Source organism: Dermacentor silvarum, chromosome 5 (genome assembly GCF_013339745.2).
Source record: "Dermacentor silvarum isolate Dsil-2018 chromosome 5, BIME_Dsil_1.4, whole genome shotgun sequence".
NCBI classification, from domain to species: Eukaryota; Metazoa; Arthropoda; class Arachnida; order Ixodida; family Ixodidae; genus Dermacentor; species Dermacentor silvarum.
Window position 1 is genome coordinate 16596649 of NC_051158.1, and position 71484 is coordinate 16668132.

The window sequence follows — 71484 nt, forward strand, 5'->3', positions numbered from 1 at the left end:
TTATATTTTATGTTTTAACAATAACTTCTTCCAATAAGTACATTGAAACGGAACATCAACGAAGTGGCTACTTGTTCAACCCTTCAAAAAATCGGCACCGTCATATTCATAAGCAATAGAATTAGGGTGATTGAGCATCGTTACAATCTACGAGCACTTGAAACTGACGTCGGGGACTAAACTAGCTTCACATTTTTTATAGAGCGTTGTTGCACGTTTTTCGAAGAAGTTGCGTAGTGTCCAAGGCCACCACCTTTGAAGGGTAATGATGTCACTAGCCAACTTACTTGCTCCTCAAGTACTAGCAATGCACGAGGAACGGAAATGAGCTTGACGTATGCAGATTCTCTTTTTCATTGGTGTTTCCCTGCATCGAAGTGAGGTAGAGTGCATGCAACGATGAAGCGGGAAAAAAATGTTTGATCCCTCGAAGTGCCTTCTCTTGGCCTTGGCGGCTTGTCATTCGCCTCATAGGAGCAATAGAACAAGAATGAAAAGCTCTACGGACGTAGCTGAACAGGCTTGATTTATATTGCAGAGGTGGTAATTTCAATACAGTTGCATATGCAAACAAAAGCGGCGGTTTCACGTATCGCAGCAAATTGCAGTAGTCTAACGTGCAAACCGAATGCAGTGATTTCACGTCACTCATAGACAAACTAACGCCGTGCGAGGAAGAGACTGAATATTCGTTGCAGCTCTTCTAAGTAAGGAACGTAGTCGGAAACTAGAAATGATGTAGTGGCCAGCGGGCGCTGACGGCAACTGTAGTAGTTAAGCGACTTCCTGTATGGACGCTTCGTAGAATTCACGTCGTTCTCTGGCACTCGCGTGACGAGAGCATGTGATGGTGCTCAATGTCTCAGGCTGTCGGTAACGTAGTTTGCGTCAACCCCTTCGCTTGTGGGGAGTGAGCGAACTTGTGGGAAAGTATTCTTTGTTGCTTAAGTCAGGTGATGGCTACGGTCAAAACCACGTCTAGGTTTAACCGAATGTATTTTAAAATATTGAATATGGCTTTTCATGATGCGTTAAGAGTCTGTTTAGCCTTCAATGTGCCAAACTTGTGGAGTATATGAACTACAGCGAGAACAATAGCAGTAAAATAATTTCTCTGATTTTATTAATTCATCGCAGATCAAAAGTAAACACCGATTTTTTAAAAATTATCATTCATACTTTATTGCTGTCAATAGGAAAATGTCATATAGGAAAGTGAGAAAAAATACAATGTGGCAGCATTTATCTCTAATTGAAGCAGTACTCTCTGCTTAAAGCAGAAGTCAGAAAGTTGCTCCACCTGTCACAGCGTTCAGCAGGTCACAGCATCATAATTTTTTTGCAGAATAGTCTCTACAGAATGGTAGCAAGGCTGAAACAATGAACATGTCACCATTATTCTTGTTACAAAAATGAATGCCCTTCTTACTTTCTTGATTTATGTTAGTGTCTACATGCGAAGAAAAATATGAATAGTAATTTGATTGACACGGAAACACGAGCACATACATTTTAGTAAAACCCATGTTTTCAGGCTACATCAACGACAACGTACGTTTCATAAGCCAGCAGGCTGAGCTATTGGGACGGAAAAGACATAGCAAAGTTCAGAATGTGACTGGTAATGTGAGGAAATGAACGTGATGTTTGTGCCATTCTAATTTCCAGCGAGCAAACAGTAAAAAAAGTCACTGGCTTGCGCGGCACACGCAGCACAGTCACAGCGTAAGCTGGTGGAGCGGCTCAAAAGTAGCTCCAATTGCCGCACCACGCACAACAGACTCTTCGCGGCAAAGTCTCTTCGCCTCGTTCTGACGAGAACGATCTGAACTGTCCGCCCGGCGTCCACGGCAAGCTGCGGTTTGTAATGCTCTCTGCGCAGCAGTCTGCTGAGCCTGATGATGCCTGGTTGTAGCCGCGCACGTAGCTCTACGTTTGCAAGCGCCTTAACTAGATGGCGCCACCATACTGGCGGAGGCTCGGGATCGCGTTCATTGCGCTCCTCATCTAAATCGCATCCCGTCATCGGCGCCTGCGCGCCTGCCTAGGGCGCGTTTATACGGCATTTTTCCACTACCTGACAGCAAGCGCTTGCGTGGCTCAGTGGTAGAGTATCTAACTCCCGCGCAGCAGGCCAGGTTCGATCCCGGCTGGAACCGGGTGTACTTTTTTCGAGTTTCCAGCGATGGCGGTTACGATCACCGGACACCGTCGGCGGAGGCGGAGGCGGCGGACACCATCGCGAACTGAAATGGCTATTGGAATGTGCCCATAACAGCTTACGCTGTAAAATGTTGTCCCCATCCTCATATATCCTCCTGTGACCCGAAGACAGCTGAGGCACACAATCGCTTTGCCCGTCGGTTATTATTAAAAACGGGTATGTTATGAGCGTGAAGAACCAATTTTTTGCCTAATAAGAAGGTTTAGCTCCGGGCTATGTCCGGTTTCTCTATTCAAATACATGTAAACACAGAAGTGCTATTGGAAGTCAACCGTTAAAACAATATAAATGAAATATATTGCATTTTAGAGAAAAGGTTAAATTCTAGTGACTGTGGTAAGCACAAATGTGATTTAGAGCCCTGGATGTTTTACAAGAGTTCCCAAAGATCGGTAAGCTTTACAAATATCGATGCAAAAAGCGTACAATCCGTAGCTATGCAACGAAAACTACTACCGCAGTTCTTAAGCTGCATTTCCTAGCGCATGTACAGCGGGCAAATTTGACATGTGAATTTGCAGCTTACGGGAAATTGTTACCGTATTTACGAGGCTCTTACTAAAGTCCGACTCACAAATTATCGGTGTAATTTAGAGCGAAGTATAATATGTCAATGTTGTCCGCTTTAGATGTATTAGTGCGTGGAGTTTAGAGAATTGCGATATCATTTTTATTGCGGAGTTATAGTTGTAAACCTGTTAGTCTTGTATTTTAAAGTTTGCAATTCTCAATACCATTAATAACAAATTTACGGCATAAATATAAAACATCTGCTTCTCACCGTAACACGATTGGTACCTTGTCTTTTAAGTGCTACAAACATCAATAAACTTGGTGCAGTGGTTGCCAAGAAAAAACGATTTCCTGGTTTCCCTGTATTTAGATAGGCGTTCCTTAGCTAAAACTTGTTCTTAGCTATCTGGGTCAGATGCCAAAAGCAGCATCTCCACATGCGTGGACAAAGTGACCATCACGTCGTGTTTGCTACGCTAAAAACTGCTGTTGTTTCCGTTTACAGAGAGGTGTCTGCTACATAGTGAGGTGTGCTGCCATGTTTACGCTTTATCCTGGATTTCCATGTCATCTCGCGGTATTAGAAACAAACTTCATGAATTATTTTCGTCGTCTGTGACGACACATTGGCTTAAGTCAAATTAGTGTCAATTTTCTCGAAAGCTGGTTACAAGCATATAGCTTAAACGCTTTCATACACTTCCGCGGGAATCTTATTTTGCATTATGTAAAAATAATAATTTTCGCAATCGGTTGGGAATTACCATTGAAAAGGAATAAAGCCAATGGGAAATATTATGTGAGAGGGGTGAATGTTCAGGATTAAGACTTGCCGGACACGGGAATTCTCAGCCTAGAGCCAACTTTATGATTATGAAACGTGTCTTCGTTCGGCCACTGTCGATCGCTTCCCGCCTCCGCCTTCTTCTGAAGTTTCACTCTTGTGAAGGCTCATGGGCACTTGTCCCTGGTGACGCAGGCGCCCTGGCCATTCCTGAAGAAGCCTTGGCGACAGAAGCACGAGGAGAGACAGTCGTACGTGCAGGCTGGTCCAATGGTGGGCCTCTGGCAGGTGGTTTCGGCACAGCTGCTGCTCTGGCACGCCTTCCACTCCTCGTTGCGGCCCGCACTTTTTAGGTTGAGCCAGGTCCAAATCTGTGGGGAAGAATGATCTTGTGAGGCTAGGGGTCACTAATAATGTGCTGTATTTGTGTCGTCAAACACACAACCGGCACCACGGCCGGACATAGAGAAACCAGTCAGGAAACAGGGAAGTTGAAGAAGCGTACTCAACTGCGCGGTTTGGTTAGTCTTGGTAAAAAGCCAGCGTAGCAGCGCCCCGACACAGGGCACAGAAAAAAAAAAAAAAAACACAAGCCCCACGTATTTTTAATCTCTTGCGCTTCATGGGTCGCGCTCTTGGGTCAATTTTTTTTACCAAGTTAAAGAGGCTTTATATTTTTTTCTGTTTTATGTGCGAGGTTCTTCCAGGTTGCTTTGGCAATATGCGTCAGTGTGGTGTACGTATCAAGCCAATAACCGTAATTCCGTGGTCTCGCGGGATGAAGGAACATGGTTTGTAGTTGGCGGTGGTGGATCTTGTTGACGCCAGTGCTCGTCTACAAAATCTCTTTGATGGTAGCTGTAGATGCGGAAGCCAAACAATATGGCCAGCCATCTACAAAATGTCCATGGGGGTCTTGTGCAACGCATACGTAACTAATGGGGTAAGCCCCAAAAAACCTGTAATTCCAGTGGTCATCACACGCTTTGCTCTTATCAGTAAATTATTCTTTAGCGTTTCTTATTATCATTGTCGAGGGGCCGGACCTAACGATACTACTTGTGTTTTTCTCTATCAGTCATTTGTCTGAAAACCAGTCAAACCGCAACCAACAGTGTTCAGTTGAATAGAATTTAAATTAATAATAAATTTTGGGGTTTTACATTCCAAGACCACGATCTAAGTATGAGCCACGCCTTTGTGGGTGACTCCGGAATTATTTTGACCACCTGGGCTGGTAAAAACGTGCACCTTATGCATGGTACATGGGCGTTTTTGCATTTGGTCCCCATGGAAATGCGGCCTCCGCGGCCGTAATTTGATCCCGCGACCTCGAGTTTAGCAGCGCGAAGCCAAATCCACTAAGCGATCACGGCAGGTAAATATTATTTGAGCAGTAGTCGCATGAAGGACTATTTTAAACCGTCCACTGATCAAATCATGCAATATCAAGAACGGCACAATGGTACCTGTCGTCGGATGCTGTGGCTTAATCTCCGGTAAGTATGGGTATCTTTGTTTATTCAACGTGCGATGGAACCGCATCGTCATTCTAGCCTTCTAACGTCTTTTGAGTGCGGCCATTGCAATATGTAATCGATCTCGCGTGTCCTCGGAACAGTCGTTTGAGCAGGTACGCGAATCCAGTGTGAACGGTATTTACAATGAAATAGTCGTTAGCTGGGCTTGCTGGTATAGCGATATGATGCGGCAAACAGCGCAAAAAACTTATCCGGATGTGAACAGCACCTTATTCGTCCCTTCCCTTAATATATTCTGCCTTTTTTGCGCTGTTTGCGTATTATGGCATAATAGAAAGATGTTTCAGGGATGATGGGGCTCGTCAAGCTGCCTTTATGCAGCTTTTTCGCCGTCATTGCCCAACCACAAATGCACATTCCTCGTGTACCATGTGATTAAATAATCTCAAACATAATGGAGAGGATAAGACAAGCAATTTCGGCGATGAAGTCTTTAAAAATGCAAGTCCCATTAAAGATTTTGAAAGTTCGCTTGGAGAAAATTGGTGCGTGCAGACAATTTTACTGATTGCTTAAGTCCACGGATTCCACATTCACGTGAAAAAACCGCAAAGGGGCGCATTTGAAAATTTGCGGCTGTTCGCGATGAACACGAATTCATATCTCGTGAAAGTACAGCATGACGTCAGAGTGGGGGTAGAAGGAAGTGCTTATAGGATGTTTCTATCAATCCAGCTTGAACAACGCTGCAGAAATATCTCGCGGTGATTGACATACATTTCAGAATTCAACCCATCTAAACCAATAGGTATATCATTGAAATCTCTCTAATGCATTGAATCCGAATGAACACCCAATGGGCATTTTAGGCACATAAATACGGCCACGGGGTGTAGGTATTGTAGCGTGTTTTCTCCTTATGCATTTCTTTTTGAATTTACACTCTCAGAAGTTTCAATGCAGTTGTTCAATCACAGCGAAAAATTGTATTTTGTGTTACAAAAGAGGTTAAGCTTTACGTGCACAGAGGAGCTGAAGACGAAGAACACATATAAACCTTACCTTTCTTCGCCTCGGCAACAATCACAGCCACCACGACGACGAAGAGCACTTGAACTGCTAGCGTCTTCAGTCCCATTCTCGCTCGAATATTTGCGGCTATTGTAAACTCCTCAAAAACAGCTGAACTCGCGACTAAACTGCTCGAGAGTGAACTTTATATACATCCTGGCCTACGCAAGCCACTACGACGGCGATTCTTGTCAACATGCCAATGAGGCCAAGACTTTCCGTGTAAGAGTGCAAGCTTTCGCTTTTTTCAATCACGCGTCGCCAGTGATACACAAAAACAAACGAAGGTATGACCACCGCTTTCGCGCTCGCGTGGCCTTTTCTCTTCAAGGGCAAAATCTAAAATACATACGCGCATCGCAGCGTTCCTCAAACGACGCGATTTCTACACGTGTGCGAGATGTGTTGTCACGATTAAAAGCGGGCGCAAGACTGGTTCCTGCCGCGTCCGGCGTGATGCTGTGAATGCGAATAAGTGCTGGCCCCTTTCTTCACACGGAGTGCAGCAAGCATTCGGTAAGGAGGCTCGCGCTGCGCAGTGAAACGCTTGTGTGGCACCATGTCTGCCAGGATGAACAAAGTGATCATTTATGTCGATGATCGAGACTCCTCCAGTGTTGACCGCTGGCTTTGATCACAGTAACGAATTCTTATCTTTGGTACTTATGTAATGAATGCCACTGAAAAATGAAAACTGCTTTGTCGTTAAAATGGCAGCGCCAACCGATTCCTGTGGAGGAGGCATTGAGCATAGCCTGTAAGTGGACGGGCCAGAATGCTTCTTCAACGACACATGCTACAAGTGTCAAGAACGTAACTAGGACTGCTTGCGTAAGGGCAAATAGGGTAAGAATGTACATGCTTATACCAGATCATTCCTGCGTTCTCATTTAACGCCCTATTTACTATGACAATAACCTCTCATAACTTAACGTTTATAATGCGAAGCATTCTTTGCCTCATTCTTGGCACATTGCGGTAGGTAGGTAGGTAGGTTGGTTACTCTCTCGCGTCACTACATGAAAAAGAAAATAATGTGGGACCAACAAGGGAATCGAACTTCTGCCATCGAGTACAGCAGCCCGGTGCTCTAGTTATTAGGAGACGATCATTTTTTTTATTTATTGCCTTTACGGTTCAAATGAAACATTCATCAAAAATAATCACATAAATGGATGAGATAACAAAAAAGTGCTTGCTTGATAGCGCTAATATGGTTGTAAGTTTAGAAAGTTCTTCAACAAAGGCAACCACTCTGGTTTCTCGTCACGTATCTAATGCTAACATCAATGGCAATCAGTCGACTGAACAAACAATCCTTCCTGTAAAATGATGTGGTGCATGTGATGATTAAGTAGACACGGTGCAACTAGATTTAGAAAAGGCTTTTTACACAGTCAAGCACGTTTTTTTCTTCAATACTACCTCATGTGAAAGTAGGATCGGTTAGCTTAGAAAGGGTTCAAATGGCTTATAAAATTATTATAAAAGTATTCTTGTCAACGAACGCGTGACTGACATATTTTAAATTGTACGTTCCATGAAAAAAGGAGAACCAATACCCAGCTTTTTATTTTATATTTATCTTTTTATATGAAGATAGTACTAAATGAGGAATTCTATTTATGATGAAATGAAATTAAAAGTATTTCATATGCGGACGACATAGCTATGTTTTGTTGGTATAAGGAGAGTGTATATTGAGGGGTAAAAGGTGTTGATAGGTTTCTTTAAAAAACTAGCTGTAAATTATGAAAAATACGTGGGCGTATGGCATGGTTTTTCGGAAACCACACCTGAGTGCTTTGAGGGTATACGTTGGACTTGCTCACCCGTTAGGTATCTTGGTGTGTCGCTAGACCACTACAAAAATCCAACGGACTTTTGGAAAGATCAGACCAAACCAGCTCGAGAAGAGACAGAGAAGTGGGGCAGCCATGAACTGTCCCTATTTCAACAGAGCGTAAACTGTTTATTGTATACAAGCGCAGGTACTTTCTCCAAGTGTTAAACATGCCTCGAATGAGTATACAAAAGTGCACAGAGTGATGGCAGATTTTGTGTGGGAATCAGCCTGGGAAGGCACCAGTAGAACTAATTTGTTTTGCGCAGTGAAAGATGGCGGATTGAGTTTTGCAAAGTTGTTTTCGTGTCAGATAGCTTCGCCATTTATTTTCTTGAGAGAGTAAAGCAATGTATTTTATTGCGAGAGCAATTATATGGACACTCAAAAGCAGATTTCTGCCGTCGGCGTCGCCGTCACCGTGAGGTTCCGTATAACGTCAATGGAGATGAAATCGTCGCCGCGCGCCGAACGCTGTATGTGCGAGTGTAAGGGCGCGAGGGGCGCGTGCTTTCACGGGGAGTGAACGCACGGCGGAGAACAAACGCGCGTTCTGCGCCGTGCTCCCTTAAGAGCTGCAGAAGTAGGCGTCTCTTTCCTCCTTTACAATCACCATATATGTAGAGCAAACGCGCCTTCTTCCGACGCGCGAGAGGCCGTGGGGGAGGGGGGAGGGGGAGGAAAGGGAGGCGACGTTTAGCTGCGGCACCTTCTAGTACACTGTAACGAAGTGCTTATTTATATCAGAGGCTCCGGCAACAGTCACCAACGCCACACGCTTTTTGAGCGAACGCGGGCAAAACGCCGATGGCGTCGACAACAGTTCTGCGTGTTGCCGGTGCTGCTGCATGTCCAAGTTTATACAGCTGATAAAGCTAATATCATTACTCCGTATAGCTCTCTACAAATTTGCTATCGCAATCGATGCTTCGCCTTTCAGGTGAAACTGTGACAACGTTTTTGAGAACGATTATACAAATGAGACTTTCTTGAGTTTCTGGAGTTTGTTGTGTCTTGAAGAACAGTTGGGCACGCTGGTGTGCGGGGTTACTTAAAGGACATAGTAGCCATTTTCCGTACAATAAAGTTCTATTTCTCTATTGAATACTTATTCTCAGCGTCAAGAAGAAAACTTTATTAGGGCCTAGTAAAAACGATGCTTCCAGTGCCAGTTTATAGATCATTATACCATGCAGGTGGTCATATAGATGCACTCAAAGAATACCTGTCAGAACATCTACAAAGACTATTTCGTTTCATTTGCACACATAAACGCTGACTGTGAATCCACGGCTAAAACCTAACCGGCCACGATTGCTCTATCTCTGGAATCTGTCCACTTTCCTCGGTACTGTCCTCGTAGCACGCTACGTAGAAATTTGGCGACCTTGTACCGACTTCGTGATGTCCCAAGTTAATCATGCTCTAACATTTCATCACTGGACATACATAGCCACTGATGACGTCACAATCCCTGTTCCTGTCGTTTTCGCTCGTCCACTATCTATTTGAATATGCCATGTCGCAGGCTCGCGTCGAATGGCCGGCGGGAAAATCATGTCGTTGCCGCCGTACGATCGTCTTCAAAGTGGTCTTCGACGTGCTGCCGTCGTCACAGACACGAACGCTCACGACCTACACACACAAGTAGTCAATTTGTACAAACACGTTGGTCCACCTGATATCGCGTAGTGGAACCCCAAACAATGCTACATAGCTAGGTGCCCGCAAAATGTTTCGCATAACATCTATTTCGACAGCGCATGGGATCTGACCATTTTGTTGTTTGAGCTCTTGGTGCTGGCTTCAGGCGGGTTTGCCCTGATAAGCTTGACCGAATATTGCTCCGCCTAGGTGGTAACAGCGTGGATACAGAACCAATTCAGAGGGGTTTTAGCCGCCAGAGGTTGAGTTCTCGTTATCAGCTGCACTCCTTCTGAGACAAATATGTGCTATCCATGTACGTCTGTGTAAGAGGGCGGTTTTTACGTTACTCGACATGCAAGGCCCCTTTTTCGGCAGCATTGAATGGATGATGCTGAAGCTAACGCTCTACTTCACCACCTGTAGCAGGAATAACACGGCGACACAACTGTATTTACAATATGGAGCTACATGCATCTGTGTAAGCAGGCGCATTTATTATGGGCAGCGTTCACTGTTCAGATGGCGCTACGACCTTTCATGTTTCGCCCCAGTATTGCCGACGCCGGCCGCTACAAAGGCGATGAAAATTATACGCCATTCCGAACGACAACGGCTTCCTTATCGTCGCTCGTTTGAGAGGTATGACCTGCGTTTTGACGATATCAAGCTCACAATTGTTCCCGCTGCTCATATCGATTGCGAACACGTGCTATCATATGCAGAGCATGCGCACTTTGATATTTTCACAGCTCGGACAGTCTTCTTTCGTGATAAGTGATCGAAAGTATCACGGCGAATGTATACAGCATCTCTCCAATTTTGCTGGTTTTGACACTGGCCGTCCCAAAACTTCACTTGTTGTGGGGCATAGATCGCGCGCAAACTGCAATGCACGGTACCTATATTGCACGACCGCTGCATTCTCGGATAAAGCTCGTGAACACAAGCTGTTGGTGAGAAATTTCCCAGGGTAATTTAAAATGACTGTGGAGAGTATCCCTATGTAGCAGTTGGTTATTTGGTGTAGCGAATTTTGAAAAGTGGGACAGCGCGGATGAGTGTGGAAATTCATGTTTGAGGGTTTCCTCCGCGCTTCTTTAAGAGTAAGGTTAGAGTACATTATGCTTGCATTACTGCACTATTGAATTCTTTAGAACTCTCCAAGTTAGTAATTTGTTCCGTATTGTGCATTCGGCAAGTGTCAAAGAAGATGTGACATTATTGGCGACATTATCTTAAGTGAGGTCTATATTGCGTCGCATGCGATGATCAAAATATATTCCTGCCTCTCCAGGGAGGCGTCTTCGTAGTAAAAACTTGTTCTTACCACATCGTCAATATTAACATGTGAGCTAAGTCCAGAAGAACAGCCAGTTCCTTTCACAGATGACTGCGAAAACTGCACGAAGACCATGTACAGGCAAAGAAAAAAAAATGTCACAGTTTCGCCCTAAGGGCGAAGCAGTGAATGCGATAGCAACACAGCAATGTCATACGAAGTAAGGTGAGCGGCTTTGGTAGCAATATGAATTGTAGTAAACATGAGCTGATTAAGTAAACAGGTGTGCTGCGGCGTAAGTAGACCGACATGAAGAGAGACTCGATGACCACGAGAAGGCGCGTGTGAAACGGTGGTGTTGATGAGAAGTGCTTCCCGTGGGCAGCGCGTGCGAAGGGACACACCTGTAGCGCTGCACTGCCGATCCGGGCAGCATTGCATGTGTAGCGTGCGTTGGAAAATGTGGCCCGACTATTACTAACTGAATGAACACGCGTGGTGTGAGCGCGCACAAACAAACACGAATAGATCACACTGAATGACTGCAGCCAACGACTGTCAAAACGCTGGCAGCAAGCATACGCCGCAGCGGGCGAAGGTACGTGCGGTCTATCGCTTCAACGGAAACTGAGCGGCGAATGCACGGCGCATAAAGGTCAGAGCCGTGTGGAGATAAGAGACGGTGCGGACGAGCGACGAGCGCGGTTGTTGGCAGAGTAGAAGTGCGCCCCCCCCCCCCCCCGCTCCCTCCGGCGATGGCTTCCTGCTTCCTTGCTTGCGCGTGGGAGATGAGTGCGTTCGCTCTCCGTGATAGCGCGCGTCCCCGCACGCTTCCGCTCGGGCATACGGCGCGCGGTAAAGATTTTATCTATGAGGGAACCTCACGGCGACGGCGACGACAACGGCAGAAATCCCGTTGAAGTGTCCATATAATTGCTATCGCAATAAAAATATTACGGGATCCGCGAGCGCGTGCAAAGCTTCATTCTTGCGCGCTTTCCCAAAGCAAGCAACTCATGTCGAGACATGGTACTGCGCATGCGTGTCCTTTCATGCCCGTTTGCTTGCCGTACGCCCATTTCTTGCCAGCGTGCTCTCCGAATCGCGATGATTGCAGAAGATAACGCTAGGAACCCGTCTGTTTCGGCCATTGTGGCGTGTGACAATGTACTGCATATATTTCCAGCTGAAAATGACAGCGCTCTCGCGGCGTAATTTTCTGCAATCGTCGCGATTCCGACCGCACACTGTGAAGCAATGGGCTTGCGGCAAGCAAAAGGGCGTAAAAGGACGCGCATGCCATGTCTCGACACCAGTTGCTTGCTTTGGGAAAGCGCGCAAGAATGCAGCTTGGCTCACGCTCGCCGATCACTTATTATTCTGTCCTTGTCCGTACATCTCATCTCTGCGAGCACGTACGCCGACTGTGCATCCTCTTAACAGGCTTACGTGATGTGGTTTGAACAATCTCTCTATAGCCTCGCGACGAATGGTGGCATTGGAACATTATAAACGACTAAACGTGATGCGGTTACGATGGCAGAAATTAGTACGTTTTATACTTGGCTATACTCCATACTGATCTCTGGTTGGTTGATTTATGTGGATGGTATACGTACACCGGCCAGTGGCTTTCGCGATTGAGGAACAAAAAAACAAATTATTATTTCTCATTGCGTCGTGTGGATGAAAAGTAACTTTTCATGGAAGAACACGTGTGAAAACCACTACTTTTGTTGCAATAAAACTATCTTAACCTTAACAAAACGTTCTCTGGTTGAGATTCACTTCGCGCAGAAGCTCTTCGCACACATCGTCACAACTAATAACCAAACCAAAAACAAAAAATGTCACAGTTTCGCCCTACCCGCCGCGGTGGCTTAGTCAGCTAAGGCGTTGCGCTGCTGAGCACGAGATCGCGGGATCGAATCCCGGCCGCGGCGGCCGCATTTCGATGGAGGCGAAATGCAAAAACGCCCGTGTGCTTGCGTTGTAGTGCACGTTATAGAACCCCAGGTGGTCAAAATTAATCCGGAGCCCTCCACTACGGCGTGCCTCATAATCAGAACTGGTTTTGGCACGTAAAGCCCCAGAAAGAAGAACAGTTTCGCCCTAAGGGCGAAGCAATGAAAGCCATAGCAACACAGCAATGACATACGAAGTAAGGTGAGCGGCTTTGGTAGCAATATGAATTGTAGTAAACATGAGCTGATTAAGTAAGCAGGTGTGCTGCGGCACAAGTAGACCGACATGAAGAGAGACTCGATGACCACGAGAAGGCGCGTGTGAAACGGTGGTGTTGATGAGAAGCGCTTCCCGTGGGCAGCGCGTGCGAAGGGACACACCTGTAGCGCTGCACTGCCGACCCGGGCAGCATTGCAAGTGTAGCGTGCGTTGGAAAATGTGGCCCGACTATTACTAACTGAATGAACAAGCGTGGTGTGAGCGCGCACAAACAAACATGAATAGACCACACTGAATGACTGCAGCCAACGACTGTCAAAACGCTGGCAGCGAGCGCATACGCCGCGCAGCGGGCGAAGGTACGTGCGGTCCTGGTACTGAGCGGGCGAAGGTACTGAGCGGCGAATGCACGGCGCATAAAGGTCAGAGCCGTGTGGAGATAAGAGACTGTGCGGGCGAGCGATCGACGAGCGCGGTTGTTGGCAGAGTAGAAGTGCGCCCCCCCCCCCCTCCGCGCTCCCTCCGGCGCTGGCTTCCCGCTTCCTTGCTTGCGCGTGGGTGATTGAGTGCGTTCGCTCTCCGTGATAGCGCGCGTCCCCGCACGCTTCCGCTCGGGCATATGGCGCGCGGCGAAGATTTTATCTATAGGGAACCTCACGGCGATGGCGACGGCAGAAATCCGGTTGAAGTGTCCATATAATTGCTATCGCAATAAAACAAACGCCAAGAGCCATTAGGCCATTGTAAGTGTTCATTAACTAGAATTTTAGCAAACATAACTCTAAATGTTGAAAATACGCTTGAAAGAGCAGTGAGATGTCCAAAACTGTTACGCGCTGTATTTGATGTGGCTTGTTTCAACTCCACTTCTTAAGAAAGAAGGAGAGAGTAAGTTGATTTACTCACAGCATCTGAGCTCTTCATCGGAAATCTCATCGAAAAGACACTGCCGTGCGCTTAAAATTTCTTCTGTACATTAGACCTATTATTTTGGTTGCCATACCAGGCAGGCTTTTTGGCCTTTTTATTGTGGTCACTTTGGCTTACATATGCTGCTTCATAAGTTCATAATGTGTGCATATTGCGGTAACGAAAGCGTGTTGTACATGTAGGGTCAACTTTCCATATGGTCACAAGTATTGCGAAAGCCGTAGTTCAATTCAATTCAATTTATTTGCAGCCCACATACAACGTTGTGTTTAAGGCTCCCTTGGCAACAAAGCTGTAAGCATATAGCTTAACGGAGGCCAGGGGGACCAATAACCGGCAGCAGTGTCAATCCCTTGGCGATACCATTAAGTGACAATACATGAAGAAACATAAATAAATATCTATACTTATACTATAAGCAACAGTCACAACAATAAACACATATACCTACAGTTTAGGCGATACATATATATATATATATATATATATATATATATATATAATATGGAGCTACATGCATCTGTATAAGCAGGCGCATTTGTTATATTGCATGACCGCTGCATTCTCAGATAAAGCTCGTGACCACATGCAAGCTGTTGGTGAGAAATTTGCCAAGGTGATCTAAAATAATCGTGGATTATATCCCTGTGTAGCAGTTATTCTCTGCAGTGAATTTTGAAAAGTCGGACAGCGCGGATGGGTGTGGAAATTCATGCTTAGGGTTTCCTCGGGGTGTTTTTTTTTTTTAAGACATAGGTTAGTCGTGTAAAATATTTCATCTACCTTTTTAATACATTATTCCTCTATTGAATTCTTGAGAGCTCTCCAAGTTAGTAATTTGTTCCGTATTGTACATTCGGCAAGTGTCAAAGAGATGTAATATTATTGGTGACATTACATAAAGTGAAGTCTATCTTGCGTCGCATGCGATGATAAAAATATATACCTCCCTTTCCAGGCGGGCATCTTCGTCATAAAGACTGGTTCTTAGCACATCGTCAATATTAACTGTGAGCTAAGTCCAGAAGAAAAGCCAGTTCCTTTCACAGATGACTGCGAAAACTGCACGAAGACCACGTACAGGCAAAGAAAAAATATTGCGGGATCTGCGAGCGCGTGCAAAGCTGCATTCTTATATATATATATAGAAGAGGTTTATTGACGGTGTCCTTCAAGGACTCTACGAGTTCCAAGAACGGCGAGGCAGCGTGGAGCACCGTCTCCAAAAACACCAGCGACCAACAGCGCGAGCAGAGCGGGCCGAGCGTTGGCGATGCCGCTGGACGGAGGCGCGTCTTCTTCTTCACAATTTATATACTATGCATATCACAATGTGTAAGTACATGCACTACATATAGACGCACTAATAACACATGCAAGTTGACTAGAAACATTGTTGCATGGCGAAAAAAATGCCTAAAATTCCATCCGACGTTCCATCTGGCCTCAAATTCCATCCGAATTTCTTTCCATTACTGGCTTTTATACGTTCGAAAGCAACCACACCAAGAATACTTGCTCAGAGTCGCAAGGCAAGTACAATGCTGTAGAACTGCAAAGAAATCTTGACGCCGAGTTGTGAGAGGGGTGTGCCTGTATGACCATGAATATGTCCATGAATTGGACAGCCTCACTTGAAACGCGGCTCATGACGTTTCACAGGAAGAAAGCAGGTTTATCCTGCTGGCATGCACCGACGAAACTCTATGTCGCGTGGCACTGCGAAGAAGCGCATAGAAGCGGTGAGACGAGACCGGTCGTCGGATAGCGGTACGGGGAGGGGGGCGCTAGAAGCACGATGTCGCCTAAAACAAGTTTGGCGCCGTAAAACACAAGCACACGCACAAGAAGCACACAAAGAATGCCAGAGGAAACGAGCGAGATGGTGGGGAGGAAAAGAAAATTGTAATACCGGAACGTCAGGATTTCTGGTTAGCGAAGGTCTCGCTTAGTACTTCAAGTGGGTGACGTGGTGCAGTCGATGAGGTCATCGCAGCAGCAACCGTCTTGGCAGTAGGGAGTAGCGCGAGCTAGTTTTCGCTGAAAGCTGCTAAGCGAAGGAACTAGAGACATTTTTACAGCTCCTCATTTTGCGTTCGGTGGCGGTTATCGCGAGAAAAGAAGCGATGAGGAATCTGACGGCGGTGTTCTTGTTCGCGATGTTCGCGATTGTATCGGTATCACTTGCGGCTCCGAAAGCAACAGAAGGTAAGTGCACGTTCGTTCCTCGTGCTTCCGCAAGCATTGCCTTTTTTTCGAATCGTAATTGCTTTAGGAAAGAAATCGAGATGCAAAATCTATAAGGCTCTTTTATTCGTGGCAGCTTAGTGTCGCCTTGGGGGGCGTGAGTAGGTCAGTGATATGTTTGGTACATATTACGCTTAAAAAGATTGCGGTAGAGGGAACGTTGAGTGAAATTCAGCTCTAGTTGCGGGAGGATTCGGATTTGTCTTCATGGACGCTCGATGTTCACAAGCCTTTGATACCTATTTCATGCTGCTTGCTATTCAAACCTGTTGCGTTCACTAGATAACTTCTCGAAGATGAGGTTTGTTGTTCTTTGTCGACAGGAATGCAAAACCTATGGACAGAAAACTTCATTGATGTCACAGTAATTGCAAGTTCAAGATGTGGAATGTATTTTATCAGCTTGTTCTGTGAGCTGAGTGGCAAGACGCGGTTAGGGCTTACTCGGTGACATTAAACTATTTTTCTAGAATGTGAATTTAGTTCTTCATGCGCCCTAGAAGGTAGACAAAGTGCTTTTAAAATCGTCTATACTACTATGAATTAATAGTATAGTACCCGGTTTACCGAGTTTTCTGATGAACTCTGGATAAGTCCTCGTGGCTCTTTAATAATTAGTGAACCTCTACCCTGCGAACGCAATTGACTGTTGCATCGCAACAAATTTTCTCACGCGATATATTTTCATACAGCCTGTAACCTAGGCATTTCTTAGGTATACGTAAACGATTACACGCTCTTCTACTTCATCCCGTTAAGGCCGATCCACACGACGGACCAAGCCCGCGGGCCGATCGGTCACGTGACGTGACGTCACGATCCGCCGCGGTCTGGTCCGGCGCAGAGCACATCCACATGGCGCACCGCCATAGCAGACGACAAAGCGGACCAACCAGCTACACCCTCGGCCACAGTGCTCTCGACTCAACAAACTCGCGAACCCATGCCATCCCAAGAGGACATGGTGATGGAAAAATAGCTGCTGCACGCACGTGTAGGCGAGAGGCGGAAGGGCGGATATGAAACGACTGGCTTTTGCTGAGCCGAAAACTTTGGATTTGGCTAAAGACAATGTGTTTCCAGACAACATTGGTTAGCTACGCTAAACTCGCTGCGGTCTGCATGCGGTCTGCCGCCAAAACTGCAGAGGGAAAGGCCTCGGCGAATTGTTCGACCGCGAGGTCCGCAGTCTTGCGCGGGCCAACGGCGGTTCGCACGAACTGGTGACGTCCTATCACGTGATGCGCGGAACGCGGTCCATAAGATCGATTTGGTCCGTCGTGTGGATCGCCATTTACTGACATGAGAAGGCAGCCAAAACTTTGACCACTTTTAAAGACGATAGTCTTTTTTGGGCTACGTAAACGCGACAAACTTTGTATATCTGTCTGTCTGTCTGTCTGTCTGTCTGTCTTTTCAACCACCCGGCCAAAACCAACCAAGCTACTAGCACTGGTGGCACGGGGTCATACAGGTCAACATTATACAGCGCAAAGAAAACCTCAGGCCTATTTGAGGCAAAATATATGTACATACCCGCGATCCGCAGCGTTCATTCAATAATTGATACACATAGGTGTGATTTTTACGTTAGCAACTGAAAAATTATTGCGTTAGAATAAAAAATCAATGTGTTAGAAGTGGTGTCGCAGAGACGCTACATGTTAAAAACAAGCCGACTGAAGCCGCGGCTTTAAGCCAACAGTAATAAAAGGTCCCAACAGATGGCGCGATAGCAGGGGGAATGCTGGAAATGTGAGTTGAATTCAGCAAAATCTCCATAGCATCCATCATAGGAGAAGTGAGAGGCGAGGAGAAGAGCGTGAAGGGTGGGAGGGGGGAGAAGAGAGGATGTTACGTATCAGGGGCGGCAGAAGACTATCGTCTTTCGACGTCATTTGCAGCGCAGCGAGCAGATATGCGGCCAATTTTTTCATGCGAGGGTTTATGCATGCAAAATAATCGTTGTATTCTGCTATGCAATCAGTTTTATTGTTTTCGCTGGAGACGAAGGTTATGCGATTCCAAAAGATTCGGGCCAAATTATCGGCTCCGGTTGATAAAGCGCCCACTGATAAAGTCACCCAGTGTGCATTTCGTTACGCTGCAAAGCTCGAGCTCGGGGGTTCGATTCTGGCAGCGGCGACCGCATGGTGCCGAAATGCTAAAACGTTCGTGTAGTCAGGCACTTCGAATACCTCGGAAAGCGTTCACATGAGCTCGTCGCTTATTATACAGGTGTAAGCTACATCGCGGACGATACTGAAAATCGGCGTAGTCAATCGTTCGGGCTAAACTGTCGGACTGGTCACTGTAGCTTCATATGTTTGTCGCATACTAGGAGAGGGGAGAAGTCAGGACATTCTCGCTTAAAAAAAAAGGTATGTTTTGGCGTTTGAGTTACATTCAATTCCGCTTTATATCGCGAAACTAAATCACGAAGGACAAGCCATTATGCTTCCGATCACAACAGCTACTCGCTTAAAAAGAATGGTTATTTCGCCTGTATTAAGATATTCCCTTTTTCATTACTTTTCTACCGGGTCAAAAACGCCACCTTTAATATAAGATGACGTTACGTAAGCTAGACAAAACGGTAATAAGAACGGCGGATGGTGAACAGCTTTACCTTCTTCTGCCGGCTTGCCTTGACTTCACAGATTGTGACGAGGTCTACTGGAGCCTAGTTTATGGCTTATCGGTAAAATTGGACTACATTGTATTATTAAAAAGCTACGTACTGAAAATGGCAAGTTAGGTGAACTTTTCTGGTTCTTTCTGGGGTTTTACATGCCAACACCAGCTCTGATTAGGAGGCACGCCGTGGTGGAGGGCTCCGGATAAATTTTGATCACCTGTGGTTCTTTAACCTGCACTACAACGCAAGCACACGGGCGTTTTTGTATTGAACCTCCATCGAAATGCGGCCGCCGCGGCCAGGATTGGATCCCACGACTTCGTGCTCAGCAGCGCAACGCCTTAGCTAACTGAGCCACCGCGGCGTGTCATGAATATTTACTGAGCCAACCAGCCACAAATACGAAAATATATCTTAAAATCAGTGACCTTGCGCTTACCTACCGGCAGAGAGGTTTCCGGCGCGAAATTCAAGAGATTAAACTTTGCCGTTTATTTTCACTTCTATCAACCAAATACTGTGAAATATTGAAAATCAAGTCTTTAAATTTGAATTTATCAGCCTAAATTGATAGGGTGATTATCTATGTAGTGTCCCTTAGCAAGGCTGCTGAGAACTACTACGCCACGTGTCTGCAGTGGATTTGCCTACGATTCGTTTCATTAGCTGTAGGCACGTCAAAACGTGTGTCGCCAATCTGCTTTCGCGAAGGAAGACACAAGTTTTTTTTTTCAGCTTTTATTTTCCCTCTTGCACCATAGCGATGATAGTTTGCATCTTACTATTTAATTAAGCTGGCTATGAGAGTCGCCGAAGTCTAGCTAGTGAGAAGGATGGCGGCGCAGAGATGGGTGTTCTTACATATACAGAGAAATTGCCGTGCCATTTATTTTTGGACAGGCACATTGGAAAGTATGAATGGAAGACTTCCAAGCACACTAAAGTAATTATTTTTCCCTAATAATAATAAAGGTCATATCTGAATGGATCTGCTTACATGCCCCCAACATTTGAATTTGCGTCACAGCAGTAGCCAAGCTCGTCAAAGGATTGTTCTATGTTCACTAATAAGGGTTACAACACCCAGACCGTCAGTCGGCTCATTGAAAACATCGCAATATGCTCATACAAAGCGATCACCAGTCTTCTTTAGGAGAATGAAGCATGAAGGTAAATCTCCACAATTACAATTACTGACGCGGTTTTCATGGCATGACTTCGCATTTCAGAATCGCGTCTGTGTTCTTATTTGCAGTGATTGCCTACACTGCTTGCTCCCATTAATATACGTGTTGATGTAATAATCGAAGATACATAGTGGGTATATTTCTTTCTATTATTTATTCCAGCTACTGGCGTCATATCTTCAATTCTCAGAGAAATGTAGTAGGCATTGAACGTGGTCGAAGGCTATAACGCAAGCCACCCAGACAAACCACTTACCGTATGGAAACGTCGATTTTTCCTCAGACTTGGTCAGTGACCGGGATACACTGATGCCTTATGCCTGACCAGACGAGCTTTCTTCGAACCTCAGTTTATTTTACACTGTGGATTTTGCTCCGGTTTGCATATAATCAGCGACGTCGCCTGGTCACAACTTTAAAGTAATAGTAAGGCGATCATAAGTTCCACTCAGCAGCTGCAGCTTCACTCCGGATTGAAGAAAGATTGCTTTCAGAGCGATGCTTTCTTTCATGCCTACCTTTCCAGGGTTTGGCGTGAGTCATCGGTTTCCGATCCTCGATTCTTTTGCCTGATAAGCACGCGAGCCATGCTCCAGCAAACTGGCTTATATATAAAATGTATAATGCCCGAAGAAGTTGTACTGGCTGGCACACCTTTACACAATAAATGCTAGGGATTTAGCTACCAAAGTCAATATCCGATTATGAGGCACACCCTGGTGGAGGACTCTGGAAAACTTTTGACCACCTGGAAATCTCTAACGTGCAGCCATGCAGGAACACGAGTGTTTTCGCATTCCGCCCCGTCTCTGCGGCTGGTGAACGCAACTTTGTTCTGCCTTAATCAGGCTATAAATGATGACCTAGAACCTGTGCATATTCTATCCGGTCATAGACATTCCTAAAGCACGAAGACCTATCAATAGAATAGCGCATGGTATTAAACGGCTTCTTTATTTTCTTCCATTTTTATTTTCCGCAGTCTCATTCATGGCTCATTCTCGGTTTCACTGCATAGACGATCACGTCTCATACTATGCATCCACATGATTTATTAGTTGCATTTAGATATATTGTTACGTGTAACTGATGGCCAAGGCTATTTACACTTTTTTTACAGGGAAGATAACGGAGGCCAAAATGGTGACGCTATAGCAAGCAGGAACCCGTCGTCTTTCTTCTGCTCAGTGTAGCCACACTGTGGCGGCGGCTGTTCCGTATCATCACCCCCGGCAGTAGAAGCACCGTCCCGATGCTTAAGCTACACATCCGCGGTGAAAGGTGTGTGGTATACCTTTAGTCTCGCCACTTGAACGATGTCACCTGCAGTTGACGATGACGCTGAGAGGTCAGCGGGGAGGATTTCATACGCGACATCGGTCACTTATCGCACCACACGCTATGGGCCAGTGTAACGCGACAGCAGCTTTTCGGAAAGGCCCACACGGCGGATGGGTGACCAGAGAAGCACCAGAATACTCAGAGAAAAATGTTCGTTGCGATGTTGGCAATCATAGAGGCGTATCTGATGTTCCTGTGAGGCCTCGAGACGGGTGCGGGCGAGCTGGCGTGCGTGGTCGGCGTGTGCGATTGCGTCGCGGGCGTATTCAGTCGCTGAACGTGCGGGTGAGGGCAGCAAAGTGTCCAAGGGCAACGCGGGTTCTCGGCCATATACAAGATAGAATGGTGAATAGCCGGTGGTGTCGTGACGCGATGAATTATACGCGAACGTCACATATGGTAAATGAAGATCTCAGTCGTGGTGGTCGGCCGCAACGTACTTCGACAGCATGTCGGTGATGGTCCGGTTGAGGCGCTCCGTGAGACCGTTCGTCTGTGGGTGGTAGGACGTGCTGAACTTGTGCTTTGTCGAGCAGGAACGGAGGATTTCCTCGACGACTGCCGAGAGAAAGCTACGGATACGGTCAGTGAGTAATTGGCGTGGAGCACCGTGCACTAAAATGATGTCGTAGAGAAGAAAGTCAGCGACCTCAGTAGCACAACTTGTCGGGAGGGCTCTGGTGATTGCGTACCGCGTAGCGTAATCAGTAGCTACGGCAACCCATTTATTTCCGTTGTCCGAGAGAGGAAATGGCCCAAGAAGGTCTAGACCAACATGGACAAAGGGTTCGGGTGGGATGTCGATTGGCTGGAGACATCCAGCTGGAAGTGTGGAGGGCTTCTTCCGGCACTGACAGGGCTCAAAAGCGACAACGTAGCGCCGCACGGAGCAGGCGAGACCCGGTCAAAAGAAGCGACGGCGTACACGGTCGTATGTGCGCGAGACGCCCAAGTGCCCAGCCAAGGGAGCATCATGAAGTTGGCGGAGGACAGTCAAACGCAGGTGTGATGAAATGACGAGCAGTAGGTCAGGGCTGTGGGGATAGAAATTGCGGTGGTATAATGTCCCCTCCTTGAGGAGAACATATAAACATCCGGAGAGAGGCGTCACTGCAGGCGTTGACTCCAGACGGTCGATGAGGATTCATAACGAAGGATCGCGGCGTTGCTCGTTGCCAGTTTGAAGCAACTGGGACACAGACAAAACGGAAGTGATGGCGTCCGCATTAGCCGGTTCGTCGATGGGGTAGCGGGCAAACAATCTGCATCCTTCCGTAAGCGTGCCGCCTTATATACCACGGAAAAGGTATAATCTTGCAGGCGCAAAGCCCAGCGAGCGAGTCGTCCCGTGAGGTCTTTGAGCGAGGATAGCCAGCAGATTGCGTGGTGATCAGTGATGACACAGAATGGGCGTCCGTACAAGTATGGACGAACCTTCGCAACAGCTCACACAAGAGCGAGACTCTCGCACTCTGTGATCGAATAATTGCGCTCGGCGGGTGATAGAAGTCGGCTGGCATAGGCTTTAACGCGATCATGTCCACGCTGGCGTTGTACTAACACTGCTCCTATGCCGTTACCACTGGCATCAGTTAGAACTTCCGTTGAGGCAGACGGGTCAAAGTGGGCCAGGATTGGAGGCGTGGTAAGGAGAGTAGTGAGCTGCGAAAAAGATGCGGCTTGGTCAGGACCCCAAGAAAGCGGGACTTTCTTCAAGAGGTCGGTAAGGGGACATGCAATGGTCGCAAAATCCTTTACAAAGCGTCGGAAATAAGAGCACAGCCCTACGAAACTACGAGCGTCCTTAGTAGACTTCGGGACAGGAAAGTCCGGCGCAAATTTTGGCCGAATCAGGTCGCACGCCTCTGGCATCCACGAAGTCTCTAAGGACGGATATTTGGCGGCGAGCGAAGTGACATTTTGACGAGTTCAACTGGAGACCAGCCCGGCGGAGCACGTCAAGAATCGCTGAAAGACGGTCTAGATGTGTGTCGAATGTGGGCGAATAAACGATGACGTCGTCCAGATAGCACAAACAGGTGGAACACTTGAACCCCTGAAGCAAAGAGCCCATCATTCGTTCGAAGGTGTAACCCGCCATGGTTTCTCAATGGCTATGGTGTTGGGCTGCTGAAAACGAGGTCGCGGGATCGAATCCCGGCCACGGCGGCCGCATTTCGATGGAGGCGAAATGCGAAAACACCCGTGTAGTTAGATTTAGGTGCTTGTTAAAGAACCCCAGGTGGTCCAAAATTTCCGGAGTCCCCCACTACGGCATGCCTCATAATCAGATCGTGGTTTTAGGCACGTAAAACCCCATAATTAATTCGTTCGAAGGTGTCGGGCGCGTTACAGAGACCGAAAGGCATCATCTTGAACTGATAAAGACCGTCAGGGGTAACAAATGCAGTCTTCTCTCCGTCGATGTCGTAGAGAATGCCAGTAGCCGGAACGTAAGTCGATAGAAGAAAAATAGGTGGCACCGTACAGGCAGTCTAGAGCGTCATCAATGCGTGGCAAAGGGTAAAGTCCTTTTTTTGTAATTTTGTTCAGGTGGCGATAATCTACACACAGGCGCCACGTTCCATCCTTCTTTTTGACATGTACGACGGGAGAAGCCCAGGGACTACAGCAAGGCTCGATAATGTCCTTTTCAAGCATCTTTTTAACTTCCTGTTGGATAACAGCTCGTTCCGACGCAGAGACACGATATGGACGTCGGTGTATAGAGTTCGCATCGCCAGTATTTATGCGATGGGTCACGACAGATGTTTGACCTAAGGGTCGATTGTCAGAGTCAAAGATGTCGCGATAGCCTTCAAGAACGTGGCAGAGGGCTTCAGCTTGAGCAGGTGTAAGGTCAGAGGAAACCATCTTCTCAATGTCGACGTCACTGCCATGAGATGACATCATCAAGGTATACATGGGCTGAGCTGTAGCTATCTTCAACTGTGAATGGCTCGACCTCATCATTCTGCAGAGCGCTAATTATAGCCAGTGAGATCCCCTGAGGCAGGACTTGCGCGGTTAGCGCGAAATTGACAAGGGAAAGGCAGGTGCGGTTGCCAGTAATTGTCAGCAAAGTGTGTGGCATGGTAACACCATGGGTAACTGTAATGGGCGGAATTGGTGCGACCACGTAAGCGCCGTCAGGTACAGCTGGTGAGGAAAACAAGTCGACGTGTGTCACAGAGTGAGGTGGTAGGTGAATAAAATCCATGCAGCTCAAATGGCTTGGAGGCGGGTCCACAGGGTCGGCAAGAAGAGGCAAGTCAAGGCGACCGAACAGTCAATGAAGGCATAATGACTGGCGAAGAGAACGAAGGTGTGACTCTTCAATGGTCAGTCGGGCAGAGCACATGCCAACGATACCGACAGTCCCTCTGTCGGCGCTCGTACAGATCGGTTCGGGGCAGGCGTCAGAACTTTCTTGAGCCGACTGCAAAGACCAGCAGTCATAATGAACGCATGCGCCCCGGTGTCAATCAAAGCGCACACAGGAAGATTGTCGACGAGAACGTCCACAAGATTATTGTTCGTTGGTAAGGTGAAGCGAGGATTTCGTGCCGATGTCGTCATTGCAGCTTCACCTTCAGAAGCTGTACTGTCTAGTTTTCCGGTCGGGGGTGCGGCGAGCAGGTCGGAGAAGGCGCACGGCGTGACGGGGGCGAACGAGATTGTCGGCGGGAGGGAGAAGGCGAGCGGGAGTAACGGGGTCGTGTCAAAGGTGTCGCAGGGTCAGATGATGGGTCGGGCATAGAAGGAGCGAAGGAAAAGGACGCGCTAGAGGGACGAGGGTGGTAATCAGAAGAAAAGCGCGTCGGAGAAGTCCAGCGGCTGCGGCAGTGGCGAGCGATATGTCCAATGCGGCGGCAGTTAAAACATATCGGCTTGTCGTCCACGGTTCGCCATTCGGACGGGTTGCGCTGTCCATAAGATGAGTAAGAAGAGTGGGGTGGATACGTTCGGTAAGAAAGAGGTTCCGAGGGCACGGAACGAACGGAGTGCAGGCGGACGTTGAACAACTCTTGACGGCCGATGACCTGGATCAAGGAGATCGTCGCCGGAGAATGATCAGGTGACGGGAATGAAGGGGCCGCCGGTTGTGCTGCTTCGACCTCACGATGAATGATGTGGGTTAAGTTGTCACACCGCGAAGGCTGGTGGAAGAGGTCGACACAGGATGACGTAGCAGCTGTGTTAGGAAGTCGCGTGATGTGCAGGGATACCCGGCGGCTTTTAGCATGCTCGAGACGGCGGCACTCCTTGAGGATCGTATCGATGCTGGTGACGTTTGTAAACACCAGTAAATTGAAGGCGTCGTCAGCAATCCCTTTGAGGACGTGATCAACCTCATCGTCCTCCGACATGTTCGGGTCAGTCTTGGCACAAAGGATCAAGACGTCGAAAATGTACGACACGTAGGACTCGGTCGATGTCTGAACACGTGTGGCAAGGGCCTTCTTGGCATTGAGTTGGCGACCGAACGGATTGCCAAAAAGTTTGCGGAGCTTCTCTTTGAAGAGATCCCAGCTCGAGATCTCTTCATGAGTCTGGAACCATGTCCGTGGAGCTCCGTCGAGGTAGAAATGAACGTTGGTAAGCATAACAGTCCGGATCCCACCTGTGACTGGTGCTGACACGTTCGTATAAGCAGGAGCCTAGTCATCCACATCAGGACTGCCGACTCCGGTGAAAACACCAGGATCTCGGGGGGGGGGGGGGGGGCGGTGACGTAGGTCGGAGCTGCAGGCGGCGACGCTTGCGTAGATGAAGTGCCGGCAGCAGGAGCCGATGTATTAGTGGCGCCGTTACGACCGCTGCGAACCTCCATGACGGGTAGGAGGAACGTCCGCACTTCCACCAAATAATGTTACGTGTAACTGATTCCCAAGGCTATTTACACTTTATTCACAGGGAAGATACCGGAGGCCAAAATGGCGCCGACGATGATGATGATGATGGTGATAACAAGCGGGAACCCGTCGTCTTCCTTCTCCTCAGTGTAGCCACACTGTGGCGGTGGCTGTTCCGTATCAATATATAGGTTTCGAAACTTCAGTGCAGACAGATAAACATGGCACGATATCGAAGTGTTACTTCTGATGTGCTTTAACTTAAACATGCCGCGACAATACACCTTCCGTAGGATGAAAACAAACACTATTGTATAATCGCGCTTAGCTATCTAACATTTGTTTAACCGGTTCGATAAAGCTTCGCTGAAACTGAAGAGATTTTATTTATACTCTTTTCAGATGACCACGAAACCACGGTTGATCCCAAGGCCTGTCCAGGCTGGGAGGTTTGGCAGGACTGCTCAGGAAACGACTGCATCGAGCTTAGCTGCGAAGACCCCATTCACGGCGGGGACTGCAAGGATTGCACCAGCGGCTGCTATTGTGGAGAAGGATACTTCAGGAGCCCTCTCGGAAGCTGCGTCCACTGGAACCACTGTCCACGGGAATGAATGTTCTCTTAGATCCCGTTAAGCACCTTCATTTTTAGCCGTCTCGACATATCTTGTTTGCAGTTTTGTTCGCATGACTGTGTTTTGCATGTGCGCTCAGCGAAGTTATACTAGGACAGAAGCTTTATTGGCTTCTCAAGGAGAGCAATCTCTTTTCTGACCGACATGTGACAGCTGTATCGACATTGTTCATCTGAAGAAATACACTTTCAGTTATGACTCGGCTCCAATGACTACTTATATCGTCTTTTCGTCCTTTCGTTTAGGCAATCTACATGGGGGCGCCTTACCCCCCCCCCCCCCCCCCCCAAATGAAAATAAACGTAAAACAAGAAATAAACGAACGAGCTTCATGGATCTTTTCTATGCACGAGTGTTTAGCGGTTTGTGGGGTTGCAAAAGGAGAAATGTACGTTAGAGACCATTCTCAATGCGGCCGGCCTTCAACCAGTCGTAACAACGAGATTGTCAAAAAGCTCTAAAGAAAAATCCATGATAGTCATTGCTACACAACTGACAAGGTTTGAAACGCTGCTGGCACGAGTTGAAGCTCCTGTGAACGAATTTCTGCTTTTGGTGGGGAATCAGACATGAAAATTTACGCGTTGTCATGATGTTTGTTCCCCGTCTCCTCAGAGATTACAAAAAAAGCAACAGAAAGAAAACGTGTTTGATGTGAAATATCAGTTCGAAAGCGACTCAAAAGTGATTAGCCGGCATACCACATGCATCGTGCTTATCTAACCATGCTCAAAGCCGTATTTTCTTTATTTATTTTAAAAAATGGTGTAAACAAAGGTGATTTCCCACTGTGCACGAGATTCGGACGACATTGCAGGGGCCATTCAACAGCATGAAGCTTGAGGAGCTCTAGAGAAAAGGTAGGACAAGCACATTGGCTCTATTGGAGAATATTCTGAAGGAAACTAAGTCATTTTCGTTTTTGTATTTTTTTTTTTTGTTATTTGGAAACAGTCATGTCCTCTATACGCAACAGTGCGACGAGATCTGCAATTCCATTGATGGGTAGATGCGCAATGGTAAAACCTGGAACCTGTTAAACACTTGCTTAATGAAGTTAACACCAAATCAAACCAGAGGCACGTTCTCGCTCGAACTATACATGAGGCCGTGCGGATGGCTTCCGAGGAAGAGTTGGTCCGTCAGCTGGCCGACAAGTATCTTGCATGAGTCGCGCCCGGAAAGTCCCAGAACTATCTAGATTATTTAGGACTGGACAACCCCTATCTGGATGCGGAGTTTGGGGTAGAGGAGATTCGCATAGCTTTGCACGGACTTAATGGCAGGTCCACCCCGGGACCGGATGGCATTTCTAAAAAGACGCTTCGCAATCTTGACGATAGGTTGATTTAGTATCTCACAGACGAGATTAATCAAATGTGGCGCCGCGGAATCGTCCTGATTTCCTGGAAGACTGCCCTCACGGTTCTCATTCCCAAACTGGGTAAAGCGCCCAGTCTTGACAATCTGAGGTCCATCTCGCTCATGTTTTGTGTGGGCAAGGTTGCTGAGCATGCGGTCCTCAATCGTCTTACCCGATTCCAGGAGGATAACGATATCTATCGTTACACCATGATAGGATTTCGTGCGGGCTGGTCTACACAGGACGCTATCAAGCTGATTAAGCATCAAGTCTTGGAGGTTTGCTCCGAGGATGTCCGGGCCATTCTAGGTTTGTACCTCGAAAAGGCTTTTGATAAAATTCTCCACTCGCACATTCTAGAGTCGATTTCTCGTCTAAATTTGGGCGAACGGTTTCACAATTATGTCAGGTCGTTCCTAACGGGCCGGACGGCTACCCTTCGGGTAGCTGAATTGCAATCGCCATTGCTCGAACTTGGTGGCAAAGGCACGCCACAGGGCGCTGTCATTTCCCCTTCTTTGTTCAACATAGCCATGGTAGGACTTAGCAGACGGCTTTTGGAAATTGGTGGAATTAAGCATACCATGTATACTAATGACGTCACGACTTGGTGCACGAGAGGTAGTGATGGATATGTGGAGGGAGCCCTTCAGGAGGCCATAGATACCATAAAGGCTTATTTGGAACCTACTGGTCTGAGGTGCTCCCCATCTAAATTGGAGCTCCTCTTATATAGTCAAAAAGTGAGGCCCGAAACCCAAGGACTGGGTACCATTAGAGACTATTGGGACATCACCTTACGTACAAAGGACGGAGACCGCATACCTAGGGTCGACTCGATCAAGGTTCTGGGCATGATTATAGAATTGGGAGGCACGAATAGGCAGACCGTGAATAAAGTAATTGCTATGACGGACAATGCCGTTCGGCTGGCTCGGAGAGTGTCGAATAGGCACCATGGACTCAGAGGATAACCTAATTCGGTTGACTGCACGCTTTCGTGTTGTGCCATTTCACGTATGTGTTGGCTATGCACCAGTGGAAAAGGGCTGAAAGGGACAAATTGAACATACAACTCAGGAAGATTGCCAAGCGAGTTCTGGGTATACTGGTGTAGGCGCGCACGGATCGCTTATTGCAACTTGGTATAGATATTACCCTAGAGGAGATTGCGGAGGCTCTGGAAACGCGCGCAATTGGCTCTTCTCTGCACGTCCAAGGCGGGCAGGTGTATCTTGCAGGAACTCGGTTACCAGCCCGACGCGCTTACGCAGCTATAATCAAGTCTTCCCCACTCTATACGGGAGAGCATCACTGTTGCACCTATTCCTAGGAATATGCATCCCGAACACAATCGTGGTCGGCGTAGGGCGAGAGGAGCCAACCTGCTCAATCGGATACATAGTGATCAACGACAGGTCAGTTTTGTGGATGCTGCTGCCTACAGAGGTCGGCATGCATTTACAATTGTTGTAGTTGACGGTAACCAAAGGGTGTGTAATGCTGCCTCGGTTCGGGCTGGAAAATTCTGACCTGGCTGAGCAAATGGCAATTGCCTTAGCTTTATTAGATGACTCGAGAGACGCTATTAATATCGACTCCCGTTCTGTGGTCAGGGCATTTGAAAAGGGCACCATCTCGAAGCAGGTCTCAAACTACTTGAGGGCAAAACGATTACGCATCACTTTATCTACTGGTTTCCTGCACATATGGGTCAGATTGAGGCTGCTCCCCCTAATCTCAACGAGTTTGCTCACGGGGCTGCGCGATAACTTGCCTACCGCGCGGCTCCGACACGCTCCATAGACGACTCCGTTGAGAGTCAGGACACCCCCTGCACTTACAACGAGCTTACTAAAAACATTTATCTTGAACGTAGGACTTATGCCACCCACACCCGAAACTTAACCAGGACACAAGCTTTAACACTACACCGCGTGCAGACGTGCACTTATCCCTTCCTTTTACATAAGATCTACCCCGATACTTATACTGATGCTTCTTGCCGCGAGTGTGGCGTGATAGCCACGTTAGAACACATGCTCTAGCCGTGTGGCCGATCACGCTCTATCAACAGGAACGACGAAGCCAGGTGGGATGCGGCCCTCCGCAGTCCGCTTCTGGCTGACCAACTCTGGGCTGTCCAGCAGGCCCGCGATGCAGCCGAGAGGCTTGACCTGTTGGTCCCTACGTGGCAGCGGCCCGCTTCGTGATGAGTCACAGCCTGTAGGACTCAATAAGGTTTTTTTTTTTCATCCATCCATCCATCTATCCTCTTATATGAAGCTTCTGTAACATACAGATGGCTTCTTTTTGTTGAGCCATACTTTTTAGAACATTGTGTGTGGACAGACGTTTCCATAATTAGGTCAGTTTTTACACACTTTACGGTGAATCATTAGCACACGTAATTTCGTTGCTTGCTAGAATCATCTGTGTGAAGTATTTTCGCGCACTGATGGTTCTAACCTGATGATTATGCCGTCATAAAAAGCGGAGAACCTTTTCCCAGTATGAATCAAACACCTAGAAAAGTTTAAACATAAGATCGATGCTTGCCAAATGCAAAAAGCAAGCTAACGAAGCCGATTGAAAGATATGAAGAGGCTATCGGGGCTTCCACAAACATTTGATCGAAGTTGCAACCGTAATGTCAACTTAGTATAACTAGTGCAACAGGAATCCAGGGAAAACACGGGGAATGCGGGAGATGGAAATTCAGACTATGAGCAACGCGAGAAGAAGTTGAAAGCAGGAGCCAACGTTTCGACAAGGCGACTTGTCTTTTTCAAGGCGACATATGACAACAGGAGTCACTGCATTTGGTACGGAGACATCTTAGGCCACTATGTGTAACTGATGAAATCACGTGCTATGTTACATAAACAAACGGGATGAAATTAGGAAGACCGAAGCCTTATAGCGGGTTTTCGTTCTCACAGGAAGCGGATAATTGCAGATATTTTGCAGGGGCCACATTCTAGCAAAGCATAAAATGGGCTGAATGTGATTATGATGGAAGCATGTTTTAAAATATTCGCATAAAGTCATCTGCGTGAGAACAAAAAAGCAAAGTAAAATAACGCGTGTGGACTGATATGCGAGCCCTCTATATTAAACTGCAAGTGTACACAATAATCCTAAATTGTTGCACACACTTTTAGAAAGTAATAGGCAATGTCGTAGTTGGTCTTGAGAAAGGCGTCAAAACCTTTGCGATAATAAAAAAACTGTGAGGTTAGCAATGAAGCCAGCGTTCGCTTGCTGTGCCGCTATCTCTCCTGCCTATGTGAGGTGCTCATTCCCCATGCTTTGCGACATATATGTCCCGCTACTATGATAATGGAGTAGAAATAAAAGAATAAAGATGCCAGGAGTATCAAGGAAGCAGCACGGCAGTCATGTATCGTCTTACTTATTTTATGTATTCCTTATATTTAGCCGTATGCTGGGCTAGTCCTCACCCGTTGTGGTTACTTAGTGGCTTTGGTGTTGCGCTGCAAAGCACGAGGTCGCAGGATCAAATCCCGGCTATGGCCCCCGCATTTTGATGGGGGCGAAATACAAAAAAGTCACAGGCCTGCGCGGCACACGCAGCACCGTCACAATGTAAGCTGGTGGAGCGGCTCAAGAGTAGCTCCAATTTCGGCACCACGAACAACAGGGTCTTCGCGGCAGTCTCTTCGCATCGTTTTGACGAGAACGATCTGAATGAATTGTTCGCCCGGCGTTGATGGCGAGCTGCGGCTTGTAATGCTCTCTGCACAGCAGTCTGCTGAGCCCGATGATGCCTCGTTGTAGCCACGCACATAGCTCAACGATTCGCTTCTTCAGCAGCGGTTCGTACCTTGCGAAGAGACGCCATAACGTGTACCGAAGAGGTATCCAGAATACGTGGCGCACATCTCACATGCCTTGACCCGTGGCACGGTACGTTGTTGTTGTTGATGATGATGATGATGTTGATGATGATGATGATTTTTTATTTGAATCTTCAAGAGAAAGAGAAAGAGAGAAATTTATTTGAAAGGCAGAGAGGTTGGCCTGAGCGAGCATGCTCTGGCCTGCTACTCTGCACAAGCGAAAAAGAAAAGGGGACAAAAAATAGTGGTTGAAGATGTTGATAAGGACAGGAAGAATGGGTGCAATTATACAGTAACACAGTGGTTTCCTTAAAGCCTTGTGTCTAGTCCGGTGGTCTTTAAGTACTCCAGGGCAGCCCTTGTTGCTATTGATGCTACTGTACAGTCACACATGGCGGACAAAATAGTACTTTTTGCACAATGTTTGTCTTCCAATGCCTGCTAGCGTCGAAGCCAGTATCTTCCGCTGTGATGCGTAGAGAGGGCAGTCGCAAAACAGATGTTGGAGAGTCTCCGACATTTGGCAGCGTTCACAGTTCGGGCTGTCCGTACGGCCAATCAGATGTGCATAGCGTCCACTGAAGGAGACGCCCAGGCGAATGCGGTGAAGTATACTTGCTTGGCATCGCTTGACTTTAGCTGGGAGCGAAAAGTCATCTCACAGTCTATATTTCGCAGGCGCCTGTACCGATGGTCTGCTTGAGCGCAGTATTGTGCTGCGCAATCTCGCATGCGCGTGGTAAACAGTTTACATCGCTCCGCGAGTAAGGCAGGTGACAAATAGTCACCTAGCCTGCTAGAGTTACCCAGGCCCAGTTACATGCAGCATGCAACTGCTATATGCAACTTACATGTCGGGCACGCTGCGTTTGCAGGCGCCTTACCTAGATGGCGCCACTGTACTGGCGGAGGCTCGGGATTGCGTTGATTGCGCGCTAGGGTGCGTTTATAGGACATTTTTCCGCTGCCTGATAGCAAGCGCTTGCGTGTCTCAGTGGTAGAGTATCTCACTCCCAGAGGCGCAGCGGGATGGGGTTCGATGTCGGCGGGAACCGGGCACTTCTTTTTCGCATTTCCAGCGATAGCGGTTACGGACAGCGGATATCGGTGATGGAGGCGGCGGCGGCGACGGAAACCATCGCGAACCGAAACGGCTATTGGAATGAGCCCATAACAGCTTACGCTGTCAAACACCCGTGTACTTAGATTTAGGTGCACGTGAAAGAACCTCAGGTGTACAAAATTAGTGTTGAGTCCCCCACTATGGCGTGCGTCGTAATCAGATGGTGTTTTGGCACGTAAAACCTCATATTTAATTTAATTTTTACTAGGCCTACGCCAAGCACCTCAGAAGAAATCCATACTGCCAGCGTATGTACGCAGCAGCCCCTCTTCTTTATATAACAGGGCTGGGCGCCTACCATCCAATGAAATATATTTATCAGTTGCATGACTTCTATAACACAACTTTTACTTCAATATTGATACAACATGCATGATGACACATCAAGCATGACCTCTATAACACCGCTACAGAAAATCTACAGCAGCAGCGAAGTAGGGTGGGATTGGTTGCTGCAATAATGGCTCTGTGCCAGATCGGCTGCAAACGGCATTGAACCATTACAAATTCGAAGAAAGAAATGTAGACTAGAGTTTCTATCAAACTTAATTAATCATAGGCTATCCTTAGACACTGCAACATACGTATCCCCCTTGATAAGCAGACCCACTCGACACTACTACTCTCATTCGCTAACACCAGTTTTCGCAAGGACTGACACTTTTCGATACTCTTTTTTTCCACTAACAATAGCTGACTGGAATAAACTAGCTGAAGCATTCCCCCCGCGCCCGTGATCTGTATGCCATTTGTGTAATTAGTGGTGTTATTTCGTGTTAGAGTTTTACTATAACCAAGTTGATTAAATTTTCTTAATTGTCTACCTTATGACGACACACATATTGTGAAAAGCTTGTTGGAAACTTGTTTCATCCTCTTCCTCTGTGATTATTCTTGTGTATCCTGCTCACCCTGCTTGGAATTCTTGTGCGAAGTATTTTTAAATAAATAAAGTAAATAAATAAAACAAATTTGGCGCCGTAAAAGACGAGCCCGCGTACAAGAAGCACACATAGAAAGAATGCGAGATGGGGGAATGAAGCGAAAATTGTAATACCGGAAAGTCAGGATTTCTGGCTGCCGAGCGTCTCGCTTAGAACCTCAAGTGGGTCACGGAGCGCAATCGGAGAGGTCATCGCGGCAGCAAGCGTCTCAGTAGTGAGGAGCTAGCGCGAACCAGTTTTCGCTGAAAGCTGCTGAGCGGAAGGAACTGGGCACATTTTTGCAGCTCCTCATTTTGCGTTTGGCTGCGGTTATCGCGAGAGAAGAAGCGATGAGGAATCTGACGGCGGTGTTCTTGTTCGCGATGTTCGCGATTGTATCGGTATCACTGGCGGCTCCGAAAGCAGCAAAGGGTAAGTGCACTACTATGCCTCGTGCTTGCACAAGCATTACCTTTTTTCGCATCGTATTGCTTTAGGAAACAAATCGAGATGCAAAATCTATAAGGCTCTTTTATTCGTGGCAGCTTAGTGTCGCCTTGGGGTGACGTGAGTAGGTCAGTGATATGTTTGGTACATATTACGCTTAAAAAGATTGCGGTAGAGGGAACGTTGAGTGAAATTCAGCTCTAGTTGCGGGATGATTTGGATTTGTCTTCGTGGACGCTCGATGTTCACACGCCTTTGATAACCATTTCATGCGGCTTCCTATACAAACCTGTTGCGTTCACTAGATAACTTCTCGAAGATGAGTTTTGTTGTTCTTTGTCGACAGGAAGGCAAAACCTTTGGACAGAGAACCTCAGTGATGTCGCAATAATCGCAAGTTGAAGATGTGGGATGTATTTTATCAGCTTGTTCTTTGAGCTGAGTGGCAAGATGCGGTTAGGGCTTACTCCGTGACATTAAAATATTTTTCTAGAATATGAATTTATTTCGCCATACGCCCTAGACGCTAGACAAAGTGCTTTTAAAAGCATCTATACTACTATGGATGAATAGTATAGTACCCGGTTTACTGAGTTTTCTGATGTACACAGGATAAGCCCTCGTGGCTCTCTAATAATTAGCGAACTTCTACCCTGCGAACGCAATTGACTGTTGCATCGCAACAAATCTTCTCCTGCGATATATTTTCAGACAGTCTGTAACCTAGGCATTTCCTAGGTATACGTAAACGATTACACGCTATCTCGTTACTGACAAGAAAAGGCTGCCAGAACTTTGAGCAGTTTTCATGCAAGGGTTTATGCATGTAAAATATTCGTTCTCTTCTGCTATGCAATCAGTTTTATTGTTTTTGCTGGAGACGAAGGTTACGCGATTCCAAAAGACTCGGGCCAAATTATCGGCTCCGCTTGGTAAACCACCCACTGAAAAAGTCCCCCCATCCCTATGGCGTTACGCTCCTAATATGAGGTCGGGGGTTCGATTCTGGCCGCGGTGACCGCATGGTGCCGAAATATAAAACGTTCGTGTGGTTAGATTTAGGTGGACGTTAAGTAAGCCCAAGTGGTCAAAATGAATATGGAGTCGGCCACTACGGCACAGATTGAGATCCTGGTTTTGGCACTTAAAACAACAGGATTTCTTACAGCGTTTCATGACTGTATCACATATTGTCGTCCTAAATATCCTAATGCGATTTACTGCATCAGCATAGAGGCAAAAAGGAATATGTTACAAGTTGGCACTGCTATACAGTGCAGCCGTATCAAGGCAGTGACTGCAACAACAATCGCAGGCGCCTGTAATCTCAAAGCTTTGTTCGCAATATTTTTAGGAGCGCATTCATTAGAGGCTTTTGTGTTATGCTTACTCAAGCAACACCCACTGCTTTCTAGATCGAATGTTTTAGAAGCTGATGCGACTTGGCTTGTGAATCTTCGTGCTTCGAAAACGTGAAGCCATCAGCGAGTCGATAAGGGCAGGGTTTAATAACGATGCGTGGCCCCTTGCCGCCTGATGCGAACTTGTTCTAAGGGGCGCACTGTCTCAACGACAGGCGTAACACGTTTGAGAGGCGCACACGTCGTAATGAAAAAACCGGTCGTTGGAAAGCATGCACCGTGGAGTTACAACTGGGAGAGAGTGCCACAGTTGAAGTGGGAGGTTAATGTGTTGCAGTGTAGCCGAAGAGAGCGGAAGCGCGCGAACTGCCTGGACTATTTGCAGTGGCCGCAGGCGCTTCGAAAATCTCGGAGGTCGTTTCACGTGAGCTCGCACTTATTCTAATCTACATCGCGGACGATACTCAAAATCGGCGCAGTTTGTGCTCAACTGTCGGATTGGCCACACGCCCCGCGTTCCGCCCCGTCTCTGCGGCTGGCGAACGCAACTCTGTTCTGCCTTAATCAGGCTGTAAATGATGACCTAGAACCTGTGCATATTCTATCCGGTCATAGACATCCCTAAAGCACGAAGACCTATCAATAGAATAGCGCTTGGTATTAAACGGATTCTTTATTTTCTTACATTTTTATTTTCCGCAGTCTCATTCTTGAATTATTCTCGGTTTCACTGCATCGGTGTTTACGTCTCACCCAATGCATCTACATGATTTATTGTTTGCATTCAGGTAACATATGGGTTTTCAAACTTCAGTGCAGACAGATAAACGTGGCGCGATATCGAAGTGTTACTTCTAATGGGCATTAACATAAACATCACGCGACAATACACCTTTCATAGGATGAAAAAACCTTTCATAGGATGGAAAAAAAGTATGAATGGAAGATTTTAAGCAAACTGTGTGTTTCCCGCAGCACCTTTTGTTCGCGAGAAAAGCTGACTTTGGGGTTTGGTGTGTAAGCTTGAAAGTTGTGTTTTGGGTCTGTGAGTGTGAGTGTCGGCCAGCAATAGATACACTCAAGCAATCACGGCGCGGGTCTTCGTTGTCTTCTTCAACGTGCCACGGAAAAACACAGGAGCGCGTCTGCTTCACTAAAACTGCTACAGAAGTTTTGCAGGCTTTGTTTTGACACGCGTCAGCAGCACACACTTCCGACGGCTCGTAACAATGCAAGTTCAAAGTTCGCGCCCATCAGCTCCGGCGAGCTGCAGAACCCCTGATTGGAGGCGCAAAGAGAGGTGGCACACCAACATGGCTGCACTTCCGGCTTCAAAAAAGTGACGTCAGGGCCTCTCCTATTTTGTTTCCTTCCTCCATGATTAACATAAACATCACGCGACAATACACCTTTCATAGGATGAAAACAAACACAAATGTAGAATCGCGTTTAGCTATATAGCATTTTTTAACCGGTTCGGTAAAGCTTCGCTGAACCTGAAAAATTTTCATTTATACTCTTTTCAGATGACTACGAAACCACGGTTGACCCCAAGGCCTGTCCAGGCTGGGAGGTGTGGCAGGACTGTTCAGGAAACGACTGCCGCGAGCTTAGCTGCGAAGACCCCGTTCATGGTGGGGAATGCAAGGATTGCACCAGCGGCTGCTATTGTGGAGAAGGATACTTCAGGAACCCTCTCGGAAACTGCGTCAACTGGGACCACTGTCCACGGGAATGAATGTTCTCTTCGATCCCATTAAGCACCTTCATTTTTAGCCGTCTCGACATATCTTGTTTGCAGTTTTGTTCGCGTGACTGTGTTTTGAATGTGCGCTCAGCGAAGTTATACTAGAAGAGAAGCTTTACTGATTTCTCAAGGAGAGCAATCTCTTTTCTGACTGATATGTGACAGCTGTATCGACATTGTTCATCTGAAGAAATACACTTTCATTTGTGACTCGGCCCCAATGACTACTTATATCGTCTTTTCGTCCTTTCGTTTAGGCATCTACATTGGGGACCCCATCCCCTGCCCCCCAGATAAACATAAAACCAAAAAGAAACGAACGAGCTTCATGGACCTCTTCTTAATTGCATTGCTGTGCTCTCCCGCTAGATCGGTGTAGATAGTCACTTCACAATTCAATACCCAAGCTGACACCACCGTAAAAGTCTTACAGCTTTGTCGTGACAGTTGTAGCAACTGTTGTCGCGCTACTCATGCAAAATTTCGACATATGTTTGTAACGAACCAACTTTCTTGATATTTTGATTCCTCCTTACTTAAAGCCACCAAAGAAACAATTGAAATGCTTCAAACTACATTTATGGAAGATGCACTGAGCTATACACGAGTTTTTTAGTGGTTTGGTTGGTTGCAAAAGGAGAAATGTGCGTCACAGACCATTCTTAATGTGGCCGGCCTTCAACCTCAACCAGTCGTAAATACGAGATTGTCAAAAAGCTATAAGGAAAAATCCAAGATAGCCATTGCTACACAACTGACACGGTTTGAAAAGCTGCTGGCACGATTTGAAGCTCTTGTGAACGAATTTCCAATGTTTGGTGGGGAATTAGGCATGAAACGCGTTGTCATGGTGCTTGTTCCCCCTCCCCTCAGAGATTACAAAAAGCAGAAGAAAACTTGTTTGATGTGAAACATCAGTTCGAAAGTGACTTAAACTGATTGGCCGGCCTACCACATGCATCGTATTTATCGAGCCGTGCTGAAAGCCGTATTTTCTTCTCTTTTTTTTTTGCTTTATTTAAAAAAAGTAAACAAACGCGATTTCCCACTGCGAACCAGGTTCAGACATCGCAGAGGCCATGACCAGTGTTCCACACGCATCGTATTTATGAAACCATGCTCAACGCGGCATTTTCTTTTCTTTATTTGAAAAATTCAGCAAGTAAAGGCGATTTCCCACTGCACACGAGGTTCAGACGACATCGCAGTGGCCACTCAGCAGCATGAAGCTTCAGGAACTCTAGAGAAAAGGTGGGGCAAGCATATTGGCTCCGTTGGAGAATATTCTGAAGGAAACTAAGTCATTTTCTCCTAAATTAAAATAAAAATAATGTTTCCTCTTTTGGACACAGTCATGTCTTTTCTATGTCTCCCTCCCATATGAAGCTTCTGTAACGTACAGATGGTTTCTCTTTGTTGAACCAAACTGTTTAGAACATTGTGTGGGGACAGACGTTTCCATATTTAAGTCAGTTTTCACGTCTCATTAGCACATGCACTTACTTTCGCTACTTGCTGGCATCACCCGCCATTTTCGCACACTGATGGTTCTAACGTGATTTTTATGACATCATAAAAAGCGGTGAACCTTTGCAGCTGTACGAATCAAGCACTAGAAAAGTTTAAACATAATGTTGATGCTTACCAAGAGTAAAAAGGAAGCTAACGCCGCCGAATAAAAGATATGACGAGGCTATCGGGACTTCCACAAACATTTGATCCAAGTTGCAGCCGTAATGTCGACTTAGTATAACTAGTGCAACAGGAGTCATTGCATTTGCTACGGAGACATCTTAGGCCACCGTGTGTGACTGAATAAATCACATGCTATGTTATGTAAACAAATGGGATGAAATTAGGAATGCCGAAGCCTTACAGCGGGCTTCGCTGTCGCAGGACATGTGTAATGGCAGATATTTCGGAGGGGCCACATTCTAGCAAAGGAAAGAATGGGCCGATTATGATTATAACGATAGCATGTTTCAATATATTAACATACAGTAATCTGTGTGAGAATAAAAAAGCGAAATCAAATGATGCGTGTGGACTGATATGCGAGCCCTCTATCATGAACTGTCACCAAGATAATTTCCAATAGAATCAGGGCAACACGTACTTTGACTTCAATCAACCACGAGAACAGGCTGGCTTCAGGAAGGGGCATTCTATAATGGATCACATCTATGTCATCAATCAGGTAATCGAGAAATCTGCGGAGTACAATAAACCACTCTATATGGCTTTCATAGATCATGAAAAGGCATTTGATTCAGTAGAGATAGCAGCAGTCATAGAGGCATTGTATAGTCAAGGAGTACAGGAGGCATACGTGAATACCTTGGGAAAAATCTACAAAGACTCCACAGCTACATTGCTTCTCCACAATAAAAGTAGAAAGTTACCTAGCAAGAAAGAAGTCAGGCAAGGAGACACAATCTCTCCAATGCTATTCACTGCATACTTAGAAGAAATATTCAAGCTGTTAGACTGGGAAGCTTTAGGAGTGAGGATCAATGACGAATATATCCGCAACCTTCAGTTTACTTATGACATTGTCCTATTCAGTAACAGTGGGGATGAATTACATGTTTGAGAACCTTAACCGAGAAAGTGCAACAGTGGGGTTGAAGATAAATATGCAGAAGACAAAGATAATGTTCGATAGCCTGGAAAGAGAACAAGAATTCAGGATCGCCGTTCAGGTTCTAGAACATGTAAAGTAGTACGTTTATCTAGGTCGATCACTCACAGGGGACCCTGATCATGACAAGGAAATTCACAGAAGAATAAAATTCGATTGGAGTGCATACGGCAGGCATGGCCAAATCCTGACTGGGAGCTTACCACTGTCGTTAAAAAGAAGTGTACAATCATTGCATTCTACCGTTGCCAACTTATGGGGCAGAACCTTGGAGGTTAACAAAGAAGCTCGAGAACAAGTTAAGGACCGAACAAAGAGCGATGGAACGAAAAATGTTAGATCTAACGTTAAGAGACAGGAAGGTAGCGGTGTGGATCAGAGTGCAAACGGCGATAGCGGATGTTCTAATTGGCATTAAGAGAAAAAAAATGGAGCTGGGCAGGCCATGTAATACGTAGGATGGATAACCGGTGGACCATTAGAGTTACAGAATGGGTACCAAGAGAAGAGAAACGCAGTCGAGGACGGCAGAAAACTAGGTACGGTGATGAAGTTTGAAAATTGCAGGCGCAAGTTGGAATAAGCTAGCGCAAGGCAGAAATGGAGATCGCAGGGTGAGGCCTTCTTCCTGCAGTGGACATAAATATAGGCTGCTGATGATGATAACAAACTTCAAGTGTACACAATTATCCTGAAATGTTGAAATAGGCTTTTAGAGAGTAATCGGCAAGGTCTTCGTTGGCCGTGAGAAAGGCGTCAAAGCCTTTGCGATACTAAGGAAACTGTGAGGTTAGCAATGAAGCCAGTGTTCGCTGGCTGTGCCACTTTCTCTCCTGCCTATGTGAGGTGCTAATTCCCCACGCCTTGCAAGGTAGATCTCCCTCTACTATTTCAATTCATTGGTTACGATAATATGATAATGAACTAGACATATAAGAAGAAAGATGCCAGGAGTACCAAGGAAGCAGGACGGCAGTAATGTATCGTCTTGCTTAATGTGTATCTTCCTGATATTTAGCTGTGTGCTGGACTAGTCCTCACCCGGCATGGCTGCTTAGTGGCTTTGGTGTTGCGCGGCTAAGCACGCGGTCACGGGATCAAATCCCGGCCATGGAGGTAGCATTTCGATAGTAGCGAAATAAAAAAAAAAAAAAAAAAAAAAAAAAAAAAAAAGCTCCCGTGTACTTAGATTGAGGCGCACATTAAAGAACCCCAGGTGGTCAAAATTAATGTGGAGTCCCCCACTATACGGTGTGCCTCATAATCAGAGCGCGGTTTGGCACCTAAAACCCCATGTTTAATTTAATTTTGACTGGTGTGGGAATGGGACGATCGGCTCACTAAATTCTGTGACATTACTCAACATTATCGAATGCAAAGGCGTGAGTATCCACCACCTCACCCCAAGCTCAATAGGGCCCAGTCCGTTCAATGGCGGCAGCTACAAACACGAACATACACGAACCCTGTCATCATGAACCATATATACCCCGAATTATATACAACCAATCTATGCCAGTATTGTAACACCAGAGCCACACTAGATCACATCCTATGGGCATGTCCAGCATTAATCAGCAATACTGGGGTCGCGGCCTCCAACGAGGGCCTTCGGGCGCGTTGGGGGACTGCGCTGCTCAGTTCAGGCCTGGACCAGCAACTGTGGGCTATCCAGCAGGCCGAGAAGCTGCCGGGAGACACGGTCTCTCCGCTGGCTCCTAGGTGGGAACCCAGCCCAGCAATCTGCCGGAAATAAATAAAGTTCTTCTCTCTCTACTCCTATGCCAAGCACCTCTGAAGAAAACCATATTGATATGGCCAGTGTATGTGCGCTGCTACCGTCTTCTTTAGTAACAGGGCTAGACGCCGACCGTCCAATGAAATATACTGCTCAAGTGCATCGCAACACAATAACACAACATTATGGCTTCAATATTAAAACAACAGGCATGATGAGACATCAAGCATGACCTCTCTAACACCGCTACCAAAAATTTGCGCCAGCAGTAATGTAGGGTGGGCTTGGTAACTGCAATATTAGCTCTGTGCCTAAAACAAGTTTGGCGCCGTAAAGACAAGCACACGCACAAGAAGCACATAAAGTATGCGAGAAGAAACGAGCGAGATGGCGGGCAGGAAGAGAAAACTGTAATACCGGAACGTCAGGATTTCTGCCTGCCGAGCGTCTCGCTTAGAACCTCAAGTGGGTCACAGGGCGCAATCGGAGAGGTCATCGCGGCAGCAAGAACCTCGGAAGTAGGGAGCAGCGCGGGCCAGTTTTCGCTGAAAGCTGCTAAGCGAAGGAACTGGAGACATTTTTACAGCTCCTCATTTTGCGTTTGGCTGCCGTTATCACGAAGAAAGAAGCGATGAGGAATCTGACGGCGGTGTTCTTGTTCGCGATGTTCGCGATTGTATCGGTATCACTCGCGGCTCCGAAAGCAGCAAAGGGTAAGTGCACTGTTATGCCTCGTACTTGCACAAGCATTGCCTTTTTTTCGCATCGTAATTGCTTTAGGAAAGAAATCGAGATGGAAAATCTTTAAGGCTGTTTTATTCATGGCAGCTTACTGTCGCCTTTTTTCACGTGAGTAGGTCAATGATATTGTTACCAAGCGCTGCTCGAGACGAAGCTGAGGACAGTGCGGAAGACGACGATACTCTGATGTCGCGTGGATTGGTTTCCATCTTGTATGCTTTGTATGCCAGTGGCCAAATTGTAAATATCCTGTAAATATGTTTTAAACCTCTTTCCCCGTAACATCTTGGTGGAGGTTTTGTATATATTGCAATTATAAATAGTGCGACGGAGTGAACGTCGAGTAAAATTCAGCTCTAGGTGCAGGATGATTTGGATTTGTCTTCACGGACCCTCGATGTTCAGAATCCTTTGAGGCCTGTTTCATGCGGCTTGCTATTCAAACCTGTTGCGTTCACTAGATAAGTTGTCGTAGATAGCGTTTCGTTTGACTTTGTCGACAGAAGGTACACCTTTTAGACAAACAACTTGATGGATGTCGCCATAACCGCAAGTTGAAGATGTGGATGTATTTTATCAGCTTGTTCTTTGAGCTGAGCGGCGAGACGAGGTTAGGGCTTACTCTGTGACATTAGAATAGTTTTCTAGAAAGAGAATTTAGTTTGTCATACGCCCTAGACGCTGGACAAAGTGTTTTTAAAATCATCTTTACTACTACTAATGAATAGCATAGTACCCGGTTTACCGAGTTTTTTGATGAACACAGGATAAGTCCTTGTGGCTCTCTAATAATTAGGGAACTTCTACCCTGTGAACGCAATAGACTGTTGCATCGCAACAAATCTTCTCATGCGATATATTTTCAGGCAATCTGTGACCTAGGCATTTCTCAGGCACACAGTAGATGAACAATTACACGCTCTTTTGATTCCTCCCATTACTGACAAGAAAAGGCAGCCAAAACTTCGAGCACTTTTCTTGCGAAGGTTTATGCATGCAAGATATGCGTCGTCTTCTGCTATGCAATCAGTTTTATTGATTTCAGTAGATATAAAAGTTATTCGATTCCAAAAGACTCCGGCCAAATAATCGGTTCCGCTTGGTAAAGCGCCCACTGAAGAAGTCGCCTAGTGTGTATGGCGTTACTCTGCAAAGCTAGAGGTCGGGGGTTCGGTTCTGGCAGCGGCAGCCTCATGGTGCCGAAATGCAAAAACATTCGTATGGTTAGGTTTAGGCGGACATTAAAGAAGCCCAGGTGGTCATAATGAATATGGAGTCACCCACTTCGGCGTGCTCAGATTCAGATCGTGGTTTTGGCACTTAAACCCCAGGATTCTTTACAGCGTTTCACGCGGTTCACATATTGTTGTCCTAAACATCATAATATCATTTACTGCGTCAGCATAGAGACATAAAAGAATGTGTTACATGTTGGCACTGCTATTCAGTACAGACGCATCAAGGCGGTGACTGCAGCAACAATCGCACGCGCCTGTAATCTCAAAGCTTTGTTCGCAATATTTTTAGAAGCGCATTCATTAGAGGCTTTTGTGTTGTACATACTCAAGCAACACCCACTGCTTTCTAGATCGACTGTTTTAGACACCTGATATGACTTGGCTTGCGAATGTTTGTGCTTGGAAAACGTGAAGCCATCAGCAAGTGGAGAAGGGCAGGGTTTATATAACGATGTGTGGCCCCTTGCCGCCTGATGCGAAATTGTTTTAAGGGGCGGGCTGTTTCAACGACAGGCGTAACACGTTTGCGAGGCGCGCACGTCGTAATGAAAAACCGGTCCGTGGAAAGCGTGCGCCGAGCAGTTACAACTGGGAGAGAGTGCCGCAGTTGAAGTCGAAGGTTAGTGTGTTGCGGTCTAGCCGCAGAGTGAGGAAGCGCACAAGCTGCCTGGGCTATTTGCAGGGGCCGCAGACGTTTCGAATACCTTGGAGAGCGCTTCACATGAGGTCGTACTTATTATAAGCTACATCGCGGACGATACGGAAAGTCGGCGCAGTCAATCGTTCCTGCTAAACTGTGGGACTGATCACTTGGTCACTGCAGGTTCATATGCTTGTCGCATAGGGGGACAGGAGAGAGGTAAGGACAAGTTCGCTTTAAAAAATGTTTTGGCGTTTGGGCGAAATTCACAACACATCGGACAATGCTTTATATCGCGAAACTAAACCGCGAGGTCCAAGCCACTATGCTTCAGATCGCAAGCAGCTAATCACATTAAGAGAAAAGTTATTTCGCCTGTATAAATACATTTTCATTTTTCATTACCATTCTGCAATGCCAGAAACGCCACCCTTAATATCAGAAGACGCTACGTAAGCCAGAAAAGCCGCAAACATGAAAGGCGGCTGGTGAAACCGCTTTGAAATTCCCACGTCAGCTCACCATGGCGTCAGAGATTGTGACGGCGTCTGCTAGGGCCTAGTGAATGGCTTATCGGCAAAAATGGACTACATTGTATATTGAAGAAGATATAGATTGAAGCTGGCAAGTTTCGAGAATTGTTGTTGAACCAGAGAGGCCCAAATACGAATATATACCTTGAAATCAGTGGCCTCGCACCAGCCAATGGCAGAGGAATTTCCGGCGTCAAATTCAAGAAATTAAACTTTGCCATTGATTTTCTCTTGTAACAATCAACCAATAATCACTATGAAATAATTAAACTTAAGTTTTCAAAGATGAGTTTATCAGCCTAAATTGATATGGTGATTTTCTGTATAATGTACACTTAACAGGAAGGCTGCTGAGACTACTACCGCACGTGTTTGTAGTGAATTCGCGTTTATTTATTTTCATTTGCTGTAGGCCCCTCAAAACGTGTGTCACTAATCTGCGCTCTCGAATGAAGACCCAAGACGATTTTTTTCTTCAGCTTCTTTTTTCCCTTTAGACCATTCCGGTGATTTATTGTTTCTTACTATTTAATTAAGTCCCATAAAAGTAGCCCAATTTTAGCCATTTCGCAGGATGTCAACGCAGAGATGGGTGTTGCTATCTCTGTGGAGGAATACAGACACATTGCCGAACCATTTATTTTTTTGGCAGGCACATTGGAAAGTATGAATGGAAGATTTTAAGCAAACTAACGTAATTCTTTTTCCCTAATAATAATCAAGGATATATCTGAATGGCTCTACTTACATACCCCCAACATTTAAATTTTCCTGAGTGCAGTAGCCAAGCTCGTGAAACGATTGTTGTATGAGCACGAATAAGGGCTACTGCACCATGATCATCAGTCTGTTCAATCAAAGCATCTCAATACGCTCGTGTAAAGCACTCACCACGATTCTGTAAGAGAATGAAGCATAAAGTTAAATCTCTGCAATCGCAATCAGTCGTGCCGCTTTCATGGCATGATTTGACATTTCATAATCGCGTCTGAGTTCTTTATTTGCAGTGATGGCATATACTGCTTGCTCCCACTAATTTACGTGTTGATGGAACGACTGAAGACACAAACGAAGTATATTTCTTTCTGGTATTTCTTCAAAGTAGAGGCGTCATATGTTCAATTCTTAAAGGAAATGTAGAAGGCAGTGAACGTGACAGAAACCTATTACGCAAGCCACCCAGACAAACCACTTACCGTAACCTCCCTCCTCCAAGTTGCATATATGCAAGGACGTCGCGTGGTCGCAACTATAAAGCCATAGTAAGGCGATCAGAAGTGCCATGCAGCTGCCGCAATATTACTTAGGATTGAGGAAAGATTGTCTTCAAAGCAAAGCTTATTTCTTTCTTCTTTTTTTTCACCGAGCCGGCGAGCGCCCCTGTGCTCCCTAATGAAGGTATAAATGATGACCATAGGCATCCCTAAAGCACGAAGACCTATTATGAGAATTGCGCATGATATAAAACAGCCTCGTTGATTTGTTTTGAACCGCGTCTATTTTTGCATTGCACCGTTTTATTTTTGGCTCATTCTCGGCTTTACTGCATCGACTTTGACGTCTGCCACTGAGCATCCACCTAATTTCAGGTTTGCATCAAGGCATATATAGCTTCTGAAAGTTCAGTGCAGACAGATAAGCATGGCCCGAGATCGAAGGTGTTACCTCTGAAGTGCATACACACAAGCATCACACAGTACATCTTGCATTGGATGAAAACAAACACAATTGTAGAATCGCGTTTAGCTATATAGCATTTTTTAACCGGTTCGGTAGAGCTTCGCTGAACCTGAAAAATTGTCATTCATACTCTTTTCAGATGACTACGAAACCACGGTTGACCCCAAGGCCTGTCCAGGCTGGGAGGTGTGGCAGGACTGTTCAGGAAACGACTGCCGCGAGCTTAGCTGCGCGGACCCCATTAACGGCGGGGATTGCAAGGATTGCACCAGCGGCTGCTATTGCGGGGAAGGATACTTGAGAGACTCTAAGGGAAACTGCATCAACTGGGACCACTGTCCACGGGAATGAATGCTCTCTTCGATCCCATAAGCACTTTCGCTTTTAGGCGTTTCGACAGATCCTGTTTGCCGTTTTGTTCGCTTGAGCTGTGTTTTGCATGTGCGCTCAACGAAGTTATACTAGAAGCAAAAAAAAATTATTGGTTTCTCAAGAAGAACAAGCTGTTTTGTGACTGATATGTGACAAATGTATCGACATAATTCATTTCGAGAAATACACACTTTCGTTTCTGACTCGGCTCACATCAAGTCAAACCTTTCTTTTCCAGCATGTACTTTACAGATGGAGGACAACAAAAAAAAAAAAGCTGCCAGCAGGCGGCTTGACGAGTCTGCAGCCCCACGTAATGAGCGGTCCTTTGGGCCACAGCAATGAAAACCACAGTCAATTAACAAATGTAAACACTTGATCAGTGCAGAACAAAAGTTAAACACAATGGTCCTCAAAAAATAAGTGCCAGGATAAGTAAAACCAGTTTTATTTTTCTGCAAACATAGATCTAAGTTTTGCTGTGAAACAAACAAATAAATCAAAATTAGCAGATTGATAATGGTTTAGCAGTGATGGTAAAGAATAACATAGGCATTCCATGCCAGAGCTCAAGCGGAGTGCATCAACGTTCCAATATTCTCCGTGTCTGGTAGCATAGTATTGTTCTTTTTTTCTTTGCTAAGTCTGCCGAGCACCAAGGCTCTGTATGTTATATCTCACTTCATATTTAGATGTAGTACTCAAACGACAGTGGTATAGTTTGCGAGCCGTGATAACATGTGCTCTATAGAGCTTATATAGACTACTTATATCGTTTTTTCGTCCTTTCGCTTGGGCATCAACGCCGAAGACCCCGCTCGCTCTCAAAAACATAACGGACGTGATTCATGGAGCTCTTCGTAATTGCATTGTTGTGCTCGCCCGCTAGGTCGGCGTGTGTAGCCACTACACAATTTAGTTCTCAACCTGGCACCATTATAAAATGTTTTACAGGTTTGCCGTGACCATTATACAAAGTGTGGACACGCTACTCATGCGAAATCACAACTTTTGTTCATTATGGACAACAAACTTTCTTGAGGTTTTGTTTCCCCCTTGAAAAAAAAAACGACGAAAGAAGAAAAGGTAAGTGCTTCAAACTACATTTATGGAACATGTACTGAGCGATACAAGAATTTTTGAGTGGTTTGGGCCGTTGCAAAAAAGAGAAATGTGCGCTAAAGACCATTCCTTATTCGGCCGGCCTTCAACCACTCCTACCTACGAGATTGTGAAAAACAGTTTTATGAAAACCCCACGAGTCACTGCTACACAACTGGCCAGATTTGAAAAGCTGCTTTCACGAGTTGAAGCTGTTGTGAGTGAATTTCGAATTTTTAGAGTGCAATGGGGCATGAAACACGTTTTCACGGTGTTTGTTGCCCGTCTTCCCAAAGAGGACAAAAATCAAAAGAACGAAAAGTTATTTGATGTGAAAAGTTAAATTCAAAGTGGCTCGAAAGGGATTCGCCGACGTTCCCCGTGCACCCTATTTATCGGAGCACGCTCCATGCAACTTTGCTCTATTTTTAAAAAAATAAATCTGTAAGGAAAGGGAATATCCCACTCTACAGGAAGTGAAGACAACTTTCCAGGTGCCACTCAACAGCATGAAGCCTCAAAAGCTCCAGAGAAAAGGGTGGATCATTATGCTGGCTCCACTGGAGAATATCCTGTAGGGAAATATGTTCCTTTCGTTCTGAACTAAAATAAATATATTTTTTTCTTTTTTGCAGAGTCATATTTTTTTCTGGTTCCCCTCACTCCTATGAAGCTTCTGTGACTGCTCAGAACACTCTGTGTCGGCAGATGTTCTCAGAAGTAAGTTTTCACACACTTTACGTGGAGTCATCAGCACAATTACTTTCCTTGCCTGGTGGCTTCATATGCCTCAAGTATTTTCGCAATGTGACGGCTCTAACCTGCTGCTTATGACATCATCAAAAGCAGCGAACCTTTTCTCCTGTACGAATCAAACACTAAAAATGTTTAAACATTATGTTGATATTTAATACATGTAAGAAAGGAAGCTAACACTGCCTATTGAAAAATATGAAGAGGCTATCGGTATTTCCACAAACATTTGATTCAAGTTGGAGCCGTAGTGTCAAGTTAGTTTAAACAATGCAACAATAGTCATTACATCTGTTACAGAGGCGTCTTGGGCCACTTTTTGGGATATGTTATTACGCAATATTACGCAATTAGTACGCAAGAAATTACGCAATATGCTATGTAAAGAAACGGGATGAAACTGAGAATGGTGAAGCCTTATGTTGGGTTTTTGTTGTCGCAAGACTTAGTAATTGCAAATATTTCTCAGGTGCCTTGCTCGACCAAAGAAGAAACTTAGATTATTATGATTATGACGATATGCAATAACGTATAAAGTAACGCGTGTGATATTTAAAACGCAAAATAAAATGACGCGTTTGGACTGATATGCGAGCCCTTTTGATGAAATGTAAGTTAATACTAAAATGCTGCACAAGACTGCTTATCATGAAGCAGTTTCGGTACCCTCTTCATGAAACAAAAGGTTAATATTTGCTGGTCAACATTAGAAGAAAGTGAAAGCAAGAATATTCACTCGGGATCAACTAGCGAGACACAGCAAATGCGCATGCCTAAAATGGGCAGGGAGAGATAAGTAATTTAGTTAGTAATCGGCAATGTCTTCGTTCGCCTTGAGAAAGGCTTCAAAACGTTTGTGATGGTAAATGAAGCTTCAGGTTAGCAATGAAGCCAAGGTTCGCCAATAGAGTTCGCATACGATGAGCGTTTATCTCACATAACCAGTGAGACATAATCAGTAGATGAACATTATCTCTCTACGGATTATGTGAGGTGCCTGTGCCCAAGCCTAGCAAAATATATATCCAGCTATTATTTTAGCCAATTGCCCATAATAATTAAATAGAAATAAAGAAAGAAAGACGCCAGGAGTATAAATGAAGTAAGATGGCAGCCATGTATCCTTTTGCTAACCTTGTGTCTTCTTTATTTTTGACTGCGAGCCGGAGTATCTTAGAAAACCATAGTGATGTGGACCGCGTTTGTGCGCAGTTGCCTCTCTTCTTTTGTATCCGGGCGGTACGATGACTACCCGATGAAATATATTGATTAGTCGCAAGACTTTTATAGCGCAACATGATGACTACAATCATGCCACAACATGTGTTACTTCTATAACGCTGCTGCCAAAAGTTTACACCAGGATGAGCTTGCAGGATGAGCTTGGTTACTGCAGTAAAACCTATGTGCTTGTCTGGTTGAGCTCTGCGCCACTAGATGGCACCACCAATGTAGTCACTCTAATTTCGGCTTCCGCTCGCCCGGCAATCCGCCTAATCCACCTGCGTACACCCGAATACAGGACATGTTAAAACTATATTTTATTGCGATAGCGATTATATGGACACTTCAAGGGGATTTCTGCCGTCGCCCTGAGGTTCCGTATAAAGTACAAGGGCGATAAAATCGTCGCCGCGCGCCGTATGTGCGAGTGAACGCGCGCGGGAGAAGCGCGCTATCACGGAGAGCCAACGCACGGCGGAGAGCAGACGCGACTGCCGTCGCGCGAAAGGCCGTGGGGGTATGGTAGGGAGGGAGGCAGGGGCGACTCTGTGCTGCGGCACCAAATGCGTATCTTGCAACCGGGCGCAAGGGGAACTGGCGACGCAATCTCCCACGCGAAAGGAGGGAAACGGGAAGGAGGCGCGTGGGGAAAGGGGGGGGGGGGGGGGCTTCTACTCTACCAACAAATGCGTTCGTGTACTTTGCGCCGGTACGGGCTGCCGGTGTTGTCGCGCGCACCGTATCTTGCCAGCGATCTCCACACGGCTCTGACCTTTGTATGCACCGTGACATTCGCCGCTTAGTTTCCGTTGAAGCGATAGACCGCACGAACCTCCGCTTGCTGCGGCGGCTGCGCTTGCTGCCAGCGTTTTGACAGTGGTTGTCTGCGGTCACCGAATGTGATCTATTCATGTTTGCTTGTGCGCGCTGACACCACGCTTGTTAATTCAGTTAGTAAGCGAATGCGTCCAAGTTTATGCAGCCGATAAAACTACTATCCCTACTCGGAATAGCTCTCTACTAATCTGCTGTCGCAATTGATGCTTCGCCTTTCGGGCGAAACTTTATTTTTATGCGGCTTTTGTAGCAGTTCGCTTTTGTGGTAAGTTTGCTTTCTTCCCTGTTCTGTTGACTTTGTACTGTGTGTTGAATGGTCACTGTTTTACCACTCATGTCTTGGTCTTTATTATGACTGCAGTGCTTTCGAAATAATTATGCAAAACTGCTCACTGTGCAAAGAACACGACAGTCACCGATGCCTCAACGGTTGTTGTGTACCTCTAGAAACTCATCCAAGCAACTAATCGCGTTATTGTTCAACTACCAATGGTATTTTTTGCGAGATTGGCGTATAGAGACAGGAATTCGAAGATTGAAGCACTGCAAGCGGACATCTTGCTTTATCTGTTGTACAATGAAGTACTCAAAGTGCAAAATGAATGCCGCTCAACTTTCAGGAGGCAACACCCGTCGTCAATTCAGTTAGCATTCGAACGAAATGTGTGTATGCTATATATGGATGTTCGGATGAAACTTGGTAGAAAATATTGTAGCTATAGGGAGTGACGGAAATTTGCTAGCACTGACGGTGTCCTAGAGAAACGGAAAAAAGAGACAGTACTGATTTCGCATATCAGTGTTGGCACTGGTTCGTACGTCTAGAACCTATATTAAGTGGAACATTGTCACTGCTGCAGTTAACTGATCGGCTGGGTTCACCATTTGCTATTCCCAAATCTTAATAGGTCTAAGTTCTGTGTCAATTTCACGACGTACATAAATATTTTCTACAATTCTTACGTGTCTAAATCACAATATGATCATGGAGTTCGCCATGGTGGGGGACTGCCCAATAATTTTTGCCAGCGCTTTTTTTTAACTTGGACCTAAATAGTACACGAGAATTTTCGCAATTCGCTGCGAAGGAAATGCGGCCGCTGAGGCCCGGATCGAATTTGTGACATTGTGCAGGGCAGCGCGATGCAGTTACTGAATTACCGCGGCAGGTTACATGTTTACTACTAGCTCCCTCAACTAGTCTATTAATGAAAGATAGCTTAGCAAATTGTATGATTAGCAAAACTACCAGCCCTCTATGACAAGGCTGAGCTCTGAAGGGCTCCGTTGTTTCGAACTCACTTGCTCGCGCTCTTCCAATAACCTGCACGCCATAAGGCTTCGTAGGGTAAGCAAAGTGGCAGGGCTTCCCTTGTGGTATAAGCTGTCAGCTCAGCTGAAAAGGGTGGCATACGAGTATGAGCTGTACACAGATGCGAAAACAATCGCGTAAGTAGTGGTATACTCAAGAGCAAGCTGACCTTGAAGAGCGCGTGAAATGGTCCTTGCAATGACAATGACCGCTACAGGATCCAAGACAGAACCTGCCGAAGCTTCGCCTTCCAGTACTGACTCGTGTAACAACAAAGCTAGGGATTCCTGCTTGTTAGCATGTGTTAGACATTCATGTCCGGTAGCTCGGCAGCCAAGCACTACGCTGCTGCTTTTAGAGGCGAGACATTTTTCGTTTTTATTTATTTATTTCTCTTTCCCCGTCTCGAGACGGGGGCTATGATAATCTACGCGCACGCTTGAGCATTTTCAGCGCGAAAGGCTGACAGACGCACGCTCGCGGCATTTAACGAGTTTTCTTGGCATATTCCAGACGTTTCAACCGTGTGACAGGGTGGACGAAGAAAAAGAAGTTTCTTGCTTTCTGCACGTAGCATCGTCCCGCACGACCTCGTGTATTTCCTTGTTAAGCTGGAAACGTGAGTCCGCCACGAAACCACGCCGCACTTTCAGCGAAATCTGTCAAGATGGTCACGGCACAGGCGTGAATCACTGTACGTCACGCCATTCACTACGCGATCATGCACCAGACGACGCTATGCTGGTTTGCCGAGTGAAAAGAGAGTAGAGATCTCCTTGGCCAAAAGCAAGTACAAATGTTGCCTAACTGTGGCTCGTGCCTTTCAGTACCTCTATTACAGAACCCGAAAGCGTATTATACATTGAATTGAGGTGCTTAGCGGAAAAAATTCGCACAGAATATTTTGGCAATAAGGAAAGCATCTGGTCTCAAGCATCGGTTGCACATTGTAGCGCGGAAAAGACCATGGCCACATCGCAGAATTTTCTTTTAGCACTTGATGTAGATGTTATAATTATATTTAGGGCATAATTTCGTTTAAAAAAGCACTGTTTTTATTATTCGAATACTCTCTCGAAAATTTTCCAGCAGTCACTAGACTATCACCCTCTCACTGACACTATGTCTAACTAGTGTGGAACTAGTACCGAACTGAATACTAAACAATGCAAAGCTAAGCGTGTAACATGAACCACACCCCTCTCCCGGCTTTCTTGTTAATATCACGGTTCTAGAACCAGTTGGTCCCTATCAACATCTCAGCGTCCACATTACTTTAAATCTTATCGAGACACTGCATGTCGACAGCATAGTTAGCGATGCTAACGGCATGCGAGGCTATCTCGGTCGTAAGTTTTCTTCTTACCCTTCCTCTCTCAAATTCTTACTCCACAAAACTCTCGTCTGGACAAAATCAAACTGCGCGTCTTCTATATGGGATTTTTTTTATAACACACGGCTCCAGAATAACGCCGCTAGGTTTATGACTTACAGCTACACCTCACAGTTAGCGTGACTTACAGAAAAAGCATGCTTGGAATTCCTTCATTTGGAACCTGTCGCAAAAGTTCTCTGCTTTTTGTTTCACATTTATTTTCACATTCCAAACCTACGCCCCGTTTCATGTAAGCCCAACCTCCCCCCCCCCCCCCAAATTGATTCACTCTCCGATCATGCCAGCAAGGTTGGTATTGCGCAGTGCCGTACAGTCGCCTGCCTAAAAATCCTTGACATCATGGCGAGCTACTGCGGAGACTTCTGAAGCTAGTGCAGGGTAAATCTTGCTTTGGCTCTTTGCCCGTTATCCTATTGGTCGGTGTCCAGACTTTCTCTGCCGGTGCAAAGTGCGTGTGCTCTCGCGTAACCGAGTTGTAGGGCGCGTTATTAAACTCTACTAGACGCGCATGCTATCACTTGAAAGATTCGTTGCGTCTGAAGATTTACGTCGCTGTGGTCGGTTGTGGCACTGTGTAGGGTTTCTCTGCCGTCTGTACTGATCGCTACGAAACTTGTTGGTCACCAAAGTCGGCTGCGCGTCTATTGTCGAGATCCGCTATTTCATCCTGCCGGCTCGCTACAAATTCGTTTAGACAGCCCTCCCGCAATTCATGGGAACTGCACGGGTTCAAAGCAAATGGTCGGAAAGGTATCTGGCTTCCATAGAGAAAACGATAGAAGAAAACGTACAGCCGTTGTCATACCATTGTCGCCACGCCGTCGTCGTTCCGCAACAACTGCTCAAACACAGCACATAAATACGAAGAAGGCCACAAGACAAGCGCTGGATCGCAATAAAATTTTTGTCACGCACAACAAGGCAATATACGCGCACACAATATCATACCAAGATCCTTTGAACAAGCACAAGCGAAAGCATATGTCACCAACTTTGCGTTCCTTATAATGACCCAACATAAGTCACCAACTTTGCCTTCCTTACAATGACCCAACATAAGTCACCAACTTTGCCTTCCGTACAATGACCCATCATAAGTCACCAACTTTGCCTTCCTTACAATAACCTATCATTAAGTCACCGACTTCGCCTTCCTTACAATGACCTACCAAGGTGCCATCTGCGACAATGGTTTCGAAGGCTGGCCAATATTACAGATTAGAGAGATTACAGCACCACACAGAATGCTGGAGCTTTACTGTAAAGCTTCCAATTGAATTTGAACATGACGACGGCCGTGTATTGTACGCTTTTTTTCCTTCTCATTAAGTTCTTTGTCACTCTGAAGTGGTCATCAGCGTGATGGATAAGAGCAGATTGCAATTAAAATGCCAATTACAGGATACGGGACTACTAGTAAAGTGTGTTCAAAGGAAACCTCACCAAATTTAGCATTGGATACGAGCAAGCTCGGTGCATAGATCACACTTTAAAGATTGCACCTGCAAAGTATACACTCAGGTAGTACGCCAGGAAAAAGATGGAACCAAAGTCTCGGGAATAGTCCCAAGGGGCTATTCTGCCTATCAGAGATGATGTCATGCCTAAAACTTCATCTCTGCTTGCGTGCCATTATCATATCGTGAGAAAAGATGACAGTATTGATCTGCTGCTGACTTAAAATATCAGTCGTTGATTTTCTTGTTTTTTTTTTTTAGTCATGGAATTTTCCCTGAAAAGTTATGAAAGACCTGGAAAAGTCAGGAATTTGGAAAACAGAATTCACTAGACACCCTTAACTGCCACCACTGAAAATCGTGCCATATATTCCTGGAATCAGTAAAAAAAGAAAGTGCCTTAATCAGCGGCCGATGAGACTGCTCTGGAATATATGCACAAAAAATACGCAACCACCACACATGTTTTCATGGATGGCTCTACAACTCCACGTCGCTCATTGTGCGAACACTATATAGACACTCCTATATAGAGCATTGTGCTGAATGCTCTATAAAGGACAGCGATTCTCGTTTCGTCTTCAGTAGGCGACATCATCTACGTCAGCTTAGCTATATGACATTAAGCAGGCCCCTATGCATGTACTTCGAGAGCAGCCGCCAAGGAGCTGGGGGATATTCATGGATTCGAAACCTGCTATACAAAGTATGTAGAAGAGGCACAAGCAATCGATGTGCAACCTACACCTGAAGCCTGTGTGCTTGCCTATCTTCAGCACAAAGCCAACATTTCTATACATTGCATCACCTTCCAGTGGATATCTGGCCTTGCCGGTATTTCGAGAAACGAAAAAGCGGATACAGCTTCCCGAAATTGACTTGAATACCAAAATTTGAGAAGGAACATTTTTACGAAAGCCGACGTTTCAAATATGGTAAAAAAATGTCTATGAATAAAAAGATCGCTCTGCAATCTTCCGCTTCCCCAAAATAACTTTCTGGGATCGATTGACCCTGTAGTAAGATCCAGAATTTCACCATCACTTCCTCGCTATTTCGAGATATTGTACCATGGGCTTTCATTGCATTCACGAATAATTATCTGTATCACATAGGGCGCACCACTGATCTCTACTGGGATAACGGTGGCAGCTTAGAGACAGTGGAGCACATAATGATTGCATGCCTCGCGTTCCGTGACGAGATACATTCTTTTGGGCGCCAAATTGACATGATTTGCCATAATCCGCTAAGGTTATACTTACAGTCTTAGGTTCAATGCGCGGCCCTTCAGAAAAGCCTTGGGTCTTGCATTTATAGTTCCAATACCTATAATAAATCTGTCTTCTTTTAAAGCTTTGAAGATTCACTATGTGAGATAGGAAAGCCTGCCTTTACCAACCACCTCACTTGTAAACATTATTATCGGGTTCACATGCACATTTTATGTTAATTTTTGTTCTCGATCGTTTTTTTTTTCTTTGTGAATCTTTTGTTCATCTTTTCCCTTCCTGTACAAAGTAGCATGTAAATGGCTGTATCATCATCATCATCCTATATTTATGTCCACTGCAGGACGAAGGCCTCTCCTTGCGATCTTCAATTACCCCTGTCTTGCGCTAGCTGATTCCAACTTGCACCTGCAAATTTCCTAACTTCATCACCCCACATAGACAGTGGATGTATATATGCCGGTAAATACCTGTTTTCTATTAAAGAGCTTCTCTTTATTCCTCTAGCTCTCGCTCAAAGTTTGCATTTCGTGTGTTTTATGTGGACGTTGATATACACTGTCTATCCGGACATTCTTCGAACGAAAGCGACTTGCTCTGGTCATTTTTAGTAAAGAATTCTTTTTAGAAATAAAAAAGCTCACGCATGATTTTTCTGCATGGTGATACAAAATCAGAACACACATATATGCGCTTTCAGTGTGATGTCGTGCCGAATTCAGAGTGGTGTAGCATTGGACATAGCATAAAGAAATCAAAAATAATTAGTCGTTTTCTCTACGCTGAAACTGGCCATTATGCTTCGTTGCTTGAAACGAGAAGGGGGGGGGGGGGGGGGTGATCCCGGCGGTCAACCGCCTTGGGTTGCCCTGGGCTACCCTAGTGACGCCACTGCATTCGCTTAAATGCATATTTGACCATTGGCCTTTCCAGATTGTAAAAGCACAGAGACATATGAAAAGTCCGTTGCCTTTTCTCAGCGCCAAATTGATAAAAAGCATTAAATAATTCCCTTACTGTGGAGTTGCAAGCAGTGTATTTCTCCCCGTAGAGTAGTTAAAGCTTGCTTGTTAGTTTGTCAACATCACACCATCGGAAATCTTTTTTGGTGCCACGAGAAATAATCCCTGTTCTGTCATTTATTACTCGTTTTTTACCCTTTGTGCACTACTATATCAAATTATTAAATACAACAATAAAAGTAAACATTCTGAAGCAAGATGTGATGAAACTTTCTTTTTTTCTTTCCAGTTAACCTGAGGCTTCAACATGTCTTGCTGTCCGAGGATGTTTGCACAAAAGCATTAAAGACCAGCACTGCGGCACTTGTTGGAGCCAAGGCCATGATAAACGTAATCGACTGTCTGCGCAGAATATTCATTTACAAATTTTTACATCGATTTCAAATACTGGGTCAGACTGATTGGGACTTTCACTCGCTTTTAAATTACGCGCGCTTTCCATAATTGCCATCATTTCGCCATATGCAATCAATTTACGATTTCCATTTGAGCCACTGCCCTCTAAGCCCTCCTGCAGTTGGCTAAGCTTGTATGCACATGTGCCCATGGTTAGCGTGCCCTTTTTTATTCATATATCCTTTCTCTCCAATGATTATGTTTGAAATATAGCAGAGCTAATACGTTTAGTTATTGATATCATCTCTATAAGCACACGTCACCGAAGCAAGAGCATGTGTAATGCTTTTCGCTGTTAGATGTCAGCAGCATCGTATGGACATGGGTGTAAATAATAAAATGCTACGGCGGCATCTATTAGCGTCAGAAAGAGACCACTTCGGGCCTTGCTGTGTGTAGAAAAAAAAACTGATTTCAGGATCTTCCTGCAATATTTCCGTGGACTCAATTACGGATAATTGAAGCCCCTCTAACACAGTCTGACAGCAAACGAGGCAAACGGCGCGGAGAAAGGCGCCGTCTACGGGTTTACGCCCTCGAACTAATACACGGGCCTAAACATCGCGTTTACAGGGGCGCTGACACGCCGGGTTCCCACAAAGCGATGCGGCGCTCCGGTTACATCTCCTACGGGCACACTTCCTCTGCCGACACTTAGCGCGAAACGAGGGCTGTTTATTTTCTGGGACTCGCAATTGGTTTTCCTGCTAGATGTTTTTTCCGTAGCGTGCTAAGAAATTGCGCTGCGTGGTGTTGGCGGACTGGCTCAACCGGATAAGGAGCCGAGAAACGAGCTAAGAACTTCGCGCTGCTGCTTTTTAACGTTATAGGGTAGCTTGAAAGCAGCTGCGTAAACTTCATGTCTGGGTATAAGTACTGTGACGTCGCGGGGTTACGAGCTGAGTGGTTTCTAACTGGGTTTACGCAGGGACGCTCCACCGTGCAGGATGAGGTCGACTGTTCTCTCCGGATTCATAGTGCTCGTCGTATGCAGTAAGTGTGTTGAGGGAGTCCAAATTACGATTGTTTAACTCGGGAAAAGAAATACTCGACACGGGTATATTCCACCATGACATGAACGACCGGAAAAGGAAAAAAAAAAAGGTTCTGGCAGGAGTATTTTGTGAACACTGCAAACATTCAACTGGCCATTGTAGTGAAATCTGTTTTGGATTCCGCATAATATTGAATGCTGTTTACTGTTGTTTGTAACACGCGACTAGTGTTACTTATAGTATTCCACCTTCGGATTTCCCTGTTGACCCCGTTAAAACACTCCAAGTCCCCTAATCAAGCAGTTGGAATACTCACCGAATTATCCTTCTGGTCAGTTATCATGGCATCAAATTTTACTTTTTTTTTCTTGAGTAAGAAGCTATAGCGAGGACAATTGAATGATGCCGAGGTGAGGTATAGCATTTTTGAACGCTCCATATTTCCCGAAATTGCCTTAGTGGAAATCCTGTCTTATCACTCTATACTCTTACGCTCCTATCTTAACACTCTATATTCTTACGCTGCCATCTTAACACAATAAACCTGCGTTCAGCGTTCTCCAAAAAAAAAAAAAAGAGAAATCGATTTAGAGAAAACATCGCTGAATTCATTTTTCATGCAAACAAGTAAATAATTCTATACCATTAAATAGGTCCCATAAATGAAAATTTCAATAACTATAGCGCTCATTGAAAGAAAGCAAGATATAGTGCGCGCACGTCGTTTTAGCAATGTGCTGTTATGAGTTTTTCAAGAAATATGGTATCACTAAAGAAGCAAAGTCGCCGACATATAAAAACAGCATGAAAATGCTCTTTAAGGCACATATTAGTAGAATATCTGCATACTTATATTCCTGATGCCCTTTTTTTCTCACAGGTGCTGCCCATAGCGAAGAAAGCTGGTAAATATGAATGTGAATTTACTGTAAAAAAAGTTATTGTGCGCCAAGTGACCCCTCTTATCATCCTACATTAAGGTTTATTATAAGGAAAGTGTCATTGTGCTTTTTGAAAATGTGCTGAGACGTGTATAAACTCGTATACAGTGGATAACGGAGCCGTAGAATCCCTGTACACTAAAATCAATTAAAAAGCACTAGTACCCGACAATTTGCGTTTATGACAACATCATAAATTGCCAGAAAAACATTATGATGGTTCTGTTTCTGCATATTTTACCTTGAAGGCAGATTTCGGCGTATCGAAGTCGAAAATAAACTGTTATGTAAGATTAAATAAATAGGTATTCCGTAAACAGATGCGTGACGATTTAAATTAGAACAGATTCGCAATGTAGCATGCATGCAAAACATTTCATGACAAGAAAAACATTTCAAGGTTTGATTCTCGGGCTTCCTTTAGGAGAACATAGTGCCCATGACTGTGATTTACAACATTAAACTTTTTTTTTTCTTATTTGGCGTATGTTTTTCTCTGTTCTCATCTTCATGACATGAAATCCGTCAGTGGTGTTGCGACGTTTTCTTTGCGAGGTCCTCATTTCCTTTAGCTCTGATCCATATTCTGCTCATAGCATTACTTCCGTGCATTCATTGTTCTGTGAGATCCACTGAGGTTTTATTTAATGACACCTGTCTCGTTGATCGCGCAAAACGATGCAGTTTGTTTAGTGTACTGTGTCAGTGGCAACATAGGACAGGCAGGGATTATGCCCTCGTTGACAGGGGCAAATACCGTTGAATCAAGATGCGGCTGTTTCGTAGTTCACCGTTTCCTAAGCTTGTCATGTTGTGCCTAAGCCCTTGTTAGGAATATCTTGGCTAAGCTGTAGTAACCACTGTGTCCGTTTGACGTAACCACTGGCAAAATTACTCCACTACATTCGAAAACACGCTCCACCATTAGGTATTCACCGTACAAGCCTCGACACCTTTACGGAGGCAAGTCATATTCTCGGGACGTCACTACTGACAGGGCCGAGGTTCCAAGGTTGCTATATCTCACTTACGCACGATCAAATATCTTTTGTCAGAAACGGTCGTCAAGACATTCATTACTGTCATGATAAAACTATGCAGATCCAAGCGCACGTATTGAAGTTTATTTGAAGTGAAACTTTCGTTTCATATAGCGGTTAATACAATGATAAGAATTTGCGCATTTCATTCCGGTTTCTTTGGCTTAAAAGAAACTGCCTCGCGCACGCGTGCCCTCGCGCACCCATGGCACGCAGTGGGGGACACGTGGTGATCACTTCAAAGAGCTAATCCGTATGGGCTCGTTGGAATTATATGGGCGATCGTTACCCAATGTTCTTTGCAGCGAATACAAATAATGTGCAAAAATGTGCGTCTTTCGCTTGCTTTGATTTATTTTCAGGCTCAACGGAGTGTGTGTGTGTGTGTGTGTGTGTGTGTGTGTGTGTGTGTGTGTGTGTGTGTGTGTGTGTGTGTGTGTGTGTGTGTGTGTGTGTGTGTGTGTGTGTGTGTGTGTGTGTGTGTGTGTGTGTGTGTGTGTGTGTGTGTGTGTGTGTGTGGTGTGTGTGTGTGTGTGTGTGTGTGTGTGTGTGTGTGTGTGTGTGTGTGTGTGTGTGTGTGTGTGTGTGTGTGTGTGTGTGTGTGTGTGTGTGTGTGTGTGTGTGTGTGTGTGTGTGTGATAGAGCATCAGACTGCTCTGTTGGCGGATCGAGCTTCGATCACGTCATCGGGCACGTAATCGCAATTCTTTTTCTTTATTTCAGTTATTTGGAAAGATAGCTGCAGCCCCTGTAGTTAAAGTCAGACAGGTCCGGGAGGTTTAACGAAAGAAGCTTCGCTTAATAATCGTGGTTTACATGTCTTGTTTCTGTCGCTTCAATATTCCTACGAGCAGAAAAGCCACCAAGACCTTTTAGCATCCTAACTTGGCCACTGTTCCTGTCTCGTTACCCCGGTGACATTACAGGCACACCCACGCACGGACTGCCCGGGCTGCCATGTTCCCACAAACTCACGGCATGATGCAGCCAAGCCCTATGCCTCTGTCAGGTATGATCTGGGCCGTTTGATAAATAAATTAAAGAACTAAAGTGAGCTGTAATCGGGGTGGCAAAGCTAATGAAAAGAGTTGGTCTGGGCGATGACATAGAGTATTGAGAAGTACAGAATGCTAGCCTAGTTGGCATTCCATAATGACGAAGAATAACGCCATAAACAAGGCACGAGAAAGAAATTCGTTTCTTTAACAATAAACCACAGTTTCTCGCCTGCGCTCGTGCCGTGTTTCTTTCTCGTCTCTTGTTTATCGCGCTATTTTTTGTCAGAGATGGTGTAGCTCTGCTAATAACGCTCAACAATGTAGATACGGCAGATTATTCTCGCAAACCTTCTCGCCTTCAACGCGTACATTTACTATTGGTCAGACAAGGCCACCACTGCTCTGCTCATTCCACTGCTCTTTTTCTTTTAAATTATGCGTGTGTGCAATGTACAAATCGTTCACCGACAACCTGCTTATGCAGCATAAATATAAATATATTTCGCTGTATGGGCTGTTTCGTCGACCAGAAGGCTGGGGTGATCCCGATGGCAATAGGTCTTCTTTTTTTTTTTGCACACAATCAGCGCGAATAAGCTGAGTATCCCTACAGACAGCACAAACACTGACCGTCATAACAGTATTATCACATCCCGTGCTATTCATCGGCGTACCTATTTCCGCGTAAAGAAAATGCTCGTTACAGAGGCCCAACTGGCATCTTTTAATTATTCATTGGCGATATAAAATGGTGTAATACAAACACAACTGGACGACACAAGTTTGATGTAGCTTCTGAGGCGGCCACAGTTGGAAATACTGGTCAAGCAGAACGTGGCCATGGCATCGTAATTGAACAAAACCAACAAGAGCTAAGGTAACAACGGCTTTTTGGATCAACTCAAGGCTGCTTCACTTTTTTTTATCAATTATATGTGCTTCAAAGTGTACTGACATGATATTTATTTACTTTTTCAGTTTCTTGTCTTAAAGGAAGGTGCCAGACCTCTCAACTAGATAAAAATACTGGAAAACTTCTGAACGGTGAAAATACCCGAATATAATGGTTTTTCTACTGCCGTTTTGGCTCCCTTTATAAGGAGGTGACTCTGTTGTGACGTCATGATCCCTATGCATGTCAAAGAAGGTGGCCATATAGGAGCAGTACAATTATACATTTTGGCACTCATTACTGCAGACTCGGTTGGATACCTATGATGATACTCATTGTGTGGCCCAATGTAGCAGTGTAGCAGACGGCCTAGCAAGCCAGAGTGAGTGTCAGTACGTCGCAATCGTGCTGCTCCCACGTGACCGCCTCTGCGTCATGATGTCGTGACGCAGTAAACTCCTTGAAAATGAAGGGAAAACTGGCTGTAGAAACTATATATTTATTTATTTACTGCGCGCTGAGGCTTTCAAGTATTTTTGTGGTTTCAAAGTCCTGTACCTTCATTTAATGCAAGAAAATGAAAGGGCCGAAATACCACGCCAGTACACCTTCGTGTTCACAAAATGAACGTTCCCTGCATTAGTTCCCTATACTAAACATAAACAACAGTGTCAGCTAATACAACCGCGTCACTCGGTGCCGTTTCAAAGATTTGCATACAGTATGCCCACGTCTGCTTGCTGAACATGTTAGAAACGTCATTCAATCTAGCTCACAATTTTAAAGAATGCAAATTTGCATGCTTAGAGTGGTTGATTATCTTGCCAGGAAAAAACACATAAAAGTTGAGAAATTATTTACGCGGCCCATATCTTACAAGAACCAGAAGAGCTCTAAGAGTGAGAATGTTAGGATGAGTGAGAGGTGTTGGTGCACGCACTTTAGATTGCGCAGCTGAAAAAGAAAGCGATTATGCACCACAAACAGAAACATTAGGCGTTCATTTTTTTTTCATTAGCGTGATGCTACATTGAGCTGTACGCATAATGAATGTAATGCTGACTATCGCTTCTCACATGACAAAAGCAGAAATTGGTAATATTGTGGATCTTAACGAACACTTGGACGTTCCAACAGTATTTTGGATGAAATCAGTAACACGCTCAATTTCGCATACGCTAATATTGATTTCTTGAGGATAAATTTGTTGGAATATCCTGTATTTCTTATAACAAAAGAGCGATGTGAAACTTGGTAATCACCTGTTTTCTTTTGTATTAATTTCTTCTTTGGCTTAAGTATTCTATCACCTTTCTCGTGAATAAGATTACTCACTCGCCTTACCCATTGGTGTGACAGCCATATATACGGCACGTGTCCTCCACTCACCCCCCCCCCCCCCCCCCCGACACACCCTTCGTCCTTTTATGTCTAGACTGCACGACAATTCCCGAGCATGGCCACTATGGAGGAAATATGTGCAAAGAAATTTGTGTGTGAAATAGCACTGTCTTTTTTTTTCACTTATCCGAACTATAAAGCAATTTAGCTTCTCGTTTGTGATTTGATCTGTGTAACATTTGTCTTTAGGGTCCGGAGGTTTCCACGGGGGTGACGCGACAATGTCATTTGGGTAAGCATTTCGCTCTTTTCAGTGAATTAAGCCACATTTACTTTTTTCCTTGTGTGTGCGTGCGGCTGACATAAAAGCTTAGCGATACAGAACCTTGAAAGTATATCGAGGGCTGAGCTGTAAACATCAGTGAAGATTATGATAACCTTATTACAACATTTAGTATCAGAACAAGGTAGGTGTTCCCCCCCCCCCCCCAATTAGAGTGCAGCGCAGACGGACTTTATGGTATAGCAAAAATGTTCTTTCATCCTGCCATTCAACCAACATAGAATGGGAATGTACATTAAGCATTGGACAGCACTAACTTTGAATTCCTACTGAGGTTTCAACAAGCTGCTTATTTTTACCTTTCAGGAGGAACGCGGGCTTCGCTGGTGGCTCAGCATCTCCGCCACATGGCATGAGTAAGTTGCATATTCTTTAATAAAACGCGGACACCACGCTCAGTCAAAGTCGTGCAAGAAGTCATGTATGGCTCGCAAGAGAGTCAACGGTTTATAACATGTAAGCGTAAAATATAGCGTAACAATGCGCGAGCTGGTAATCTAATCTAGTGTACAAAACCTCAGACGAAAAGGAGGTGAGACAAGCACAAGCGCTAACTTCCAACTAATGTTTTATCCCGGGGGAACACGTTATTTACACATAAAGAAGCCGTACTTAGAATCTGTATCACAGAAGGACAGACGATATGCGCCCTAGTGTTCTCGCCTTTTATGTTTGTGCCGTCTATGCGTTTGCATGTTTACATGGCTTCTTTATGCATAAATAGCATGCCCTCAGTGATTAAAACTTAGTTGGAAGTAAGCCCTTGTGTTCGTCTTACCCCTTTCGCGTTAGTGGTTTCCGCGTGCTGATATAATTAGGTGTAAAATAGAAAAGAAATCGTCCCGTAATCTTCTTACAAATATTTATCCCTGTTGTAGAGGTATTTGCGATGCGAATTTTCGGCGCATTGTGTACTTTCTGTTCATATCGCTATTAATTTTTAATTTTTATTTCATTTATTAGAACTCTCAAGGCCTGAAAGCAATGCAGAGGTTTGGTAGAATTGATGTGACAAGCACAAAATTACTGCTTATGAAATATTAGCCATTACTGTACGAAAACAAACAAAACCTTGCATAGACGTGATCTATCTGTTGAGACAATTCCAGTCCTGCGATGTATGTGGGATGAGTTAGTACTGACAAGCTTTTGTGCGATATATCAATTTGATAGATGCGTAACGAAATATAATATGGTGCAGAAATTAGTCAGCGTGGCGCTGTGGGACACAACAGATTAGGGGGGTTGTAGTATTTCGATGAGAGAACGTTTTATAGACGCGTATTTTGTTAACCTGCTTTTTCTAGACACACTGAGAAACAAATAAATTGGGAGGCCCCGTGCAATACTACACCGAGCCTATTCCAGGTTCTTCATTTCATGCGGAACACCTTAAAATAAGAAAAACACCACTGCCATATCTAGGTCCCATATCTAGGAATTTAGTTTTGTTGATACTCTAGGAACCTATAGGCGGACCTTATCAGCCAGAAAAAAATGCATCAACAGATTATGTAACCTAAAATGTACAAATTAAACATTTAATTGCTCACTTTATGGAAAACTTTGGTATTCCGACATTGTATCCGAGGAGTAGTGACGCTATGTCTGCTTAGCAGAAATCCTAAATCTGGCGCCCGTTTCGAGAAACACGGCCTTAAGAATGTGCTGTAATGCAATGGCGTTCCAGTTACTATTTTCACAAAAGCATGCCTCTAACAGTTCAGGACAATCACGACTGCAACGACGCTGGATATTTTAGTTTATTTTTGGGACAGATATCTCAACATTGGGGCTAGTCCTGGGAATTTAGCTAAGCAGACGCGACTTTCAATTGCGCAGTTGCAACAGGTGTCGTTAAGTGAGTAATTATTTGATTATTTAACACATTTTATTTTATTACCTAAATTATCAAGGAAAACATTTGTTGCTGCAAATGTCCACCTTGCCATGCATCATAATTGAAGGCAAATCGGCAGGCGCCTACGCAAGACAGTTTTATTTGAACAGTATTCTACATAAAATTCAACACTTGGTATACATGCGATTTCAACGGCTTATAAAGAGGAAACTGCTTCCCACCCGAATGCAGCCACAAAGTTTTCAGAAAAAAAGTTCCGCCGCTGAAGAAAATTTCGCCCTAGTCCTCGGATTTAACCATGCATCAACGCATTTCTATGTCGATCGCTCTACTATCTGAATTAACCACGTGGTTAGCAGATTGTCACAGCGAGGCTGAATTATTCGATGACTGCAACCAGAGGCCCACGTACTATGGCTAATCATTTCTGCGGAATCCCGCAAAGTGTTAAAAGAATTGCGACATAAAATCTGTTCTCCACCCGACACCAAGCTACAAAGGAAAGCAATACTGGTCCCTCGAAGACCATTTGCCGTTTCAAGAACTATATGGCCGAGTTGTCTTTTAACTAAGTACCCATCTTCTGCATTACAGTGGGCGACACCATGGGCTCCATGGGATCCATGGGTTCCATGGGATCCATGGGTTCGATGGGATCCATGGGATCCATGCCCGTCGGCCACATGCCGGGAATGGACGGTGACGCGCCTGGCGGCCAGCCTTCCTCGTCGCAGTAAGCTGAAGTCTCAATATGTCGCCACGTCAAAAACCAAGCGAATCGTACTGGAAATGCTCTTAAATTATTCGTTCGTGCACATGAAATACGAAAAAAAAAGGAACACTGTATTGCTGTGTGCAGCTCCTGCATTCACGTAATTGTTTTTCGATCTCTTCGCAATATTGTTTTTATAGTTAAAGATGTAGAAACGTAGCAAGGTGGCACGTATGTGGCTAGTTGATAATACATGGTTGTCCGCAAACAGCGCAAACGCGGCAGGAAGACCAGAACGATATGAGGAAAAGCACTGACGCTCAACTGCCGATTTGTCGGTAGGTATGCAGAATTGGTGCTTCTGTACACAACGATATCAAAACATTGTATGTATAAAATATCTTCAAAAGTGTGGCCGTACCCCCTAATTCAAGCGGGCCGCAGTGATTTGCAAGTGTATGGATGATCAGGCATGCGTAATGAGCGTGTCAGCACAATTGGCCGGTGAAGAGGGGCGCATCCTGTCAGCAAGCCATTGGTGGCCTGTACCCGCCGTGGGTGCTTATTGGCTATGCTATTGGGCTGCTGAGAACGAGGTCGCGGGATCAAATCCCGGCCACGGCGGCCGCATTTCGATGGGGGTGAAATCAGAAAAAACCCGTGTACTTGCATTTAGGTGCACGTTAAAGATCGCCAGATGGTCCGAATTATTCCGGAGTCCCCCACTATGGCGTGCCTCATAATCAGATCGTGGTTTTGGCACGTAGAACCCCCGTCATTTTTTTCGGTGGTCCTGTCTCACAAAGAACTGCGATTCCTGGAATAATGCAGCATGCGCCGCAGGCGATTGTTATTGAACAGGGTTTTTCGAGCTCTTGTTCATGCAATGTTTTAATCGCATTGCGCACTCATGTATAAATTTTGCATACCTACTAATTATTTGTCAGCTGGAAGTCAGTGCTTCCATTCGTCTCCTTCTCGTCATTGCATCACCTTTGGCCCTGTTCACACACAGCAGTGTAGAAACTGCTTGAATGGTGGTTAACCCATTATTGAACAAACGCAGTTCCCCGGCCATATTTTTGGCTATGGAGACTATATTTGTGAGAAAAAATGTCTGAAATAAGTAGATCTTAATTACCGAAATACTTATTGACCTAGCAATTGATTTTGTGAACTATCTACTAGAGAAATATTGCTACAGCATCTTCGAAACACCCGTATAAACTTTTTTAAAGTTTAATTTTGAGCTGTTGGACGCAGCGTAGCACAACAATACGCTGTTGATTACAAGGTGAGAGGGGCTTCTAATTGTCACATACAGCAGGATTGTATACGCTTGGTGAATGAGCATGTGGCACTGCCCCCTTAAACGTTTGTAATATCATATATATATATATATATATATATATATATATATATATATATATATATATATATATATATATATATATATATTATCGCACCGCGACCTATGATATCGAGGGTGTTTGGTAAGTGACCTCTTATTAACTTGAGTAATACTTTTTTATGGTTTACTACTATGCGGATCGTTCTCTACACTGAAAGTTACATTCGCTTTATCACTAGCCTGCTAAAAGCGACTTATCTACACCATCTCAGGGATAGCTGGTTCGCGTTTGTAAATTAGTTGTTATGCTTAGTCGTTAAACCGGTAATGCCCAAACACAGTCCCAAATCAAGGAAGATTGGAATAAATTGTGGACATTTATTTCTGGCCATGGGGAGTACATTATTTGAAAAAAATTGCAGCATATTAAAGACGCAACTATGGGCTTTGTATTAGGTTTCCCATACTTCAATCAGCATTTTGAGGCATCAAATTCAGCGTAGCCTTTATGATACGTTGAACATTACAGGGTTAAATCACAGCCGAAACTTCAAATAAAAGCTATATTTCATTCAACTGCGTTGGACAAGACAGGAGATCTAAGTAAACCAGGAGTCAACCAGCCTGGGCTGGTGTTCAAAAATTATCTTGGCACGCATTTGTGCTCTTTGGCAATACGAAGTGTTTTCCGATATTTTTCTGTTATATTATTTCCTGTTTTTCATGCGAAGATGCCCCACCAGTGTCATTTAGGCTCTGACGCCGCTTTAAAAATTATTTAAATAAAACAACGAACATGTATTTTATCCTCTGTTTGACGGATTCGACTCTGATAAAATTAACAGTTCTTTTGTTTTCGAAAAAAAAGAAATAAGTCATTAATTAACATATCTCCGACTCCATTAATATTTTAGCTTAGCTTTCTGTAGTTATGATTAGATATTTTGTGATAGCGCAATGTGAGAGGATGCAACAATGCCTACTACTACCTAAAGATGTTCATTTGGTGCTTCTCCATTCTAGTTTCTTCGGCTGAAGCATTTAGTCTGTGGTGCAACGTTTCAACGGGGACACATCGGGCAGTGGACTGAGAAGAAGCATCTATGTTGACGATGTGCCGGCCATTTCACCTGTAATAAATGTATGATGGACTCTCTTACAACGCGACTATGTGTGAGCCAGTGATCGTGTCTCCTGTTCGCATTTTGGTCGACTCTTGCAAAGCTTGACTATGATAAACGAATCCCATGAAACCGCATGTAACGTTGTTTTAGGCAGCAGAAAACGCGAATTAAAACAATTCTAGGGGGTGCTGATAGTCCTCGCTCCTTAGCAGATGTTATCCCATGCGTCCGACAGAGGATTGGCTTAAGCGATAGCAAATATATAAAGAAATTATGAGTGCTGGGTCTCAGGATCACATTTATAATTCTGAGTAGAAACGCATAACTCTCCGGTGTTCCAGACCTATTAAGCCGTGATAGCATGGTGATCATTAGGAATTATTGCACTGAGCTTGTGGGAGCCTTTTTGAACCTACTTTTGCAACCAAATGGAACATTACAAATTATAGCTTCTGTGGTTCAGTTCCATGGAGTTCATCACCAATTTTTTTAATGTTTTTGTGGAGCTAAGCATATAGTTTACTTTGCTCATATGGCAAGAAGGTACATTTAATATATTTGATAGAGGTCAAGAATAATAACGTTGGGTCGACTGTGCGACTGCATTCAAATAGCTACTTTTCTTTTGTTCAATAAGACTTTTTGGCATGTCCCGAACACTGGCTCTCAGTCAGAGCCAGCGTATCCGCTTTCCCTTTGTTTCAGGGTGTGTGATAACGCAGTGCTCATTGACTGCGTTGGCGGAATATCTGTTGTAATTTGGGGCGCCAAGACATACAGTGTATTGCCTAATTTTAGGGGCGAAGCTCCTTAGGGTGTGGGTCGTTCCCTCCTGTGTAGTAGTAGTAGTAGTAGTAGTAGTAGTAGTAGTAGTAGTAGTAGTAGTAGTAGTATGTAGCCACCTCTAGTTTATGAATTGCTCAATAGATGGCGTTGTGTGTCCGTAGCCACCTGTAGTTTTATGAAGTGTTCACTAGATGGCGTTCCGGTTCCGGTTCCACTTCGGGCTCCACTTCCGGCTCCACTTCCGGCTCCCCTTCCGGTTGCGGTTCCACTTCCGAAGGTTCCACTTCCGGCTCCGGTTCCACTTTGCGCGCGTTCGGTGCGAACGCGGGCAAAACGCCGACGGCGTCGACAACAGTTCTGCGCGTTGCTGGTTCTGCTGCATGTCCAAGTTTATACAGCTGATAAAACTACCTTGAGTCGACCCCATGGCTGCTTCGCATACTACTCAGGGTTCCCCTACGGGAAGATGGTGTAATTTTTTGGCTTTTGAATTACTTCATGGAAATAACTGTTGGCATGAAATACTGAAATTGAAGCATGTGTGGATCAGTTGATCTATTAGCAACAGACACTGTGTCGTGGCTATCACGTTTGCCCTTTTTCTCGTTGTGTTATTTCTGTGGACCACTCAGGCTCATATTATTTTTTGAAGTGCTCCTGCACAATTGCTATAATAATTCTGAAACTATGCGAGAGATTCACGAGGTAGCCGTAAATGCATGAAAACGAAACTGCGTACAGCTCTCCATGTACCCCTCATAGGGCATCCGCGAATCAGAAACAGCGAAGAAAGGAAGAGCACGTTGGGTAACTTGCCGTAAGTAAGCAGTTGCCATGTATTTGGGACTTTTTTTTTTTTTTTTTGTCTACCCTACATGTATTGGCCAAGAGGCGCTCTATGATGACGTTGTGGTATTGCATACGCAATGAACAGTAGCCAATGGCTGTTTCATTTTAGCGTTCACAATAAGTTGGCTTGGTGTGTTGGGTTCTATCAAACACATTAAAAAATATCTGGGAAGATTGCCTAGCCCATTTGTGCTAATTAGGAAAAACGGCACATTCAACTCCAACGAATTCCTCGCACGCAAACTTATACG

At 45.2% G+C, this 71484-nt stretch overlaps 3 protein-coding genes across 8 annotated transcripts; 2 read left to right on the forward strand and 1 right to left on the reverse strand.

Moving 5' to 3' along the window:
• Positions 1-3608: 3608 nt before the first annotated feature.
• Positions 3609-6281, reverse strand: LOC119452956 (uncharacterized). The gene is made up of 2 exons (XM_037714917.2): positions 6065-6281; positions 3609-3892 (listed from the first exon to the last, which is right to left on the reverse strand). Exons 1-2 carry the CDS (start codon positions 6138-6140, stop codon positions 3609-3611), a joined length of 360 nt encoding a protein of 119 aa, XP_037570845.1. The 5' UTR covers positions 6141-6281.
• Positions 6282-15734: 9453 nt separating this feature from the next.
• On the forward strand, positions 15735-47863 carry LOC119452310 (trypsin inhibitor-like). 6 transcript variants are annotated; one of them, XM_049667436.1, is made up of 3 exons: positions 15735-16164; positions 26628-26674; positions 37514-37903. In XM_049667436.1, exons 1-3 carry the CDS (start codon positions 16083-16085, stop codon positions 37676-37678), a joined length of 294 nt encoding a protein of 97 aa, XP_049523393.1. In that variant the 5' UTR covers positions 15735-16082; the 3' UTR covers positions 37679-37903. The 6 variants fall into 6 exon arrangements, with proteins under 6 accessions (XP_049523393.1, XP_049523394.1, XP_037570846.1 ...); XM_049667437.1 differs by lacking the exon at positions 26628-26674 and having other exon boundaries at positions 37467-37903; XM_037714918.2 differs by lacking the exon at positions 37514-37903 and having other exon boundaries at positions 15769-16164; positions 26628-27097.
• Positions 47864-58773: 10910 nt separating this feature from the next.
• Positions 58774-69657, forward strand: LOC119452311 (uncharacterized). Its single transcript, XM_049667085.1, has 7 exons — positions 58774-58993; positions 59876-59900; positions 61903-61985; positions 64457-64499; positions 64857-64906; positions 67006-67144; positions 69498-69657. Exons 1-7 carry the CDS (start codon positions 58948-58950, stop codon positions 69508-69510), a joined length of 399 nt encoding a protein of 132 aa, XP_049523042.1. The 5' UTR covers positions 58774-58947; the 3' UTR covers positions 69511-69657.
• Positions 69658-71484: the final 1827 nt, after the last annotated feature.

Coding starts and splice junctions, on each gene's coding strand:
- LOC119452956 (XM_037714917.2), bottom strand. CDS start 6,140: ATGGGACTGAAGACGCTAGCAGTTCAAGTGCTCTTCGTCGTCGTGGTG. Junction 3,893..6,064: donor TGTTGCCGAGGCGAAGAAAG/GTAAGGTTTATA, acceptor TCTTCCCCACAG/ATTTGGACCTGGCTCAACCT.
- LOC119452310 (XM_049667436.1), top strand. CDS start 16,083: ATGAGGAATCTGACGGCGGTGTTCTTGTTCGCGATGTTCGCGATTGTA. Junction 16,165..26,627: donor GGCTCCGAAAGCAACAGAAG/GTAAGTGCACGT, acceptor TACTCTTTTCAG/ATGACCACGAAACCACGGTT. Junction 26,675..37,513: donor AGGCCTGTCCAGGCTGGGAG/GTTTGGCAGGAC, acceptor CCAGGCTGGGAG/GTGTGGCAGGACTGTTCAGG.
- LOC119452311 (XM_049667085.1), top strand. CDS start 58,948: ATGAGGTCGACTGTTCTCTCCGGATTCATAGTGCTCGTCGTATGCA. Junction 61,986..64,456: donor AAGCCCTATGCCTCTGTCAG/GTATGATCTGGG, acceptor ATTTGTCTTTAG/GGTCCGGAGGTTTCCACGGG. Junction 64,907..67,005: donor ATCTCCGCCACATGGCATGA/GTAAGTTGCATA, acceptor TCTGCATTACAG/TGGGCGACACCATGGGCTCC.